Here is a 72089-nt window from a genome sequence, read left to right as displayed (position 1 = left end):
TATTTACTTCACAAGGACAAAATGGGTGAGGTGTGATCTGGGAGTTTCTGTGGGCTGTAAGCTCAAGGAGTCATCTGAGTGATATATGACCAAAAAAACCCTACTTCAAACCTAAGCCACATTAATATTAATTATGTTGTAAAGCACCTGATCAGATCTCATCTAGCATGTTGGGCTTAGGTCTGGGTGTAACATTTGAATAGTTTTGTAAGATTAAAGTTAAAATCCAATAACTCCAAGTATTATATTTTATAAGATTTGTTAATAATAACTTCAAGTAAAAGTAAGAAAAGGACAAAAGTAAGAGCCTGAGTAAAGAAAGCTTTTCCAGCTGTGTTCTCAGGAAAAGTAAGACAGGGGTGGGATCACACACAAACTTTATCTCCAAAATGTAAGGAAATAATATGAGAGGGAACATGGGAAACTAGGATTTAGAGTCCTGGGAAGCAAATATTAAATATACAATCCCCCCTGTGATTTCATTGGAAAATAAACAGGTAGAAATCTCCCATATTTACACGGCTAGTTTCCCCAATGGAACAGTACATATAACCAGCCTCTAAAGATCTTTAACTAGAGGTACATACAATATTGCAATTTCTAAGGGAAAATTACAAAAATCTGAGGATGAAAGAGAAATAAAAGAGAAAGAACAAACCCAATGTTAGGAGAGTGCATTGACAAGAAGCCAATTAGGGGGCAATCCCCTTTGGCATAAGAGTTTACATTCAAAATAAATGCTTCAACCCCCCCCCCCCCCCCACTACATCCCAAAGTTCATTTTTAAACTTTTGGTGCAGTGTGTGTTTTCTGCAGGCTTCTTCATGGTGCCTTCTCCAAATAGTTCTTTCTTGATTCGGTAAGGTAGTGGGTTTCTTATCCTAAAATCACTCTCAAACAAGAAAAATGTTTATAAATCTAGAATTCTATGACAATAATACAATCCTCCTCCCCCCAGAGGAGGATGGTAACCAATACATGGATCACCCCAGAATATATGCTGAGTTATGAGGTATATGAATCAATTATCAAAAGAAAAATAAAAAACATCAAAAATTCCAAATAAAGGAAAAAATAACTTCTGGATGAAACATAAAACATCAAAGTCTCATGTATAAAAATTCTACCGTAAGGAAAAAATAAGCCCATAACAGATCCTGGAACCAGGGCCTGAATAAAGTGATTCATGTCCCACAAGCCTGTAGCAATAATTATGCACTTACCCAATCAGCAGCCAGGATTACAGAAAATTGCTAGGAAATGTAAACTAGGAAAGTGAGAGAAAAGGGACAAGATTTTTGAAGCAGAAAGTAAATAACATTTTCTGGTCTGATTTTACCTTTGCTCTTAGGGATAGAGAAGCCAAAATGGCAGCCAAACTGAGGTACTTGGTAGAAGTCTGTATCTGGCATTAGGGAATCCTATGTCTGACTTTGCAAACAACCTCTTCCTTGAACCCCCAAATAAGTTCAAGTCCCCTGTCTTGGCACAGAATCTCATCAATTGCATTGGGATTGGTTGATCTCCTTGACCTTGTGCTCATAGGCACTGTGCAGTTTAACTTTGTGCTCCTTGGCACTGTGCAGTGGCTCTTTTGTGATCCCTTCTCCTGGAATCAGACACAAGCATTAATCAAAGTCCCATAATATTTAACAATCGATGGTAGATTTCCATAGTCTAAAGCTTTGGGGTATACATTGATATTAGGGCTGATGGACATTTTCAACTTATCCTAGTACAAAATAAAAAAAAAAACCCATTAATACTGATAACATGTGCTTCAAATACAAAAAATGAGAGAAAAAAGAAAATAGTCTCTTGAGCATACAAGAAAAAAAATAATAAAATTATAAAAAATAAAAAATATATATATTTCACAATCCATGAAATACTGTGTTAGCTAAGGAGAGGCACACAAAAGTTTTTCACTGAAAAATGAGATCCATTTCCTTTTTAACTTGGTCATGATCCACAGTGTGAGTGCACATGATTTTCACCAAGTAACTGCTTTTTAAAACAGTAGTACAGCAGCTAATGCACATTCAAAGTACCAAAATTCCCAAAATCATATGAGCACATCAACTTCTTCAGAGGTTACTAATACAGTGTAATAATTAAAATAAATAATATTTCTCTACCCAGATATATTTATATTTTATAAAGTTTATTAGGAAGGGTAGACAATCATTCCTAAGTAACCTGACCACATGGAGCCTAGTGTGAGATTTAAAATGGTTGAGGTCTTAAACTGTAGTGAGTTAAAATGGTGGAAGATAGAAATTGTGATAGATATAAGAGAGGGTGAGTAAATTTGACCGCAGAAAATATGTTTCACTACAGGGTCTTGGTTTTTAAATCAAATATAAGGTGGTTGCCAGGGAAATATTCCCAATTATTCAAATACCCAAGTCAATTGGGTTTTATAGAGATTTTAATTAACAATACAATGAGTAATCAAAGAAAGAGAGAGAGAGTAAGAAAGGAATAAGTATGAAGGGCCTCAAGCCAATATGGCCTAGACCTGAGTCTTAAGTGAGAGAATCAGTCAGTCAGTTTTTTAACACTCACCACAAGGTCTGACTAAACAAGGATTCTAGTGACACCATGCCAGCTCCATCTCAACTGACTTCACCAGAGAGAGCTCCATCGAGACCTCCTTAGAGATTGTCCTCCAAGAGCTTCCCTTCTCCAGAGCCTCTCTCAAGAGATTCTTCCCAAGGAATCCTCATCAGAGATCCTCCAAAAGGATTTCTCCAAAAGGATATATATCCTCAAGAGATTCTGCTTTCTCTTATATAGGGGTTTTTCTCCCATGTCACCTCCCCTAAGTCCCTACATCTACCAATCACTGTAGATGCTTTCCAAAGGACTGCCCATCTAAATTCCTGCTAAGTCGACCAATCTCCTCAGTAAGTCTGAATCAGAAAAAATGCTGCTGTGTCGACCAAATTTCCTCAGTAAGTTTGAACAAGAGAAAACACAGCTGAGTCAACTAATCTCATCAAGAGAAAACTTGCCCGACCCTTTTAGGTACCTAGCATCCCATTGTATCAATTCTAAAAACAGGCCTGGCTCAAAGAACTCCTTGCCCCACCATAAGCATGGATCCAAGTACTTTTTTTGTTTAGCAAGGAGTTTTTTTTTCCCCTAAAGCAGTCTTAAGTACGGTTGGAGTAGAGGTCCTCCCATTTCTGATCCTGGCGAGTTCTCACATCAAAATGGGGAATGTTTCTCAGTAGGGAATTTGTTCCAATTAAGAATTCCCTGATGGGGAAATTTTTAACATTCACAAGTCTGAGAGATTTCAAGATTTACTCTAGCCTGCCAGTTTCTTCCTCATTCCCCCTCACCTGCTTGCCTGTACTTCTCCTCATGGTTCTCTTATGGTCCTCTCATAGGTCTCTCCCATCCTGCTGACCAATACCAGAACCATACTGGGATACATGACTGAGTTATGAGGTATATGAAACAATTGTCAAAAGAAAAAAACAAAAACAAAAACAAACCACCAAAAAAATCCCAAAGTAAAATAATAAAAATTAAATTCTGTATAAAAATAATAAGAGGTATATAATAAAATAAAAAATCTTAAATGTATAACATTCTGAGTAAAAAATAAAAATAACCTGTGACAGGTTCTTGAATAACAGCAAGGCTCAATTAAAGTGACTTATGTCTCACAAGCCTGTAGGACAATAGCAGCAATGTAGCACTTTACCCATTCGTAGCTAGGACTACAGAAAATTGCCAAACTATAAGAGAGAAAGGACTAAATTTCATCAGCAAATGGGAAAATTCATTCCCTGGTCTGATTGTACCGTCACTGTCAGAGATAGGGGAAGCCAGGATGATAGCCAAACTAAGGTACTTGACTCAAAGAATGGTTCAAGGATGTCCTGCATCTTAATATATGTCAAGCACCACAATCTCGATTTGCACACTAGGTTCAAGTCCTTTTGTATTGGCATAGAAGTTCAATAATCCTCCCTGGATTGAATTTTTGGTCCTTTTTGTGCTATGTGACACTGTATATTGGCTCTTTTGTTCCCTTCTCCTAGAATCATATATAACCATTAAACAAAGTCCCATAACATTTATCAATAAATGGCAGGTTTCCATAGTTGAAAGCTTTTTGGGTATGCATATTACTAGGGCTAATAGATACTGTAAACTTTATCCTTAAAAAAAAAAACCCATTAATACTGATTTCATGTACTTCAAGTATCACCAAGGTTAGGAAAAAAGAAAGAAAAAAATCAAATATCCTATTACAAACATAAAGGGAAAAAAATAATGAAAAAAATCATAATTTCACAGTTCACATTCTATGTGACAATGTGTTAGCTGAGCAGAGGCACAACACAAAAGGTGCTCACTCAAAAATGAAATGTATATCACTCTTAACTTGGCCAGGATCCACAGTGTGAGTGTACATAATTTTTTCACTAGGTAAAAACCTTTTAAAAGCAATAGTACAACAACTAATACATATTCTAAAAAATGCCAAAATCCCCCAAATTATAAGAGCCCATTTAAGGATAACTGTAAATAAGCCCGTTCCTTACAGCCATGAGAGGTTCCACCAGCTATCATTAGGATTCACATGAGTCTCTATAGCTACTTGCTGTGTGTCATTAAAAAGTTTCTGAAGTTCATGGATATTTGTGACAAGGTCTCCAGACCTATTTACATAAGAACAACAAGACTGATTAGTAAATGCACAAGCACCTCCCAATGAGGCAGTGAACATATTGAGGGCTAGTCGATTTTGTAAGACTGTTTTTGCTAAGGAGTCAAACTCCTCCTGCAGATAAGAAGTGGCTTTAGTGGTCTGAGAGATGGCTTGAGCTGTGTCTTGAGCCAATCTTTCAAACTGAGCTGAGATATTCCTAACTGAGTCTATTACTGACATCATTCCAAAATTTGGCAAGAGAGCCCAGAAAAATCTTTGTCCTGCTGATGAAGAGGCTACCGAATTTGGTCTTGACCTCTTGGGTCTAGAATGCCACCCTGAGCTCAGGGCAGTTGATTTGTCTATCCAGCCAGTATTGTGATCATGCACAGATATAGGTGGAATAACATAGGCCAAATCACAAGTACCATACCATCCTGGTGACAGGGTAGAGTAAGCTGAGGAGTTACAAATATAGAACTGTCCAGGGGTGACCAAACCCAATGGGAAATCCTCCCTCCTCCTGGATGAGATTGTTATAGCCATAAAAGGCATTTACTTAAATGTCCCATCAATTTCATTTTTAAGTTCCATTCTAGCACGGATAAAAGTGGAGGTGGGGAATGCAATAGTGTGCTTGCACAGCGCCTTGTCTCCCATGTACTTACTACTACTCAATGGACCTTTACCTCTTCTTACACACAAGTCAAAAGTGGGCGTATGAGCAGTCATAGGCAGTGGTGTGCCTAGATATCTGAAAATTACTTCTGAAGACCCACTAAAATCAACTGAGATTTTCAGCTCATCAAATTTTTCAAAAGTCACTGACACAGGCTATAATGACCCGACCTGCCATTGTTATATAGATTTACCTGTGGGTAATAACTTGAGAAGGAGAAGGGAGACTGAAGGAAATAGGTGAATAATAAAGACTCAGAAACAAGAAGTAAAAAGATATGGGGAGAGGCACTATCTCCTTAATGCTCCCCTTGGATAATTAATTAAAAGGAAACATGAGGAATAAGAAAACACGTGGGGAGTAAGATCTCCCTAATGCCTCCTATGGACGAGAGTGTCCAAGGATTAATAGGAAGCATGTGGGTGACAGCGTCGTGAGGAAAGATAAAGATCAGCAGGAAAAGTTAGGAAGATTGCTCCGAAGATCCAGGGAAGAGAGAGATTAGAGCTTGTTCCCCAGTATTTATTGGAGGTTATAGGAATGTGGATTGGGAGGTGATCAATGAATACATAACATGGCATAGGTCTTAACATTGTTTGAATTGACAATGACAAGATCAAAGAGGTGGAGATTAACCTGACATGCACCTTTCAAAGGATGTGGTTTGATAAGGTGAAAGCTAGGCCTTTGTGGTGGCTCAGGAATTCTCTTGCCCTTTGGACTGTAACTTCTGACCATGTATCTGGCAAATGAATATATATGATATAATATCAACACATTAATAATACTTCCCAGATGCTAATATGCCTAGTATGCTACACAGGCCGTAACCATTCAATGGGGTCCACTCAGCATTATTAATGTGACAATTAACAAAAGCAAAAGGAGCAAAAGGCTGTTTAGACAACATATTATCTCCTTGTGTTGCAAACTGTGGTAATGTCTCATTACTGTGAACTGGAATTGTTGCCCATGACAAAACAGAGCTCTGATGGATCTGGTGACACACCCAGCACCCATGAGGACCAATGGCATTTCCCAGAAAAGAGTTTTTCCAACTTGTCTATGGACTTTTATAATGGTATTATCACCAGTCCAGTCATAGGGGGAGGGTACAAATAAAAACAGTGTAACAGGACATATAGCTAATAGCCAAAATGCAGTAATTGAGGGTGTATAGTAACATGGAATATGATAGATTAGGTTGATATGTGAATACAAAACCAAAATCAAATCTTTCTTTTTTTTTAAACCCTTACCTTCCATCTTGGAGTCAATACTGAGTATTGGTTCCAAGGCAGAAGTGTGGTAAGGGCTAGGCAATGAGGGTCAATTGACTTGCCCAGGATCACACAGCTGGGAAGTGTGTGAGGTCAGATTTGAACCTAGGACCTTCCATCTCTAGGCCTGGTTCTCAATTCACTGAGCTACCCAGCTTCCCCCTCCCCCCAATCAAATCTTTAAAAAAATTAGGAAATACAACAAATGTGATGAGATACAATCAGTCAACATCAACAGAAGGTACCAGTTTTACATGGGAGCAATGTATCCAGGAGTCCTTTTCTCCAATTTTAATTGCTGTAGGAGTGGATGAAAGTACTTGGAATGGACCTTCCCAGGCAGGCTGGGTTGCTCCAGCACGCTGGAAGTTCTTTATGTACACTTTGTCTCCTGGGTGTAGGTCATGGAGCAAAAAGTCTAGAGGTCCTGCTTGTACCGCAGCTCCAGATTCGTGGAGTTCTCACAATCAGACCTGCAAATCCTGTATATAAGAAGCAATAGAAGTTTCCCCACCTAGTAATGATGTGTATGCAGGAGAAAAAGGCTTAGCCTGCATTGGGGGGTGTCCAAAAAGCATCTCAAATGGTGAGATATGTAAATCTGCTATGAAGATAAAACAAAGCTAAGAGGAGGACTTCAGGCCACTTTAAATGAGTCTCAGTGCACAATTTTCCAATCATGGTCTTAAGTTTTCTACTCATTCTCTTAACTTGGCCTGAGCTCTGGGGGTGATATGGCACATGGAATTGGGGAGTGATCCCCAGACAAGAATAAATCTGGTATAAAAAGAATCAGTAAAATGGGTTCCCCTGTCTGAATCAATTCGTGATGGCAGGCCAAAGTGAGGGATAATTCCTCTTAAAATCACTTTAACAACAAAAGCTGCTGTGGCTTGGGCACTAGGAAAAGTCTCTGGTCAGCTGGTCCACTATGACCAGGCAAACTTTTTAATGTCCAGCTTTAGGCATGGTGATAAAGTCAATTTGTAGATGCTCAAAAGGTTGTGTAAACCAAAGGACGCCCATCAAAAGTCTTGCCTCGAAAGCATGTTGGTTATATGCCTGGCAAGTGGAACAGGCTGCACATACTTTGGAGGCTACAGTAGTTATACCAGGGGCTATCCATACCTTCTTAACAGAGTTCACAATACCCTGAGGGCCAAAGTGACCATTTTTATGCACTGATTGGCATATTTGGTGATAAAAGCTTCTAGGGAGCAGGGGTTTTCCTTCAGAGGACACCCATATTCCATTTATCTGTTTTGCCTTAAATTGCTGCTTCCATTTTTCCACTTCCTTTTCCATGTAAGAAAGTGATAAAATCTGCTTCATTTATTGTTGTTAATGTCAAAATTAATTCAGGTCCTTCTACAGCTGCTAACTTTGCAGCAGGATCTGCCTGGTCATTTCCCTTAGAGACAGGATCAATTCCACCTGTATGGGCAGAGCAATGAACTACAGCTAGGGCTTCAGGTAACTGGAGAGCAGAAAGAAGTTCAGTAATTATTTCTGCATTTGCTATGGTTTTTCCAGCTGAGGTTAAAAATCTTCTCTGAAGCCATAACATACCAAATGCATGATAAATTGCAAAGGCATATCTTGAATCAGTATAAATTGTTGCCTTCTTACCCATAGCAATCATATAGGCCTGTTTCAGGGCTATCAGTTCTGTACCTTGAGCACTTAAATTTGAGGGCAGCAAAGCTGACCACACAGTGGTCAAATTCTGTGACTATAGCAGCTCCAGTGTAACGTATACAATCCTTCATAAAAGAGGAACCATCGGTAAATAAGATTATATCTGGATTGTCTAAAGGAGTGTCCAGGAGATCTTTCTGAGGCTTTTTAGCCACGGACACTAGAGTTTCACAGCTATGTAAAGGTTCTCCTGAGACTAGCAAATCAGGAATCAAGGTGGCAGGGTTAAGAATTGTACAACATTTCAAAATTATATTTTCATGTTTTAATAAGGTTATTCAATATCTCGTGAGTCTCTGATCAGAAAATGCCTGTGTCCAATGTCTGAGCAATAATGCCTCTACTTCATGTGGGCATATAATTGTTAATGGACATCCCAATACCAAGTCAGCCACCTTAGTTGCTAATAAAGCTGTGGAAGCAATGACTCTAAGGCATGGTGGTGCTCCAGAAGCTACTGGGTCCAGCTGGGCAGAATACTAAGCAATCAGACATTGAACCAGTCCTAGACTTTGGGTTAAAACACCCAAAGGTACCCCTTTTTGTTCATGCACATATAAAGGGAATGGTTTATCATAATGTGGGATACCTAGAGCAGAGGCAGTTAAGATAGCTTGTTTTAAATCCGACAGAGCTGACAAAAATCCAGTTCCAATCTAAGCGGTTTAGTGGCTGAGTCTTTTGTTAGCACTATAAGTGGTTTTATGATTTCCCCATAACAAGGGATCCATTGTCTACAAAACCCTGTTGCCCCTAAGATTGCCCTCAACTGTTTCTTAGTAGTGGGAGTGCTTAATTTCTGAATATCTTCAATGTGCGTAGGAGAAATAGAATGGGAACCAGCAGTTAAAACAAACCCTAAATATTCCACTTTGGGGAGACACAATTGAACCTTAGCCTTTGAGACTTTGTGGCCTCTCTTGTATAGTTCTAACAGATGTTTGCTATCCTCTTGGCATGCTACCAAGAGGCTTGGTGAAGCCAAGAGGAAATCATCTACAAGTTTAATCAAGTGACTATGTTTAAATTGAATATTATCTGTATCCTGTGCCAAAATTTGGGCAAAGAGGGTTGGACTTTCCACATACCCTTGGGGCAGATAACACCATGTCCACTAGGAGCCTTTCCAGGTAAAAGCAAAGATATGCCTGGAGTCCTCATGGATTAGTATCAAGAAAAACTCTGAGCACAAATCCACTGCAGTAAAGTAGGTGGCTGTTCCAGGAATAGAAGAAATTATTGTGTTTGGGTTTGCAACCACAGGATGTCGTTTTATGACATGATTATTCCCAGTCCCCAAATCTTGTACAAATCTATATACACAGGGGCATCTGGTTAGCTCAGTGGATTGAGAGCCAGGCCTAGAGATGGGAGGTCCTAGGTTCAAATCTAACCTCAGACACTTCCCAGCTGTGTGATCCCAGGCAAGTCACTTGACCCTCATTGCCTAGCCCTTACCACTCTTCTGCCTTGGAACCAATACACAGTATTGACTCCAAGACAGAAGGTAAGGGTTTAAAAAAATCTATATACACATTTCCCATCAGGGCCTAGTTTTGGCTTTTTGACAGGGAACATAAGTGTATTATATTCGGATTTGCATGGGATTATTATTCCTTGTTTTATCAGTGATTCTAACACTGGGGAGATACCTTCAATTGCCTCTTTTGAGAGGGGATACTGAGGAATGGAAGGAGGTGGGGAATTTTTCATCTTAATCTGAACAGGATCAGCTGATTTCAGTAGACCAACATCGGAAGAAGATGTAGCCCATAGAGACTCAGGTATATCAGCTGGGATTCCAAAGGTGGGGGTTTATCCCACATCCTGACTGTCGGAAAGAAGTACAGGAAACAATTTTAAACATTCCTCAGGAAATTCTAGTTTCATAGAGCCATCCAGAGAGCATATTATTGTGGCTCTAAGTTTGCATAAAAGATCTCTCCCTAGCAAATTTGTAGGGGAATTTGGCATTAAAAGGAAAGAGTGTTCCACTGAGAGGGGTCCTCCAGACACCATATGAGAGGAAAGCTTTTCAACCTTTACAGGTGCTCCCAACACACCTAGTATATGCAAAGAGCCAATAGGATCACATGCAGCATCCGATTTACTAATTAAAACTGACCTAGAAGCTCCAGTGTCTAACAGGCAATCATAATATGTGTTCCCAACTTTTAGGGTTACATGAAGTTCTTTACTTTGGGGATGGGAATGGACTGGGATAACAGGCATTAACACATCAGGGTCTGGGAAGTCAAAGGTTTCAACCTCTACCTCTAGAGCATTCCTCCTCCCTTCATACCATCATAAAGATTCCTGACTATTTCTCTGGGTTCCCCTACACTGAGTACAGGAGTTATGAGTGGCTTCATTCAAATTGCTATTTCTCCTATTATTGACCTTATTCTTGAAGCTTCTATTTCTATTTCTATTCATCTGATTTCTTTTCCTACAGTCCATAAATACATGATCCACCTTTTCACAAAAATAACATGTTAGTGGTTGTTTTGTGGATTCTTGTAAGGGAGCTATGACCTCTCCTTGCTTTGTCTTTACAACTGTTTCAGTTAATTCCTTCATTTCCTTTCTTAATATCTCTACTAAAGTCAAATTCTCCTTATCCTTCTCACCCTTCTTTGCAGTCAATTCCTTTATTACCTTCCTTAATGCTTCCACTAAATCAGTGTTCTCCTTTTCCTTTTCCTTATGTCCCTCAAAAGCATAAAATGCCACTCTCTTCAATTCTTCAAGGTCCATAGTAGGCCAATTTGGACATCTAGTCATAAAATAATTCCCAACTACCTTACAACTGTTTTTTTTTTTTGACAAATTGCATTCTGATTTGTCTAAGGTCCCATTTCCTACCCAGATCAAGCTTACTATCTCTTCCTCCCAGCTCAATAAGTCTATCCATAAATTGGGTGGGATTTTCACTATCTTTTTGTTGAAGGTTTTCAAATTTAGTCCATGTACCAGGCCTATCAGAACAGGCTCTCATAGCTTTTATCAATGCATTTCTAGCCTTGTAAAAAGGGAGATTTGGATCCTGGACTTCAATCCCCAGAAGTCCTTGGCCACTTCCCAGAATGCTTTGCAACCTCCCCTGAATTCCCACCTGGGCCAAGAACAAATTATTATTTAAAGGGTTTCCACCTACGGCTCTCTTACTACTTCTGCTTCCAAGCAGACGCATCTCTCATGATGTAAGTGAAATTGAATAAGCCTTTTGGCCCTCCTAGGCATGTGCTTTCTTACTTGTATTTTCTTAAATTCTTAATCTTTAATAAACCTCTAAAAATATAATACTTTTAGTAGAGAAACTAAATTTTAAATGCTACAGTCTGGCACAGTTGTAAGTAATCTTGCTCTGAATTTGGGTCCCATTTTGGATCTTCAGTTGTCCAATGAGTTGTTCCCTCTCCTTGGGCCTGATTAACAAGAGAAAGAATCTTATTCCTTTCCCTTTCTGTTAGCAAGGCCTGGAGCAAATCTTCTACATCAAGCCATGTGGGATTATATGTGTTAAAAATGCTTTCAAACTTATTTATCACCACCACAGGCTCAGCTTCATATGAAGGTGTTTTTTTCTTTGAATCTCTCAATGTCCTACGGAGAAAAAAGTGTCTCATGTCTAATGTTTACCAAAACCCCATGTCTGTTATATGTAGGGACAACTCTTAGAGGCAAAAGACCTTTATTTGAATCATCTGTGGCAACTTCTGCTTGGCCTGTATTCTGGAGTTCAATGAAGTGGGTTGTAGTGAGGCTGGTAGGGGAAGGAGGTGGGGTGGTGGAATGGAGCTGGTCAGCAGATGGGGAGGTAGAGTGAAAGGATCTGGGATGGGGCTGTGGGAAGGGTGGAGAAAGGGGTGGGACCAGGTACAGGGTTGAGAGGAGTAGGATGGGTGAGGTTTGGATCGGCCACAGTAAGGTGGGTAGGAAGGAGGATACAGAAAAGGATGGAAGTAGGGATGGTATAGGTGGGGATAGGAGAGATGGGTGGGCAAAGGAAGGTAGAGAGGTAGATTGGGAGGAAAGGGGATGGGAGGAGTGGGAGATGAGTGAGATCTGACAGGGAGATTAGCTGAGGATTCAAGTCCTGGTTTGGGTCAGTATGAGGAGAAACCTCCTCACAGGCCAGGTAGGATGACAGAGCATGTTTCTTGCTAGATTTCACTGAAGGAGTTAAGCTAGAATTGTTTAGTTACAAAGAAAGAAGTTTCCTCACTGGAGGGAATAGTTGATTCACCTACATGATATGCCCATAAGTACCAGTATTTATAATCTTTGGACTCTTTGTTTTTAATGACTATCTTCAAATCTTTTAAGATCTTGAAGTCAAAAGAGCCATATTTTGGCCAGGTAAAAGATATGCCCATCCATGCCTTACAAAGCTTTCTAGCTTCTTTCTTTGTCATCCAATTCTTCTTAGGCAAATTTGGATCATTTCAGCAATTTAGAAGTTTATACAGGACTGAATCAGGAGGAATGTTTCCTGATTTCTTTTGATGTGTTGTAGTATTTCCCATATTGTCTAGTCTGTATGTCCTATTTAAGCTAGTTTGAGCATTGCTAAACATCAGCTAAAACAATGAAAGTTTCCTAAAACATAAAAAAAAAATGGAGACACAAAGTTCTTCAATGTTATTGTGGAAGATAATAAGAGAAGGTTTAAAACAAAAGGCTAATGTAAGGAAATAGTCATTGTTGCACAACAATAGAATTAATAATGAATGTGTATTTAGTTAAATAATTGTTACTATTAATAATTAATAACAATATGCATTCATTATAATAATTAATGATGTTATTAGTAATAATATGCACTTATAATTATCAATGGTATCAATAATTACTAATATGCATTTACTATAATTATTGTTATTAATAATTAAAATAATAAACTATACAGAGTAAGTATAAATAATCCATAAGAACCATTAGTTAATTAATAATAATGACTAATACTAGTTATTGAAAATTAATTATTGTTATTGAAAGTATTAATACTATTGTGTTCTAAAATTATTCCTTAATATTTCATGTAACTAATTTGATTCAATGTTGACTTTGTTCACATTTAAAATCCAGTTTTAATTTAAATTCAATATTATTAATAATTACTATTAATAATCCTTTTATTTAAATGTATTCAATTTAATAGCATTATTTTAGATCACTAGTAGCAGTAGCAAAGGAAATTTTTTTATCCTGTAGTTTTAATTCTTGACAGTGGGTGGTGCTATAAATGCATGTAGAGTGGGAGGCACCTGTGGGTAGACCTATCTAGACAAGCAGTCAGATAGAGAGAAGGCAAAAAAAAAAATTATCTTTTTAATATGCTAAAGAAAGACTGGCAGTCTTCCAGGAAAGCTTGGAGTGGCTTTTAAAATGCTAATGAAGACTGGGACTCCCAAGTAAAATGTGGCTTAGATATGCAAAAGAAGCTAGGCAGTCTATAAGCAAAGTTTGACTATGGGGGAGGAGAGAGAAAAGAACACTTCCTCTTAGTCCAGGTTTAAGGACTGTTGGGGGGGAAGGGAGAAGGGAAAGAAAAATGGAGTTAAATCCCTTACCCTGGAACAGCCACGTGTTTTCAAAGTTGGGGGGCAGGGAGCCCCTCACAGCCTGGAAGGACCCTCAGAATTAATTTAAAGAGTGACTCTGAGCAGGTCCCTGCAGCAGTGGCCCAGCAGGGAAAGTCAGGCAGACACTGGGCTAGTAAATATCCATTGGGTCCTAGTGCCCCTTGATTTAAAACAGGTAGAGTCTGGTGGGGGGGATGGCCAGGTGGGGGAGAGTGCAGATGCAGGGAAGAAACGGGATCCTGCCCTTTAATATAAAGCAACTGCTCCCCTGCTTGGGTCCTTGGTTCCATGTTGGGACTGCCCCAGGGAGCCCCTAACTCTACTCCACAGCCTGGAAGCACCCCTAAGATCCATTCAAGGGGTCCTCCCCATTCTGTACTGCACTAGGCTGAAAGGAGGAATTCTAGGACCTTTCCTGCTGTGGAAAATAAAAGAGCAGGAGTTCCTGTTGGTCCCTAAAACTCATCCAATTCCCTATGGGCAAAAAGGCTCCCTTCACCCCTAGTCAAGCTGAAAGAAAAAATGGGGTGTGGTGGGGAGTCAGGGGGATGCCACCAGGGAAGGAGTTTTTCTCACCAATCCAGTGTAATCTGATCCAGGAAAAACAGCAGCCTATTCCCTCTCTCCACCAAGGTCCTTTCTCATATGAAGGCATGCTAGCTAACTGAAGCAGCTTCTATCTTACTAAGACTCAAAACTTCTCTAAGAAGAAAATTAAAGGTTATTCTTAGACCCATGTGGTTGCCATCTGTAATAATTAAAATAAATTATATTTCTCTACCCAGATATACACATATATGTATATATGCATGTATTTTATAAAGTAGTTTATTAGGAAGGGTAGACAATCATTCCTAAGTAACCTGACTGAATGGGCCTAGCCTGTCAGTTTCTTCCTCATTCCCCCTCACCTGCCTGCCTGCTCTTCTCTTCATGGTTCTCTCATGGTCCTCTCATAGGTCTCTCCCATCCTGCCCCAAACCTTAACTTTTATCGATGTACAGAACTTACACCAACACAACCCTGGTGTAACTGTGGTATGTCAGGAATGTTTGATAGACAGGTAAAGTTACTGAGGAGGGGGAGGAGATGAGCTTCCTTGACACAACAGGTTTTGTCCACCTAGTTTATGGACTTTTATAATGATATTTTCTACATTCTAGTCATAGGATATTACAAATAAGGCTAATAGCCCAAACACAGTAAGAGAAAGTGATATAGTGTAACAGAATATTATAGACTAAATTAATATGTAAATTTAAAAATAAAATAAAATAAAAAACAATCAGAAAATATAATAAGCAAGATAGGATATAGTCACCCATTATCTATAGAAGGTACTCTATATGTGAGTGATGGATCCAAGAGTCCTTTTCTCCAATTTTGATAACTGTTGGAGTGGTTAACAGAACTTGGAATGGACCTTCCCAGGCAGGCTGAGTTGCTCCAGTGCACTGGAAGCTCTTTATGTACACTTTGTCCCCTGGGTGCATGTCATGGAGCAAGAAGTCTATAGGTCCTGCTTGTACAGCAGTTCAAGATTCATGGAGTTCTTGCAATTTGATCTGTAAGTCCTATATATATGAGGCAATAGAAGTATATGTCCCTACTAGTGATGTATACAGGAGAGAAAATCTTAGCCTGCACAGGGGGATGTCCAAAAAGCACCTCAAATTGTGAGATGTGTAGATTACCCCTGGGCCTGCTTCAAAGATTAAAAAAAAAAACCTAGGGGGAGAATTTCAAGCCATAAATGAGTCTCTGTACACAATTTGCCAATCCTAGTTTTAAGATCTCTATTCATTATCTCAACTTGGCCTGAGTTCTGGGGATGGTACAGTATATGGAATTTGGGAGTTATCTCCAAACAAGAATAAATTTGAGACAAAACCAAATCAGTAAAATGAGTTCCCGTCTGAATCAATTCATGCTGGCAGGCCAAAGCGAGGAATAATCTCTTTTAAATGCACTTTGGCAACAAAAGCCACTGTAGCTTTAGTGTTAGGAAACTCTTCAGGCCATTTGGTCAGCTTATCCACTATGACCAGACAAAAACTTATACTATCCTACTTTTGGCATAATGATAAAATCAATTTTCAGCTGTTCAAAAGGTATATAAGCCAGAGGACACCCACCAAAAGCTTTTCCGCGAAAGGAGTACTCATTGAATGCTTGCCAGGTAGGGCAGGCTGTACACACTTTAGAGACTATGGTAGTTATGCCAGAGGCTATCCATATTCTTTTAACAGAGTCCACAATGACCTGGGTACCAAAGTGACCATTTTTGTGAATGGCTTGGCATATTTGGTGATAAAAACTTCTAGGGAATAGGGGTTTTCCTTCAGCTGATACCCATATTCTATTCATCAATTTGGCTTTAAATTTATGCTTCCATTTTCCACTTCCTTTTAATTATAAGAAAGGGACAAATTTAAGTCATCACTAGTTGCCAATGTTAATAGTAACTCAGGCCCTTCTAAGGCCTATAGCTTTGTAGTGGTATCTGCCCAGTCATTCCCCCTAGAGACAGAGTCAATGCCACCTGTAAGGTAAGGGCAATGAACTACATCTAGGACTTCAAGGAACTGAAGGACAAAAAGAACTTCATTAATAATTTCTGCATTTGTTATTGTAAAGATTAAAATTAGGGAATATATGGGGAGACTGAGGCAGGTAGAAATTAGTTTCTCTCTGCAAGGAGTATTACATTTGTTAGAGGTTTATTGAAGATTAAGGATTAAAGAAAATACAGGATAAGAAAAACGTGTCCAGGCCATAGAGTGGCCTAGACACAACCTCACCTACATTATGAAAAAAAATCCACGTCTGCCCCAAAACGGAAGTCCAAGAGTCAAGAGAGACCCTCAAAAGCCTTTGAATCAGCTTAAATACCTTCTCAATCTCGGCCCAGGTGAGATTACAAGGCATTCTGGGGAAGTGGAGCAAAGGCTTGTGGGGATTGTAGTCCTGTATTCGAGTCTATTTTTTACATTATACATTTTCCTGCTGAGGTTAAAAATTCCCTTTGAAGCCATACCATACTCACTGTATGACATATTCCAAATGCATATCTAGAGTCTGTATAAATTGTTGCCTTTTTATCTTTGACAATTATACAGGCATACTCAGAGCTATCAGTTCTGCACTTTGAGCATTTATATGTGATGGCAGTGAAGCTGACTACAGAGTGGCAAATTCTGTGACTATAGAAGCTCCAGTGTAGCATATGCCATTCACCATGAAAGAAGAACCATAATAGGACTAAATCTGGATTGTCTAAAGGAGTGTCCAGTATATTATCTTGAAGTTTTTCTGCCATGGACACTAAAGATTCAGAATGGTAAAGGTTCTCCTGAAACTGGTAAATCAGGAAGGAAGATTACAGGATTTAGAACTGTACAGCATTTCAAAGTAATATTTTCATTACCTAAAAAGCTTACCTCAGACCTTGCAAGTCTCTGATCAGAAAATGCCCATGTTCTATGTCTTAGCAACAATGCTTTGACTTCATATGGGCACATTATGGTTAAAGGGCATCTCAAGACTAAATCATCAGAGTTAGTTACTAGCAAGCCTGTGGCAGCTATGGCTTTAAGACATGGTGGTGCTCCTGAAGCTACTGGGTCCAGCTGGGCCAAATAATAAGCAACTGGGCACTAATCAGGTCCCAAAGTTTGAATTAGAACACCTGATGTTATCCCTCTCTGTTCATGTACATACAAAGTAAATGACTTGTTGTAATCTGGGATGCCTAGAGCAGGGGCAGACAGGATAGCCTGTTTTAATTTAGAAAGAGCTGACAGGTGTTCTGTCTCTAATTCAAGCAGTTCAGGTACTCAATTTTTTGTTAGTGCTATAAGGGGTTTAATGATTTCCCCATAGCCAGGGATCCACTGCATACTGTGAACCTTAAAAATATCCAGACCCTACTTCATAAGATTGGATTAAGACCATTCCCCATTTGGGCAGTGAATTCTACTTAGATCAGGAATGTGAGAACTCTACTTCACCTACTTAAGTCTGCCCTAGGGGAAGATAAAAGTTGTAAACTCTTTTCTGAACAATGAAAAATACTTAAACCCATACTTATAAGGCAAAAAGTTCTTGATAAGTACCTATAAAGGTCAAGCAACTTGTGAATTTATGAGGAACAAAGAGCTGAGAAACTTACTCAGAGCTTTCCTGGTGTGAATTACTCAAAAATTTACGCCTTCTTAGGTGTGGACTAAGAATGGTCTGTCCTTTGAAAAACGTCTACTGTGATTGGTAGATGGAAGAACTTAGGGGAGGTGACATAGGAGAAAATTCCCTATATAAGGAAATGACAGGCTCTTGAAAAAAACACAGTCTCTAAGGAGGCTGTTGGGAGAGAGTCTGTTGAAAAACAGTCTCTTGAGGACAGTCAGAAGAATCCCTCTCTGGAGAAGGATGGCTGGCTGAACTGGTGTCTATATTCTTGCTTGGACAGATCTTGTGGTGAGTAATTAAGGACTGACTGATCTCTCTCTCTTAAGACTCAGGTCTAGGCCATGTTGGCTTAAGGCCCTTCATACCTATTCCTTTCTTGCTCTTTCTTTAAATTCCTCATGGTATTTATTAATTACAATCTCTATAAAACCCAGTTGACTTGGGTATATTTCATAATTGGGAATATTTCCCTGGCGACCACCTTATATATTGATTTTAAAACAAGACACCGTAGTGAAACCATATTTTCTGTGGTCACAATTTACTCATCCACTCTTATATCTACTACAATTTAAGTCTTCCACTATTTTAACTCACTACAGTTTAAGGCCCTCAAACCATTTTAACCATTACAATACAAAACCCTATTTCTGCAAGAATTGCCCTCAACTGTTTCTTAGTGGAGGGTGTGCTCAATTTCTGAATATCTTCAATGTGCTTAGGGGAAATGGAGCAGGAACCAGCAGTTAAAATAAACCCTAAATATTTCACTTTGGGAAGACACCACTGGACCTTTGCCTTTGAGACCTTGTTGCCTCTCTTATGTAGCTCTAAAAGGAGATGTTTGCTATCTTCCTGGCATATTTTGGCATTTGGTGAGGCCAAGAGCAAATTGTCTACAAAATGTATCAAACAGCTATCCTTAAATTTAATATTTGCTAAATCCTGTGTTAAAATCTGTGAGAACAACATGGGACTGTCCATGTACCCTTGGGGCAAAAAACACCAGATCCATATGAAACCTTTCCAGGTGAAGGCAAGTATATTCCTGGAATTCTCATGAATCGGGTTGAGAAAAATTCTGAACACAAATCAACCACAGTGAAATGTGTCTGGGCTGGGAATAGAGGAGATAATTGTGACTATGTTTGGAACCACAGGATGTCTCTTTATGACATGATTATTTACAGCCCTTAAATCCTGGACAACTCTATATTTTTCCCATTGGGGCCTAATTTGTTTTTTGTTTTTTTACAGGTAGGATGGGTGTATTATATTCAGATTTGCATGGAATTATTCCTTGCTCAATTAATCTATCACTGGAGTAATTCCCTCAATTTCCTCTTTTGATAGAGCATACTGAGAACTGGAAGGAGGCAGACCACCTTTTGTTTTGAACAGGAATAGCTGATTTAAGTAGGCCAATATTGAAAGATGATGTGGCCCAGTGAGACTCAGGTATATCAGCTGGGATTTCAAAGGTGGGAGGTTCCGTTATCTCCTATCTGAAAGAAGTACAGGGAGCAAATTTAAAGATTCCTCAGGCAATTCTAGTGAAATAGAGCTGTCTGGAGAGCAAGTTATTGTGGATCCAAGCTTGCATAAAAGATCTCTCCCTAGCAAAATTGTAGGGGAGCTAGGCATTAGAAGAAAAGAATGTTCTGATAGGGGTCCCACTGATACCATTGAAGGGTAAAAACTTTGGGACCTTTCAGGGTGGCCCTGAAACCCCCACTACATTTAATGAGTCAATGGAATCACAATCAGAATCAGATTTACTCATTAATACCAATCTGGAGGCTCCAATGTCTAAGAGGCAATCATAATATGGATTTCCAACTTCCAGGGTAACATTAGGTTCATCACTATGGGGGCAAGAGGAATGGATAGGGATAACTGGCATTAAAACATCAGGGTCTGGGAAATCAAAGGTTTCACACTCTGGTTTCAGCACCCTCCCCTCCCCCTCCTACCTTTATAAAGATCCTTGGGTATTTCTCTGGAATCTCCCATGCTGAGGGGCATTTTCACCCCAATTATATAGTGTGGACAAGCCCCACTTTGGATAGATTGTTGGGTATTTTGATGGGTTATCATTTGATTCATTGGGATTATTTCTATAATTGTTTCTAATCACCTGATTTCACTTCTTACAGTTCATCATTATGTGACCCCTTCTTGTACCGAAATGACATGTAAATGATTGATTTTTGGATTCCTAAAAAGGGGAAATGGCCACTGCTTGACCTGCTTTTTATTTTTCAAATCTTTCAGTTAAAGCTTTTACTTCTTTCCTTAAAGTCTTTATTTATTCACTGGTCCCATCGTTTTTCTGTTCATGGCCTTTAGATACATAAACTGCGACTCTCAATTCCTCAAGGTCCATATTAGGCATTTGTCTCAAAATAATCTTTGACCACTTTGCAACTATTATTTGCAAATGATATATTTTGCATGACATCTCTTTTTGGAGATATTTAGATCTATGTATCTACCTCACAGCTCAATAAGTCTAGCCATAAACTGAAAGGGACTTTCCTCCTCTGATTGCTTAAGACTCTCAAACTTGGTCCATGTACCCAGCCTATCAGAACAATCTCTCATTGCCTCTCTAGCCTGGCATAGTTGTAAATAATCTCCCTTGACATGAACATCCCATCTAGGTCTTGCTCCATCCAGTGATCCACTTTCTTTCCCTGTGCCTTATTAATGAGAAATATTTTTTTCTCTCTGTCAAAAAAGCTTAGAGCAAATTTTCCACATCCTGATATGCAGGATCATACATATGAAAAATGTCAAGCTTCTTAATTACAATAGGCTCATCTTCAAAAGAAGGGATATTTTCCTTGAATCTTTTAATATCTTGGGGGCTAACCGGTGTATGATGTCTTAGGGAAACAATATCCCCAGTTTTAAGGCAAGTACTTCCCTTAAGGGGAAAAGATATTTAATTGAATTGTGTTTTTTGTCTCTTGGCTGGATGTATGTTTTGCTACAGAACAAGTAAGGGGAAGGGTAGGGATTGGTCTGGGGATGGGGAGGCAGGGCCAGAGGATTGGGAATGAGGAGAAGGTACAGGGGAGGGCGGGGTGGTCAGGAGCTGCACAAGACAAGAGAGGAGGTATTCCACCTGAGGAGTAGATGGGGAGGGATCTTCCTTTTGCATCTTGAGATCACTCAAAATTGCCCATTTGAGTCTAATTTAAGCAGGCTAGCTTTCCTGAGAAGTGTGAAATGCCCAAAAAACATGAATGCATCCAGGAACAGAATTAAACAGAACCCATCTGAATTTGTAAACTTTTCTAACTCAGTAAAATTTTCTGGTAATAAAAACTGTTCCCTTAGAGTTTGAACCATGCTTGGTAACATCATTATTCCTCAGATAATCTCTATGGCTTTTGATTACAGAGAAAATAAGACACACTTCAAGGTAAAAAAATCATCTGGAGTGAGCTAAGAGTTTTGGAAAAGTATTTGAACCGTAGTCCATTGACTCCAAATCTAGCACTCTTTCCATTCTGTTCTTTTGGTTAGTGATTTTTTGCTTTGAATTAATCCCACCTCTTAATCTTCCCTCCCCCTTCTGTCCCCTTTTCCATTTCCCTAGTGTGTGAAATGTATTTCTATGTCCAACTTTGTGTATTCTTCCCTCCTTTAGTCTGGATAAGAGGGAAGTTCATATTTCATATGCTGACCCTCTGGATAGATGCTTGATAAAATGGTCCATAGTTCTCTAGAATGGACTCTTGATAAGCTTGATATTATCAAGAGGTCTTTGAAAGGGATTGAGGTCATCTTATATGAGGATAAGTTGAAGCTGTGAATTTTAGATTTTCTGCACTTGGTGTAGGTTAGTCTAAGGGAGTCAACACTTAAGAAATATAGTCTTCTCACATTTGGATAGCTGTTTCATGATAGAATTTTTGTTTTGTGCCAGGGGACAACCTATTCTAAACAATGAATAGAAGATGAAAAATGACTTTTTTTAAATAAGTTAAAGTTTCTTTAAGAATTTAGGTTGGGGAAAACTGGATAGTTTAGTGAATTAAGAGCCAGGCCTAAAGACGGGAGATCCTAGTTTCAAATCTGGCCTCAGACACTTCCCAGCTGTGTGACCTGGGGCAAGTCACTTAACCCTCATTGCCAAGCCTTTATCACTCTTTCTGCCTTGAAACCAACACACAGTATTGATTCCAAGTTGGAAGTTAGGGTTTAAAAATTTTTTTTAAATTGAGTTGTTTAAAAAAAGGGGAAAATGGTTTCAAAGGGAAATGAGGTGCCTCTGGAAGTAATGGCAATACTATATTCATTGTGTCATTTGGCAATATTGTCAAAAAGAAAATGAGGTGTGATATGATAAGTCCTTTGTGACAGCTACTTCTTTTTCTCAATTATCTTTTGGAAAACATGTAGATTTTGCCAGACACCAAAGTCAAGCTCACTGATTGCTGATTGGAAGATCCATTCTCTTCTATTTTTGAAAATTGGGACATTTGCCCTTCTTCATTCCCACAGTACTCCCTTTTTTCCAGATTTCCACACCATGCATCAGCTACCATCTCACTCTGAAACTTCCAACAACAACTGCAATCTTCTCATCCTGGAACATCCCTCAATGTTGGCCCTCTTCTCGCACTGGTGAGTATGTCCTAGGGCCTCTATTTTGGAAAGAGGCCAGGCCAACCTTCATTTTGCTCCTGGTTTTGCTTTTGATTTTTTGTGCATCCATTTTCTTCCCTCTGTGAGTCTTAAAAATTACTCAGACTCTACTTTAGAAGATTTGATTAAGCTATTCCCCATTTTTAACAATAGAGGTACTTGATCAGGAATTTATTGAGAACTTTTAAAATTACTCCACCCTACTCAGACAGTGCCTTAGGGGAAGATAAAGTTGCAAACTCCTGATTGAACAATGAAAATCCCTAACTCATACTTATAGTAAAGCTAGAACCTTAAGCTAGTTCTATTTTTAGATCTAATACAAAAAGGTGCTAAGTACCTATAAAGGTTAAATTGGTACCTAAAAGGTCAAGCAACTTACAAAAGGCAAGCTTAACAAAAGAGGTGTTAAGTACTCAGAGGATTTAATCTAACCAGAGAAGGTGAGAACAAAAGAAGATGAGAACTAAGAATGGGCAGTACTGGGAAAAAAGCATCTACTGTGATTGGTAGATGTGAAAATTTAGGGGAGGTGACATAAAAGAAAATTTCTTTAAAACGAAGGGGTAAAAAAAGTAATTTAGTTAGTTGGAGTTCGGAGTGAAAAAACCCAGCTTGGAGATGATCTTGTGGTGAGTGATTAAGACTGACTCACTCTCCCTTAGACTCAGGCCTAGGCCCTTTTGGCCTAGGCCCTTTTCTACTGCTTGGCTATTCTCTCCTCTCTCTCTCTCTCTCTCTCTCTCTCTCTCTCTCTCTCTCTCTCTCTCTCCTTCCCTTCATTTATATTAATTAAATCTCCATAAATCCCAGCTGACTTGGGTATTTTCCTATTTGGGAATTTCCCATGGCGACCACATATTTTAGATTTTACGTCAAAACACTAAAAATTATCTTTACCAGTTTGGCTAAAACCTTTACAGTTTTTGGCATTTACAGTTTTTAACATTTACACCTCCCACCCTTTTCAGCTCTCATTTGTACATTATTCTTCAGTCAGTCAATCATTAAACATTATTCGGTGCCTACTGTGTGCCAGGCACAGTGGACTCAATTAGACCTGAGTAAAAATCTGGCCTTAAAATCTGAGCCTCAGAGTTTTATCTGTAAAATGGGGGTAATAGAACCTGACTCCCAGAGTTGTGAGAATTAGATATTTGCAAAGTGCTCTATAAATGGTATTACCAAACACTACATTATTATGTCTGTCTGCTTACATTTCCTGTGTACTCAGTCTTTTCCAATGGCCTACCTATTTCTTGCCAAGTACCAAATCATTTATTTTTACTTTTTCAAATCTTACGTTCTTTCTTCAAGTTCATCCTAAATATTGGTTCCAAGGCAGAAGAGTGGTAAGGGCTAGGCAATGGAGATTAAGTAATTTGCCCAGGGTCACCCAACTAGTTAGTTTATGACAAGATTTAAACCCAGGACCCACTCCCCTTCATCTCTAGGTCTGGTTCTCCATCTACTGAGCTGCCCTTTTATATTTTTTAGCTGCCCTTTTATATTTTTATTAAAATCTAGTACCACAGTATTTTGATAACTGCTTTGAGTTTTGAGGTCTGGTATTGCTATTGCTAAGCTTCCTATCATTCCCATTTTTTTCATTATCTCCCTTGAGATTCTAGACCTCTTCTTCATATAAATCTTCTTGTTCTATCTCCACTGAATCATCCTTTAGTAATTTGGCTGGCCTGACATTGAATGTGTAAATTTATTTAGGTAGTGTTATTTTCATGATATTGGCTCAATGTATCCACGTGCAATTGATATTTCTCCAATTTGGATCTGTAGCCACTTTTCACAGGACTATTGCACACTCTTCATCCTCTATTACCTGCCCTTGCTTCTGTTTTTCTGTACTATATATATGTGTGTATATATATATATGTGTATATATAATTTTGTAAATAATTATAATTAAAGCAGTTAAGAAGTAATTAACTACTTTTGGCAGAGAGCTCTTGATAGTTAGAGTCCTGGCTAGATTAGAGAATGAGAGAGAGAAGGAAGAAGAGAGAGAGTGGAGAGAGAGAGAGAGAGAGAGAGAGAGAGAGAGAGAGAGAGAGAGAGAGAGAGAGAGAGGAAGAGAGAGAGAGAGAGAGAGAGAGAGGACTGCAGTGAGGCCCAGGCAGTTAGGAAAGTCAAGCAGAAAAGTGCCCCAGTACCCATCACCCCACCCCTACCTCACCTCCAGGTACTCCTCCTAGGATCTTCTAGCAGATACTTCTCATATCCCAAGCTTAGGCCAGCACTGAGCCCTTCTAAGGAAGGGGGCCCTCCCTCCTTTTCTATGGTCCCTTGTCCTCTGGCCTCCCTCTCTCCCTGACAAAACATGTCCCAGGTCCTGGAAGGATATGGCTTCTTCTGACTTTTCACGGCCCAGACAGTACAGGAGTTACATCCGTTCCATAGAGGTGGCTTTTTATTTAATTAATCAGAGGATGTGGGAGACTGGAAGGGGGGATATGTCAGAAGGGATGAAAGAGGACAGCGGATCTTGGGAGACAAAAGGCGAGGATATAGAAGGACTTGGAAGAGGTTGGTAGGGTTAGAGAGGAATGGGGTATCCTGGGAGGATTGGGGAAATGCTGAAATGGAAAAAGATTGGCTATAAGGAATGGAGAGAAAGAGGGAAGGGCAGAGGCCAAGGATACGGAGAAGCTGGAAGGTATAGCCAAAAGCTATCAGAGCCTCAAGGTTTTTTCCTCTCTTTTGTCCTGTGAACAGAAGCCCTCTCTCCTTCATGGCTCTGTGTCTGACTGATCTTTGAACTCATCATGGAAGGCATAGAGGAAGATGTTGAGTATGAGTAGAAAGATTCTGTATGGAAAAGAACCAGGCCTGGTGGGTTAGCCTCCCAGTGCCCTTGTCCCTGGCTAGCCCCCAATCCCTGCCCTCATTTCTGGCTGGCTAGTCCCTGCTTCTTGCCCCTAGCTAGTCCTTGGGTCTCCCTCCATCCTCTCTCTGGCCAGCTGACCCTTGCCTTACCTGTAGTCATGATCTCAGTGAACTTAGTCTTAATTTTGGTCCAGAATCTCTTTACATGTACATAGAGGAAGCAGCATAGGATGTAGAAGAAAAGAAGGCCCAAGATCACGTACAGGGTTATCTAGTAGGGGCAAGAAGGTAGGGGCTGAACTGAGGACAATTGGGCAAAGCAGGTAATGAAGTAAAGAATCTCTGAGAACTCCAAAAGAGATGGGATGAAAGGCTGGGGATAGGGAAGGACCCCCTAAAGGCTTTAGGGAAGAGGTGATGATGATGAGGGAAAGGGAAGGGGGAGGAGCTATAGATAGCAAAAACATGAAGGCAATGAAGAAATCAGTCATTTAGGGCTTGGAGGGAGTAGGTGTGGAAAGACTTGTCCCTAGGAGCATAGGAAGAGTCTATATTGGATATCTAATCCCATTACCTCCTTTTAGAGATGAGGAAATTGAGGCCAGAAGAGGTCAAACAACTGGGCCAAGGTCACACAGGGAAATGGCAAAGCCAAGATTCTGTTTTGCAGGTTCTCTGATTCTAGGCCTAGATCTGTTCCTACCATACCAGATTGGGAAAGATTGGCAAAGGAATTGGGAGTTCTTGAGAGTGGAAAGGGCAGGGAGAAGAGAGGCTCACCCATAGATACCAGAGGGCCCTGCTGTTGCTGAGTGGGAGGCCATGGACATGGAGTAAGAAGATGAGCTGATAATCACAGTAGGTGCTCTTGTCCACATCCCTAGCCAGGATAGAGGGGCAACAAGGTTTGTTCCTGGATAAGGCTGGGCCCAAGGGGGAAGCTGATGGCTCCATTTGTTTCCACTCCATCACACCCCTCACCTTCTTGTAGGATCTTACCTGTTGCTCACCATGATTTTGAAATAGTATTCAGGGGAATATATATGATTAGGTATAATGTCATGACAGGGAGAGTTGTCCAGGCACAGCCACCTAGGGGGGATTGTGGTGTCATGGGTCTTCCCCTCCAAGGCAGCTTCCTGCTCCCACCCCATCAATTTATCCTGCAAGGCGGCCAGGATTAGGTTGCAGATAAAGGGGGACAGAGAGCTCCATCCCTGTACCCAAGGGCTGGGAATAGGCAATAGGTACTGGGTGGGCAGAAAGAAGGGTTCAGGGACCAGGTTTTACATACTGAACACCAGAGGTATTACGCTGCAGGATAAAATAGGAACCAAATTTTCTTTCATCACCTAAGATGGTCCAGATGTTACTCTCGGATCTAGGGAGAGAGGAAAGACCATGTTCCAGTTCAGGTTGGGGCCTCCTAGACCATCCAACAATCCCCCATAATATGCACATGTTTGGACATAGGCATGCCCAAGACCTGGTGCCTCAGCTCAGAGTAGGCACTCTTCACAAATACTTTTTGAGCCCAGCATAGGTGGCCAGTGACCTTTGACTCTAAATCTATGATTCTAAGAATGTTTAGTTTGGGGAAGGGAAGACCCAAAGGGGCCATGAGAGCTGTCTTCAGTGAATTGTGGGGCTGTCATGTGGACAGAAGAGATTAGAGGGATTGTTTGGCCCCACTTTGGCCAAGCATGGGGCAATGGGTGAAGGGCTAGATTTAGACAATCAGAGGCCTGGGGTCTGAATCCCAGTTCTGATACCTATTAGATAGATGAGCTTGGACAAATTACTCTTCTAGTCCTCAGAGTGCTCATCTCTAAAATGAGGGGGTTCCATTCTTTCAGCTCAAAATCTGGTTTTGTGCATGAGGAGAGGTAGATAGAAATAGCATTGGGTTTCAACCCAAAGATAGGAAAACCTCTTAACCAGAAGAGAAGCTGAAGGGTTTGGGGGGTGGTGAACACTCCTTTAATGAAAGTCTTCAGGCAAAGATTGGAAGACCATTTGTTGAGGTGGTCATAGATGGGGTTGTTGGTCAGGTCTACAGGTCAGACTAGATAGCTAATTAGGTCCCTGTCAACTCAGAGATACTATGATTAGTAGATGGAGGCACCCATGCCAGTATTTGCAGAGGCTGAAGTTTATTCTGGGACAGAGTGCTGGGTCTGGAGTCAGGAAGACCTGAGTTTAAATCTGACTTCAGACACTTACTAACTGTGTGACCCTGGTCAAGTCACTTCACCCTGTTTGCCTTGGTTTTCTCATCTGTAAAATGAGCTGGAGAAGGAAATGGCAAACCATTCCAAGTTGGACATGACTAACATAACTAAACAACAACAACAACAAAAGTTTATCTGTCTATGCCTGTATCTGCCTTTCTGGGTCCACAAATCCTATAAGTAAAAAGAGTTTGGAGGGAATAACCAAGAAAGACTGACATTATAGGGAAGGGAGTCATGGGGTTCCATGGGTTTGAAGTCAATAGTTACGTGTCCTCAGGGCTGTTGTATCGGAAGATGTCAGCCTCTGAGTAATCCGTGATGTTATCCAGGGATATTCCTCCACCAATCACCTTCAGGATGTAGCTGTACCAGAGATATAGGGGCTTGGACAATAAAGGGCCAGCCAACCAGTCTGCCAGTCACCTCCCTTCCCCCAGAAACTCTTCCCTGCTCTGGAAAAGGAAGAGAGTATTGTCCTCACCCTACTACCTCCCTCTCCCAAGCTGTACCCCCTTCTCCCTAAAATAACACACACCCAGTGTTCAGTAGGCAGAGCCCAGGAGGGGAGGTCTACAGAGAAGAAGATAGCCTTGGAATTAAGGAAAGAGCACCTCCTGGGGTGTGGGTTGTATCCCACAGTTGGCATCTATCTAATGCCTTTATATTCCCTAGGAAATATCTAGGGAAATGGGTCTTGTGTTTTTTCCCCAGGCCTCCCCAAATGGTAGCCAAGAAAGGCAAGGCAGGGGGCTCACCTGCCATTGAAGCTTCCTGACTCACCAGTCACCATGTCTTGGATCAGGAAGAAAGGAACAAAAGCTGTGGGAGGAAAAGATGAGGCTGAATTGGGGGGAAAGTTGAAGTACTGGTAAAGAGAGAGATAGTGCTGGGCTGGGGGAAGGTCATGGGCTGAGGGGGCTGGACAGGGGCCCCACTCTCACGATCATTGAATAAGAAGCAAGGCATTTCAGGGTCTGGGTGCACGCAGTCAAAGTATCTCTTATTTTCCTCCTTGTTGTATTTAAGGGTAGCAGTGATGTCAAAGGCCAAGCGCTTGCCCAAGGGGCAGCCGATTAATATAGGTATCAAGTAATTGCCCTGCCCAAGGAAGTGGAAAAAAGGGAGAAAGGAAAAGGGAAGGGTTAGGAGACTAAAGAGAAACACATCAAATCCACCCATTACTCCCACTCCCTTATTGTCCCTCTTAGACCAAGCCATGAGGAAGCAGGAACAAGATATGTCCTCTCTCTCAGGGAACCCACTGAGATCCTTCCAGGTCAGGAGCAACTCTTTCCCCAGCATGAGAAGGAATTCCTATAGCTTCAAACTGTCAACTAATATGTAGAGCTGATGGAGAAAGAGGGAAATGGGACATGTGCCTGGACCTCTAAGGTCCCTTCCCCCTCATTCTCTAGGCACGGAAGGGCAGGGAACATCTTGACTGGGGAATGATGACTTGCAACCACCCAAAGACAAAGACCATTGCATCGTTTTTTTTTGTTTTTTTGTTTTTTTGGTTTTTTTTGCCATGGGCACATGGGGGAAGGGGTAAGAATAAGTTTTGAGAGAGCAGGAGAATGAATGAACTCTTTTTCCTCCTCAACCTTGTGAAGACCAGAGCCCAGCCTGGAGTGTGTGTCTCCTGTCCCCAGGAGCTTGTCAGGCTCCAGTGATCTCTTCTCAGTTAGTTACCAGCATCTCATATCCTGATCGGGTCTTAAGAAAGCACTTCCCAGCTGAGTCAATCACCTGTAGAGAGGGCTGATCAGTGCTGGACAGCGCCCTGACCCCAACCCTGTTTCACTTACTGTCATCTACTTTCAGATGACTTCTTTTAACAAGACTGAGGGCACAGAGGTGGGAGGTAATCTGGACCCCAGCCCAGGCACGAAGGGTATTTGGCTTGTTAGTGTCAACTAGAGACTTCCCTCTGCTAATCCTGTCATTTGGGAGCCACCCTCCCACCCAGTAGACCAAGAGGTGGCCCCTTCCTGTTTCCCACCTTGATGAGTACAGATGTTTTCATCAGGTTATGTCCACTGATACCTTGATCAAAGCATGCCTTTTTGTCTTGGATAGCCACCTGGTCAAGGATTAGAGGAAGGCATTAAGGACCTGGAGTCCTGGAGCACTCCTCCCTATCCCTCTTCATCCCTAGTCCTCTTCAGGAGAGGAGAAGGAAGGAGAGATCTGACTCTGTCCAGGCCCCCCCAAAGCCCATCCCGGCTAGACTACTCAATCACAACTCTTCTGTGACGATGACTGGGTGCCTACATGTGGGTGTGTTTGTGCCCTTTTCCTTAGTGGAATGTAAACTCCATCAGAGAAGAAAAACAACTGCTTTGTTGTTTGACTTTGTATCCCAAGTCTTACATAGTGTCTGGCAAAAAAAAAAAAAAGAAGAAAAGGCACCTAACACTGACTTATGGTCCTGAATTGTTAGTTGGGGCACTCTGTTGGCCAAAAGCCTTGTTTGGGTCTTACAACTGAGACCTGCCCTGGTCTAGACCCTAGACCATTTCTTTGGTTTCTCTGAGTCAGTTTCCTCATCTGGTGCCTAAGATGTGGCCTCCATCCTTAGCCAAGCATCCAGGTTCACTGGATTGTAGCTAAAAGACACACACATGCCCAGAAGAGTACACACACCCTAACACACACACATGTATGTACACACAGCTGGCTTCTCCCACCTTGAAGAGGATGGCATTGTGGTTAATGAGATTCTGCTTCTCCACATTTGTTCCCACACACATGGGGTCAGCCACCACCACAGCCAGGCGCAAATTACTCATGCTTGATGTGCTACTGACAGCTAGAGGGAAAGTGGGAGACAAGGGTGGGCCAGTGACTCAGAGACTCTGCTCCCATCCTCTTGTCTGGCAGCTCAACCCTTGGGGACCCTACAGGCCTGCCTACCTTTCGCTGACTGAGGAGAGGTGAGGTAAAAGGTGAATCTGTAGCTGTCCCCTTTGTCTAGGTAGATATATTTGGGCAGTCTATCTGACGACTCCTGCTTGTAAATCTTGACATAACTGTCCATGTTAATATACAAGCCATATGTACTTTGAAAGTTACTGGCTAGATAGACAAAAAAATTCTGCCAAGACCAAGGAGGGATTAGTCAGGCTCTGGCCATCTCCCTAACATCCCATAAACCCTCAAAACTCAAAGGATCCCAGAATTTCAAGAGCTAGAAAGAAACTCATGAAGCCAAAGAAGAATTCTACCCCACCAGCTCCAGGGTATTCCTTCTCTCTGTACCCTTCCCTACTCCCCCCACCCACCCACCCCCACCTAGCTTAGCTGTTCTACTGGAAAGACCCAATTATTATTATTTTCCCTTCCCTATCTCTCTCCTCTTTTCCCTCTCAACTATTCCCAGTTTGGCTCTCTGGGGTAAAGCAGAATCAGTTGAATCTTTTTTTTTTTTACACAGCATCTGTTCTCTAAACATGAAATCCAGCTGTTTCTCCTCTTTCCCAGGCTAAATATGGCCAGTTCCTTCAACAGATTCTCCCATAGCATTATATAATCTCTAGTGCCTTCACCATCCTTCATGCTCTCCTCTAGACTATGGCAGTTTGTCAGTGACATTATAGAATCAAATGCAACTGTTCAGGTGGTCTGATTGGGACAGAGTACAGGTGAACTTCCTCTTACCTCCCCTGTTTTTTCCTTAATGAAACCAAAGATAGCATTGGCATTCTTGACTGTCATATCAAAAAGGGGAATTTATATTTAACTAACAAGACCCTACGATCTTTTCTTTTCCCCATGTGTAGCCACACCTTCCCTAACTTGCCCTTGAGACAGTGACTTTTTCAACCTAAGTGTTCAAAGTCTACATTTATTCTCTCCTGAATTTCTTCAATTAGATTCAGTCCAGTGCTCTAGCTGACCCAGATCTTTTTAGTACATTCAATCATCCAATTTGTAAGCTAGCTCTCCTTTCTGTCAACTTCAGGTCTCATGATGATATTATGCCTTTATCCAAGTGATTGATACAAATGCTAACTAGTCAGAGCCAAGTACAAATCTTTGCAGCATTTCCCTAAGCACTTGCTGATACCATATCAGCATCAAAGTTTTTCTAACCTGTCCCAGGTCCCAGAGTCCTAGAATCTGTGGAATGATGTGCTGGTAGCTGGTTGAATAGCTCATTTCCATGATATAAATGCTCACACCAAAAATTTAACAACCAGCTCTCCTACAGTACACTGCTGAGAACTCTTTAGCCCCCCAAGTCCTGCCTACACACTTTCCAAACTTCCCTCCCTCCATCCCATCCCTCCAAAGGAATGGATAGAATGAGCAAAATGGGGCTGAGGAGCTATGCCTTTCCATCTTTTTCACCTTATCTGTCTTCTCCTCCTTCCACCAACTCCAGGTAGGATCATGGACAGGATCAGCATAGGGCTAGAAAGGCAACAGAGGAGGTACAGGCAGGTGCTGGGGAAGGAAACTCCTTGAGTTCTCCAACTGCCTCTGCCCTGCTTTGGACTTCTACTAGATGCACCAGCACATACCTTATTATACTTGGAGTGGAGCCAAAGCAGATAGTAGATGAGACCCTGGTAGATGGCCAGGGAGAATCTATTGTGGAAGCCACTTATGGAGCTCACAAAAGGGGCATCTGCATGATATCGCTCCTGCCTTGTGAATATTTGTGGGGTTGGCAGGTCCCTCAGCTGCATCATCTGGAAAGGGCAGACTGCTCTGAAGGAAAGGATCTTGCCTTCGGACCTAGAAAGGGTAGAGGGAAGGAGAAGAGCCTTGCCCCAACCAGAGCAAATGGTCCCTCCCTCAGCTTCTTTCATCCACCTGCCATCTATCATTTATCATCCACTTGTCCATTTTTCTATCCATCCATCCATCCATCCATCCATCCATCCATCCATCCATCCATCCATTCATCCATATATCTGTCCATAGTATCTATAAATCTGTATGTCAGTATCTATCCATTGATTTGTCTATCCTTTTATCTCTGTCCTTATATATATCAACCACTCATTCATTAGTCCATTCATATATTCCCCTATGCACTCATCCATCCATCCATCTTTCTGTGTGTCTATCTCTTCATCCATCCATCTACATAGTAACCAGCCATCCCTTTGTCCACTCATATATTTAATGTATTCATCAAATACTTGATAAAATGAAAATAGTGATATGATTTAGGTGCTAGCCAGAGAACAAAGGGGAGGAAAGAAGTGAAAAACAACAACTATGACACAAGATAGTGAGGTCATTATGAGAGAAGAGCATGAGAAGAATTGGGGGTGCTTTCACCTGGTGGAGGCCCTGAAGGCTTAATGGAGAAGATGGCACCTGAGCTGGACATTCAAGGGCTCCTTCAGGTGACTTTGCATGGGAGGGACCCTCAGGAGTTCCAGACCTTGGCAACTTCTCCATTATCCACTCTTTCCCCACTGCCACCCCCCATCCTACCACTCTGTCATTCAGGATGGGTGGGTGGATTTAAGTTCCCTCACGTTTCAGTTTCTTCGTGAGTAGTCATAGAGAGCTGCTGATACACCAAGATCTGATTCACTGGCAGTAGCCTTTTTAGTAGCCTCCCTTTCCCTTTTTTATCAACCTGGTAGACTAGCTGTGGAAGAGAAAAGAAGAGGAAGGAAAGCCATTGCAGCCTTGTAGGTATGAATCCTTTCTTGGATGGCCAGGCCAGTTTGAAATGTCCACACTCTGTCCTGCTCACCTGCTGCAGACCCATAATATCATAGAAGACACTGACTGAGGTTTCATTATGTAAATACAGGGTGGAGTCCTCCAACTGGGAAAGGACAAAAATTGTGTTCCAGCCCTCTGATGGGTACAGTTTATACACCTTGATGCTGCCTTCAACAATGAACCAGATCTAGAGGCAGAGAACCCAGGAGGGACAAGAAAGTTGAGTGAGGACAGGAATTTAGGGGGCCTGGCAAGATCCCTTGGGGAATTGGGGAGGGTGGTTCCCTGGGCAAGGGGGTTAGGGGCCTTTGGGCCAGGCAAAGGGACAGGGAGCCCCCAGGGAGAGGCCTTAAGGTCAGCACAGGGAAGAGAATGGGGAGGCAGAACATCCTGTGTTTCTCACCTCCTCAGTCTCAGTGACACAAACCACTTCGCCTTGGTAGTTGCTGGCCAGGTACTTTATAATGGACTCCTTGGGGAATTCCGCCAGGTAAATGAAATTCTTATAGTCATAGCTGTCAGGGGATAAGTTTGGGAACCTGGGCTTGCTTAAGGGCATCTGAGAAGAGGAGCCCAAAGCACTTAGCCTCTCTCTGCCTGCCCCCCTGCAGCCCCTGCCCCTTTCTCCCTCATCCTTTTCACCCCAAATTCCCCAGGCTAAAAAGTCAAGAAATCACAGCCTAAAGGACAGACAGGAAAACAGAGAGCTGGAATCACCTAATGAGTCAAAGACCAGAACTTGGACTCAGAGCTCCATTTGCTTTAGCCCAGAGTCTTAGGGCCCCCAGAGCCAGAATCTAGACTTGGTAATAACTACTAGCATTTATATCAGACAAGGAAACTGAGGTTGGATTTCAACTCAGGTCTTACTCCAAGCCTAGCACTCCACCCACTTCCACCATGATAAATTCTAGTCACCTAGGTGACTTAGGACATGATGAGAAGATGGCAATAGCTAACTCCCAAAGGGAGGATGAAGTTAGAGGGAGAGGATTCTGGTCCCCTAAAAATCCTGCATTTGTACATGGTTACTGGCCTGGATATCCTCCCCCCATCCAGTTTCCCCTTTGCCCTCACCTCTGCAGAATAGCATTGCCCCAAATGAACATCATGTTGGAGAAAGGATTGATCCACAGACCCCTGATGATCAGAGGATACTGAGTGTACGTCTCCATGCCCAGCAGCATCACAAAATCCAAGCCCCCATCTGCCCAAGGATCCAGCATTGCTGCAGCAAACTTTCCAGCTCTCACCCCACTTCCCTCACCCAGCACCAAAATCCCCTCTTCTTCCCCAAGCCCCCAGCAATCCAGCCTCTTACCTTCCAGCCCAAGCCAGCCCTCTCTCCCAACCCAGATTTCCCCAGGTCTCTAGCCTTTTGATACACCCCCCTCAACCTCCCAGATGCCTTCTCCTACCATTAGGGACAAATTGAGGAATATCATAGAGCTTGATGACTGTGTCCACAGTGCTGGCGTTGAGGTATGGGATATATTGCAAGAGCCAAGTTTCTTTGACTTTGTTTTGCTTGAATTCCATGAGAAGCATAAAACAATTCTTCGCTGTGTTGTATACTACCCAGTGAAGCTTACAGCTATCAACTGCAGGGAAATGGCCAGAGCTGCTGATCTGATGCTGTTCACTGGAATCCCTTGGCCCCTCCCAAGAATCACCCAGAACCTATTTGGACACCAACAGTTCCCTTAGGGTTTCAGAGCCTCCCCTGTGGTTCCAAATAGCCTCTTCAAGACTCCCCTCCCCAGAGCTTGGGACTTCCCAGGGATGACGGCCTTCCCAGGTCCCTGGACATGGTGAGGATCAGGCCCTAAGCCAAGAAAGTAAAAAACCTTAGAGGTCACTGAGCCCAACACCCTCAGCTTATAGATGAGAGAGCTGAAGCACAAGTCAAGGTCACAAAGCTAGTCAGTGGCAGAACCAGGACCAACCAAATCCAGCCCTCTGTTTCCACCACCCCACACTGCTTCCCCAGCCCTAGGTCCCAGTCACCTCCCCTGGGGGACTTCAGCACCACCATATCTCCCCCTCCTCCCACCCAACCCATTCTGGGAGATGGGTAGGATGACTAGCTTCCCACAGGCTGTTCCAGGCAAGCACCAAACCTTTGAAGTACTGACAAAGCGATTTTTCTAAAGGAAACTTCTTAAATTCCACAGTGCCATCTGAGAAAGGAGGGAGAAATGAGACATAAGTTTAGGGGTCAGCCCTAGGACTCATCAGCTTCCCTCTCACTCCACGGATTTAAGAATGGTCCAGGAGCCGATTACTAGGTGGCTCAGTAGATTGAGAGTCAGACCTAGAGACAAGAGGTCTTGGTTTCAAATCTGCCTTCAGACACTTCCCAGCTGGGTGACCCTGGGCAAGTCACTTAATCATCATTGCCTAGCCCTTGGCCTTCTTCTCCTTTGGAACCAATACACACTATTTACTCTAAGATAGAAGGGTAAGGGAGAAGGAAGGAAGGAAGGAAGGAAGGAAGGAAGGAAGGAAGGAAGGAAGGAAGGAAGGAAGGAAGGAAGGAAGGAAGGAAGGAAGGGAAAGAAGAGAGAGAGAGAGAGAGAGAGAGAGAGAGAGAGAGAGAGAGAGAGAGAGAGAGAGAGAGAGAGAGAGAGATCTGGAATGAGCAGCCACTAATTCATAGTAGAGGAAAGCTTCGAGCACACTATATATATATACCCCAAGTGGGGTTAGGGATGGAGGACCAATGGGAATTCTCAGAAGGATGTGCCAGACCTTGTCCCCTATCTCAGATTAGTATTGGAATCACTCTCACAACCTACTTTCCATTTCTCCTTTAGATGTCACTGTTGAACCCCAAGCTCCGAGCCTTGTACTTGCCTCCTACTGGGTGCCTCCATGCAGTGGGGGTCTAACCCCAGTCTATCTCAAGAACTGGATTTAAATACCCTGTGTCACCATCATGGCACTGCCCCCAGACCTTACTGCCAAGCACCTTGAAGGTGGGATCCAGGGAGAGAGAAAAGCACATACCTCTGTGTCAGCTATCTGCACCAGAAACAAAGCCAGAATATACAATGGTCTGCCATTCTTGGGATAAGAAATAAATTGGTTTGACACTTGTTTTTTGTGCCCTGGGCATGCAGGCCACCTGCCTTATCCTTGTTAAAGGTCTGTGTGGTATTACTACTGAAGGAGGCCCAAGAAGGTAACTGCTCGGTCATGGCAGCACATAACATTGTAAAACATCTGACAGACCCCAGGCAGAGAACGTAAATGTGTTGACACCCTGGCCGTAGATTCCAGGAAGAACTTGTGGGTCATGTATGCTAGCTGGAGATATGCTGGCAGGGGATAGGTATAAAAACCTTTACACTTACAAGCTACAGGCGGAACTCTTCTGCTGAGCTCCCTCTGGTACGCACCAGATCAATAAACGACCCTTTTGCTTGATTGCATTGTCTACGGGTCTTCCTTGGTGGTGGGCGACAAACTGGACCCCAACATTTAGGGGCTTGTCCGCCTCGTCCCCACCTCGGAACCCCCTTGACAGAAGGGCCAATGGCACTGCCTTGGACTGGACCTTCAGGTGAGCTGAGTGGGGTATGTGTATGTGTGGCGACTGAAAGTGTATGGGGGAGAGAACTCTGAACATACAGCTTTGTGGATGGGAGAGTCCATGCCCTGCGGTTTGTGCAGGGACATACTACGCTAAGTTCCGAGGCCCATCCCATTCTGGGGCGAGGAGTTCTCCCCGCGTCATCTGTCCAAACCTCCTACCTGTTCCTGAGAGTGGACCCTACAGTATCTCAGTTCTTATTACCCGTTAGGGAGCCAGTTGGGAACCAGGGGAAGCGCTTGATTTTTGTCTGAGGGGTGGTGGTGAAGGATTATGGTCCAGGGCATGTACCGACCTTGGAACTTTCGGGGGTTCAAGTCCCCCAAGGCAGAGTTTGAGTCCCCTAGGTGGAGTTTGAGTCCCCGAGGCAGAGTTTGAGTGTCCATCAGGTACCCTGGAACTTTCGGAGGTTTGAGTCCTCCAAGGCAGAGTTCGAGTCTCTGTCAGGTTGGGATTTCTCTCAACTAGATTGAAGGGAAGGGGGTTTGAGTCCCCCTTGGAAGATATTGCACCCCTAAGAGAGACCGGGGGATGCCCTGTGATCTCTAGGTGACTCTTATAGCCCTAGGTGACTCTTATAGCCCATGGTGACCCTCAAACACACTGGGTCTTTTTGGCCACATGGAAGGGACTGGGTGGCCAGCCTCTGACAAGCGGTCACCGTTATTGGAATTCTTTGAACTCTCCAGTATCACCCCCCTTACTCATCTTATTCTGGTTTATCTCCTCATCCTCTCAACCTCTGGACCCAATATGGGTCAAGACTAGTCCACCCCCCTAGATCTGGTCCTCCAACATTATGCTGACTTTACGTCAAGAGTTGCAAACCTAAGCCTGACAGTTCATAAGGGAAAGTTACAGACTCTCTGCAACATGGAATGGCCCACCTTTGGGTGCGAGTGGCCCTGAGGAGGTACTTGGCAGAACAGCTTCATCTCTGCCGTCCTCCCTGGACCAGAAGGGCACCCAGACCAGGTCCCCTAAATCCTGACCTGGCAAGACTTAGCCTTAGACCCCCCACCCTGGTTGAAACCTTATATGGAGACTGTCCACGTCCTAGTGGCTTCACTGGACAATAAGACCAAGTCCAGGGGCCGGCCTGAGAAACCTAACCTTGAAAAGCCCCTTCTGACTCCGGTCCTCCCACCACCTGAGGAACCCCTACCTGACCCTCCTCTACCGCCCCCTCCCTATAACCCCCAGTTATACCCTCCCCTTCCCCTTGATGGAAATGAGGCAGCAGCAATGCAGGGAGCTAACTTACCCAGCCCCTCTTCAGCTCATCGCATCAGAGACCGAGTGCCTTCAATGCAGCTGCTACCTCCCATTCCAGTGGAAGCCCCCTCCTCTACCACCATCCTACCAGTCCACACTGTCAGACCCATGGTAGAAGGGGGTCCCCTCGTTTTCCAATACTGGCCTTTCACTTCTTCCAACTTGTATAATTGGAAACATCAAAATTCCCCTTTCTCTGAGCAGCCCCAGAAGCTAATAGACCTGGTCAAGTCTATTTTTATCACCCATAGTCCCACTTGGGATGATTGTCAGCAATTACTCCACAGGCTCTTCACCAGTGAGGAGCATGATCGGATCATCACTGAAGGTAAAAAGCTGGTTCTTGGGGATGATGGGAGACCCACCACTGACCCTGCATGCCTTGCTGTGGCATTCTCCACCGAGCGGCCTGACTGGAACTTTGCCACTGATCAAGGTAGGGAGCATCTTCAGTCCTACTGCCAGACTCTCCTTGCTGGGCTTCAGGCAGCAGCCCACAAGCCCACTAATTTGGCTAGAATTGATTCTGTTAGGCAGGGCCCCGATGAGATCCCTGCCACGTTTCTTGAGTGGCTGCAGGAAGCCTTCCGCATCTATTCCCCAGTGGACCCAACAGCGCCCAATAGCCAGACAGCCGTTCTTCTTGCTTTTGTCAGTAAGTCGATCCCTGATATTCACAGGAAGCTCCAGAGGGCTGATGCATTTATGGCCCAATCCTTAACCGAATTACTTAAGGTAGCAGAGAAAGTTTTTAACTCCCACAAAACCCCTGAGGAACGAGCTGACCGACTAAGGCAGGAGGACATTGCTAGGCAGGAACAGAGACAGAAGGAGGTGAAAGAATGAGAACTCAAGCGTTTGTAGGACCTCCAGTCTAGGGAAGAGAAGGCTAGGAAGCAATTGATGTGGACCCAACAACAGGCAACCTGGGTCCTCATGGCAGCCTTAACCCAGTCCCCTCCCTCTGGTGGGCAACCGCCTGATCAGCGCCCACAGAGTCCGTTTCCATTGTGGAAAAATTGGCCATTGGCAGCATTACTGCCCCCAGAGAATACAAGGCAGAATGAGGCAAGGCCAACAGGGCCCCTCAATGTGTTGGGATAGCCCCTCCAACACTGACTGGGACCGGCCCAACAGGAATGTTATCACCCTTGCTGAGGATGACTGAGGGGGACGGGTCTCAGGCCCCCTCCCCGAGTCCTGGGTAATGGCTTACAAACCCCTCCCCATGCTTGTGGACACTGGGGCCAAACACTCGGTCCTCTTGTCCCCCTTGGGGGAGACCAGCTCCAAAACCTCATTGGTCCAAGGGGTGACAGGGTCCAACCAATACCCCTGGATCACAGCGCGGACTGTCAACCTAGGAACCTGCCAAGTTTCCTATTCCTTCCTCATTATCCCTGAGAGCCCAACTCCCCTTATCAGTCGAGACCTCCTCCACAAGATCGAGGCCCATATTCATTTTTCCCGTGGGACCGTGTCCCTTACAGACGACTCAGGAGCCCCTCTCACAGTCCTTACCCTAGCTATCCAGGATGAACACCTTCTATATTCCAGCCCCTCTGGACATTCCCCCCCATGTGTGGCCATGGGTGGACTCTATTCCTAAGGTCTGGGCAGAACTTTCTGGGGTCAGGCTGGCCATAAACCAACCACCCATTATCATCCCCCTCAAGAGTGGGGCCACCCCTATATGGGTTAAACAATACCTGATGCGCGTTGAGGCCAGAGACGGCATTCAACCCCACATTAAGTGCCTCTGGCCTCCGGGGTCCTCACACCTTGCAAATCTCCATGGAACACCCCACTCTTCCCTGTCCGTAAACCAGGCACGGGGGATTACAGGCCCTTTTAGGACCTGTGGGAAGTCAAGTGTATTGAGGATGTCCACCCCACCGTCTCAAATCCATATACTCTCCTTAGCAATCTACACCCCTCCTTGACCTGGTATACTACTCTGGACCTAAAGGATGCCTTTTTCACCTTCCACTGGCCACTGTTAGTCAGCCTATTTTCGCTTTTGAGTAGTTTTCCCCTGAAACCCATTCAACCATCAAACTCACATGGACTAGGCTGCCCCAAGGGCTGAAACTCAGCCTGACCATCTTTAGCAACACATTGGCAGAAGATTTGAAACCTTTTCACCAGTTACACCCTACTGTGACTCTCTTGCAATATGTGGACAACTTGCTGATCACCTCCCCCACCAAGGAATCCTGCAAGGAAGCCTTGAGAGATCTCTTGCTCTGCCTCGAGGCCGCTGGCTATCGTGTCAGTGCCAAGAAAGCACACATAGCCCGCCGAGAGGTCACCTTCCTTGGCTATTGCCTGCGTGATGGTCTCCACTGGCTCACTCCGGCCATGACCCAGACAGGCCATCCTCTCTATCCCTACCCTCTCGTCGCCCCGGCAGGTACGGGAGTTCCTGGGATCTATGGGATACTGTCCTCTTTGGATACCTAACTTTGCAGAGATGGCAAAGCCCCTCTACGCTGCCGCCCAGGAAACCTCACACTTGGTCTGGACTGAGGACATGGAAATCGCCTTCCAGGACCTCCAAAAGGCTATGCTGCAGGCCCCGGCCCTAGCCCTACCTGACCCAGAGAAACCCTATCAAGTGGCGAAAGGGGTCCTCACCCAGAAACTGGGACCCTGGGACCAGCCGGTGGCCTACCTTTCCAAACAACTCAACCCTGTCTCGGCAGGATGGCCCTCCTGTCTCCGCATCATCGCAGCAGTGGCCCTCTTGGTCAAGGATGCTGACAAACTCACACATGGCCAGCCACTGCTCCTTGCCACCTCACATGCCATTGAGAGCGTCCTCCGCCAGCCTCCAGCACGCTGGCTGTCCCATGCCCGACTGATCCACTACCGATCGCTCCTCCTGAACGAGGTTCGATTGTCCTTCTGGGTGGTGTCCACCCTTATCCCCGCCACACTTCTCCCCACTGGGGATGACAACACTGAACCGCATTCCTGCCAAGAGATCCTTGTGGAATTGATATCTGCACGGTCTGACCTTAAGGACGTTCCTTTAGCCAATCTGGACCTCCTCTTCTTCACTGATGGCAGCAGCTTCGTATCCCCGCAAGGTAGGAGAGCCGGAGCCACAGTAGTAGACCACACTGGCCAGATTATCTGGGACGCCTCCCTCCCTGAGGGGACATCGGCACAGAAAGCTGAACTGATTGCTTTGGTAGCAGCCTTGCATACGGCAAAGGACAAGTGAGTCACCATATATACAGATAGTCACTACTCCCTACACGTGCATGCACCGATATACCGGGAAAGGGGGTTTGTCACTTCAGCTGGGAAGTCCGTGGCCCACCTCAAGGACATCCAAGATCTCCTCGCAGCCGTCTGGGAGCCCCGTGCGCAATGGGAAACTGCTGGGCAGACGAGGTGGCTAAGGCAGCTGCAACGTGAGACTGGGCCCATACTCTAGTGCTGCCTATCCAGGCCGACTCAGAGCCACTGAGCCCCTCATCTCTCATCCTGAACCCCCCACCGGACCCTCCACAACATTCAGACAGTGGACCGCCAATGGATAAAAGGGAAGGAAGGACGGCCTGTTGGGTCTTTCTTCTAGGATCCTGCTGGTAACTTGCTCTTACCTTGAGTTGCTGGCCAACTTTTGACCACCCACCTCCACCATCTCATGCACCTCAGTGCTAACAAACTCCATGAACTGCTCCAGAAAGGACGGATTCGCTTTCAAGGCTCTTGGTCCTTCCTGACAGAGTTGGTCGACAAATGTACTACCTGCCAGCTGATCCGGCCAGCAAACCCGAACTCACACCCCGGAACCCGCCTCCACGGCACCTGACCCTGTGAGCATTGGGAACTTGATTTCACTGAAGTACGGCCTGGCAAATTTGGATTCCCGTACCTCCTAGTTCTTGTAGACACCTTCACAGGGTGGCCCGAGGCTTTTGCAACAAAGACTGAAACTGCCCATGCAGTTGCTAAAATCTTGCTGGAAGAGATAATTCCCTGGTTCGGGGTGCCCTCCTCTCTAGGCTCAGACAATGGCCCTGCATTTGTGGCCAAAACTCTACAGGCACTGGCAGGCGGTCTTGGGGTCCAATGGAAATTACACTGTCAGTATAATCCCCAGAGTTCAGGGCAGGTAGAAAGATTGAATCGGACCCTAAAAGAGATTCTTACTAAACTCTCTTTGGAGACTGGTCGGGACTGGGTGACGCTCCTTCTCCTAGCCCTTTCTAAGGCCCACAATACCCCTGGGCCCCTCTTCCTCACCCCTTATGAAATCCTTTATGGTTCAATCCCCACCCCCCCTCCACTTTCCCAACTGCGACCCCTGGTAGCCTCTCATTGCAGGATTTTGTTCTCTCCCTCTCTCAGATCCAGTCTGACCTCTGGCCAAGGCTCCAGGCGCGATTCCAACCTCCTCCCCATAACCCTCATCCTTTTAAACTTGGGGATTGGGTTTGGGTTAAGCAACACTGCAAGGCAAACCTTCAGCCACAGTGGAAGGGACCCTGTGTGACCCTCTTTGTTACCCCTTCAGCTCTTAAGGTCCATGGAATAGGCCCTTGGATCCACCATTCCCACGTGAGAGCCACAGACCCACCAAAGGCTACTGAAGTCTGGACAGCCACTTCTCATCCTGTCACTCCTCTGAAGCTTAAACTTCACTGGACAACATGACCCTTACCCTTCTCCCCGCCCTCTCTTGCTTGCCTTCTCTATTCTACAGGCAGGCGTCTCCCACCAGCCATGGAAGTGGTCCCTCGTCAGCTAGGACACCTCAATGACTATTGCCTCCATCACGACTCCTGATTCTCCAAGCTTCCTCTTTACACCCTGCTAAGCTCTCACTGCGACAGCCCAGGCATTAAGCCTTTTGTTCTTTTTGACTATTATCTGTGCCCGGCCTTGCCCAGGGTCGATCCTATTGCAACTCTCCCAACCAATTTTATTGTACCGCAGCTCCTGCATGGCAGGCCCCAGCCCCCAATTCCTTGTTACTCCTAACCTGGTCCCCCCTGGTTTGTAGTAGTACCCAGGGTGACCTATTATACTGATCAGGACCTCCTTCAAACATGGGATTGCATGTCGTCCAGGCGATGGAAGAGAGAAACTGTTACTATTGCCGTCACCGTAGCCACCCTCTTAGCAGCAACAGGGGCAGGGATGGGTGTCGCCCTCCATGCAGACACAGGGGTACCACCACCATCCAGCCCCGGGCTGAGGGCTATGAGCTGCCCCCAAGGACAGGCCTTCCCTCTGCCCCCTAAGAGAAGAAGAAGTAGGGAATGAAGGAGGCCCAAGCAAGGAACTGCTCGGTCACGGCAGCACATATCATTGTAAAACATCTGACAAACAGACCCCCGGCAGAGAATGTAAATGTGTTGACACCCTGGCCGTAGATTCCAGGAAGAACTTGTGGGCCATGTATGCTGGCTGGAGATATGCTGGCAGAGGATAGGTATAAAAACCTTTACACTTACAAGCTACAGGTGGAACTCTTCTGCTGAGCTCCCTCTGGTGCGCACCAGATCAATAAACGACCCTTTTGCTTGATTGCATTGTCTACGGGTCTTCCTTGGTGGTGGGCAACAAACTGGACCCTAACACTACCTGAGTTAACAATAACGACGAAGGAAGAATGGATGAAGGAGTTTCCTTGTTCTAGGGCCCACTGATAGGAGTTAAGATCCTCCAAGAAAGGGGCTATTTTGCTTTATTTCTTTATATCAGTATTTGGCACAGAGCAAGGACTTAATAATAGATGTTTGCGGATTGACTGAATGACCTTGTCTTGTAGTGGGAGGAATGCACCCATCAGGTAGTCAATCTACAGAAGGAATCAGAACAGCAAGTGGTAGTAGGAATTGGGTGACTCCCACTCAACTCTGGAGCTAGCTCAGTTCCCTTTCTATTCGATTATGAATCTAGTCCAAAAAACTTTATTCCATTGTGAGCACTGCGAGAGGACTTTGTTGCATTGTTTGAAGCTTACCCAGCATGGCTGGGAAGCTGGACCACTTCTACCTGCTGCTTAAGGAGCTTTAGCCAAGGACCAGAAACCCAGGCAGATCCTAAGATTGAGGCAAGGAATTTTCTCACACTTGTACATCTCAAGGAACCCAAATGTGTCTTATCTGAAAACTGGCTCCTTGTTTTTAAAAAAATATTTTGATGATTGTTGTTCAATGAAATTGGTTTCCTTTGTCATTCTATGTCACTTACACCATTGCTTTTAAATATATGATTCTGAGAAGGGATCCGTGAGCTTTTCCAGACTACCTTTTTTTCTTCTTTTAATAAGAAAATTCAAGCTACCCCACTGTACCCCACTGAGCACCCATCCCTCCTCTTCTCTCTGCTCTTTCCCTGCCAACTTCTTTCTTTCCTTTGGAGCAAGACATCAGGAAGGGCTCAGTGGGTGCCGAGCTCCTGAAGGCTTTCTGACCTTACAAGATTGGCTTCCATTTGGGGAAAGTAATCCTCTTGTATGAAGTGGAAGTTAAAGGGGCCCTTGAAATATCAGGGTGAATCCTCTTTAACCACTATTCAAAAAAACAGAGGAAAACCATCTTCAAAATGGAATATATTTATTGAGAGAGAAATGTGGAGCAACAACCCACATCATAGAACCGAGGCAATGTTCGACAGACTGAGAGAGAGACAGAGAGACAGAAACAGAGACAGAGACAGAGAAGGAGAGATGTATGGTTATGCCTCAAGGCAACGACCAGAGACAGAATGACCCTGATTTACAGAAAAACTCTTAACTTATAGGAAAATACAATAGACTTTATTTTAAGACATTCAAGCCTTCCTTCAAATTAACATTTGAGAGAAATAGTCATGAGTTGGAGACAGAGGTTTAATCCAGAAATAAAGGACAGGAATATTATACAAAGAGAGGAGGAGTCCAGAGCTAGATTACCTGGGAGAGGCTGATATAATGGCAGAAACTTCTAAGACAAAAGGGTACCTAAGATTCCATCATTGGGTACTTCAGAGTCAGTGAGGGACACCTCCCTAAAGCAAGTTCCCAGACAAACTCCAAAGATCCAATCCAAAGGCTTGATGGACAAATCCTGGGGGATGGGGGGGGGGTGAGGAACCAGCTTTACTAACTTCTTGGAGATATTATTAATAACTTGAGAATAACACACTAAACACTAATTTCTCACTCCACACACTCTCAAGAAAAATTTTTGAGGGAAGGGCCTTTGGGGCCATCGTAGCTCTGGACCACTGTCCCCAGTCTTGAAATGCCCCCTCTTACTTATTATCAGGTTTTGAAACATCCTATTGTGCTGTCTGTGTCTGTCTTATTGGTTTGTCTTTTTTGTTTTCTTCTTTGTATAAATGTAGAAAAATTTTTGTTGTGTGTCTTGCTTAATGTCATCTTGAAAGAATTTGGAGGGATAAAGGGAGTCAGCCAAAGGAGGTGCTATCAGAACTGTGGTCAATGAATTTAGGTTTCTGCCCAGGAGATCAATGAAAAAGGTAATACTCCTACCTCCACCTTATCTAAAGCTAAACTCTGAGGATGCTGACAGAGCCTTCCAAATCTTTTGTTTTCTGCTTTTTCTTCCAGCCTGATCAACCAGAGGGAAAAACATGGAAAACTTTCAAAAAGACTGGGAAATATAAACAAAAAATTACAGATTCAATTCATTAGGGAAATTTTTTTCTTATTATTGGAAAAATTCCTAAATTATGATGATTTGGTTAAAACACAGACTTGAACAAAAACCTTCTCTTTACTAGGAAATTTATGCTGAAAAATTAGAAAATAGCCATTTTAAATTTTTTTAGATTAGCTGAAATTCATTAATTCATGGCATTGGGACGTATTATTATAGGTCAGGTTTGACTATTAAATTATATTTAGTATGATCTGTTACCAGTAAGTCATGCTGCCTGAATCTGAAGTCTACTTTGCAGCTTGAGTCAGATAAGTATCAAGGCATAATTTAACTCGTTGTGCTTTTAGACACAGACCTTCTCCTTTTTCTTTTCTTTGGTTCCAAGGTATCCAACTTAGGGGTAAGGGGGCAGGATAAAAGAGGAGGAGAATATGAATCTAAGAGCCTCTAAAGCTGGTCAAAGAGATTTTAATTGATTGGGCTTTGGGGAAACAACAAAACATGATCCAGCCCATTGAAGGGAATAAGAATGAGGTTAGAGAAAACTGGAACTTTAAAAAAAGTTATGTTTTGATATCACTGAAAAAAAAATTCCAGTTTAAGTTGAAATTTAAATGTTCTGGCAACCTAAAGAAAAAAAGAATAATCAGAACTACCAGAGTATTTCACAAACTTGGGACAAGATGCTAGAGCTCCTGCGAGCCCCTACATAGAGAGAGCAAGGAGCCTGAAAGAGTACTTAAGATTAGATAGTTTCAGCTAATCCTGCTCAAGATGATTGAGTTCTTATAAATTCAGTTTTTCAGGCCACAGGAGCAAATTCCAGGAGCTAGGTTAAACCTGGATCAAAGAGCAGGCAGTCTTTTAGTGCCCTTTGGGCATAGTTCCAAATTGCCATCCAGAATGGTTAGATCAATTCACAACTCCACCAGCAATGTATTAGTGTCCCAATTTTGCCACATTCCCTCCAACATTTATTATTTTCCTTTACTGTCATATTGGTCACTCTGTTAGGTGTAAGGTGGTACCTCAGAGTTGTTTTGATTTGCATTTCTCTGATTATAAAAGATTTAGAACACTTTTTCATGTGCTTAATAATAGTTTTGATTTCTTTATCTGAAAACTGTCTATTCATGTCCCTTGCCCATTTATCAGTTGGGGAATGGCTTGATTTTTTGTACAATTGATTTAGCTCCTTATAAATTTTGATAAATTTTTAATATTGTTTATGAGGTGAAATTTAGTTTTACATTTTTTTCTTTCCTTTAATCTGAATGTTGTTAAATTATGAATTAAACTTTTAAAGGAAGTTTTATATATATGTATATATGTACATACACATATTCATTGCAGAATTCTATGGTTATTTTGTCATCCCTGTTAATGTTTTGTTTTGTAATATTCTAATAAATGATTGTTCTGAATTTTAATTGTATTTCTGGTTTAAAATCTAATTCTGAAGCATTTTTATTTTGAAGTCATTTGGCTATTCTTTATGAAAATAGTAACATAATTTGTTAAGATTACTATGTAATATTAATAATGTTAAACTCACCAAGTATTTAACTGGTTATATTTTTATGGGAGAAATTTAAAGAGATTTAAATTTTTTTGTTTTCAAGTCATAATATCAAGCAACAATTCTTGTCTCATTCTCCAAATTCACTCCTTAATGAGGATAGTTATTAGAGGAGGGATTAATTGGTAATTTATTTATCATATAGAACTACTTAATTATGAATTAGGAATTACTTTTTACAGTGAATTTAGAATCTGGAGCTATGTGTATGTGGTACCTCAATTGACCAGTATTTTTCTAGAATTTTAAGAAAACATACATATATTACCTACCTATTTTGAATTCCAAAGTGCAATCTGTTCTTTGATTTCTAGTGACATATTTTATACCAAGATGAGTTTAGCCTCGAGGAGAAGGAAGTATGTAGGATTTATAATAGACAAACTTTATAATTGCCGACACCAAATGAGAAATAATTTAGTCCTAAACCATACTTAATAAAATTTGCTATTTAAGTCATATTGTGGGACTATAATTGATATTATTCTAAGTCTGATTCAAGGAAATGCCATTAAAGCATTGATTCTTAATTCCAGCAGCCATATGGAATGACATCTGTGACCTACAGGTAGAATTCTATCTCAAGGCAAAACCTAGAGGAGAGTAACTAATATTTTTTTCTATGGTTACGTGATTTATGTTGTCTCTTTCTGGGTCAAGGAAGGAGGTTGAACATATTTATTCTGAATGTAAACTCTTATGCCAAAGGGGACTGCCCCTAATTGGAATTTTGTTAATGTGTCTATCAATCAGTTTTTGTATTGTACTCTCATCTTTAACTATTGTAACTTCCTCTTAGAAAAATGTAATATTGTATATACTTTTAGCTATAAGGTATTTAGAGTTATAAAATAGTTATATTTAAATGATCCATTGGGGAGACAGTTCTCCCAAAGGATCACAGGGGGTTTGTGTCAAGGATGTCAAGGAAGTTCATTCCTTCCCCCCAAGTAGCTTGACATGTCCATCAAACATTCCTGACATGACACAGTTGCACCAGGTTTGCATCCTTGTATGTGCTGTACGTCAATAAAAGACAAGGTTTGGGGCTTGAGGAGAGGGAGAAGTGAGAAGATAAGGAAGAGGTCAGAAGCAGAGCAGGCGAGAGGGAAGGAGGAAGAGATTTGCAGGCTAGGGACCACGTGGTCAGGTTACTTAGAGGAATAATTGTCTACCCTTTCTAGTAAACTTTATAATATATATTTGGGTAGAAATATTATTTCAATTCTTACACTTCTCATCCTTCCCCCCTCCAAGAGATGACATGCAACTCCACTGGGTTATACATGTATTATCACTTGATACCTATTTCCTATTATTCATCTTTGTAATAGAATAATCTTTTAGAACCAAAATCCCAAATCATATATCCAAATAAACAAGTGATAAATCGTATGTTTTCTTCTTCATTTCTACACTAGCAGTTCTTTCTCTAGCTATGGATAGCATTCTTTTTCATAAATCCCTCAGAATTTTCCTGGGTCATTGCATTGCTAGTAATAGCAAAGTCTATTACAGATGATCGTCTCACAGTGTTTCAATTACTATGTATAATATTCTCCTGGTTCTGCTTCTTTCACTCCACATCAGGTCATGTAGGTCTTTCTAGTTCTTAAAGAAATCAATGGGCTCATCATTTCTTATAGCACAATAGTATTCCGTCACCATCATATACCATAATTTGTTCAGCCATTCCCTAGTTGAGGGACACCCCCTCATTTCCCACTTTTTTTTTGCCACCACAGAAAGTCCATCACCATTTTAAAAGAATCTCTTTGGGATACAAACCTAGTAGTGATATTGCTGGATCAATGGGCATGCATTCTTTTAAAAACCCTTTGGGCATAATTCCAAATTGCTTTTCAGAATGGTTGGATCAATTCACAGCTCCACCAGCAATGCATTAGTGTTTCAATTTTGCTACATCTTCTCCAACAATATTTTCCTTTACTGTCATATTGGTCAATCTGCTAGGTGTGAGGTGGTACCTCAGAGTTGTTTTGTTTTGCATTTTTTAATTCAGGAGGAATTTAGCACATTTTAAATATAATTATTGATAGTTTTAATTTCTTTATCTGAAAACTGCCTATTCATATCCCTTGACCATTTGTCAATTGGGGAATAACTTGATTTCTTATACATTTGACTTAGTTCTCTAAATATTTGAGAAATGAGACCTTTATTAGATAAATTTGTTTTTTTTTTCCAGCTTGTTGCTTCCCTTCTAATCTTGGTTGCATTGGTTTTGTTTGTACAAACCCTTTTTACTTTAATACAATCAAAATTATTTATCTTACATCTTTTAACATTCTCTATTTCTTGTTTGGTCTTAAATTCCTCCCTTCTCCATAGATCTAACAGGCATACTATTCTACATTCACCTAATTTACTTATACTATCACTATATTTGATTCACATACCCATTTTCAACTTATCTTGGTATAAGGTGTGAGATATTAATCTAAACTTAATTTTTGACATATTCTTTTCTAATTTTCCCAGCAGTTTTTGTCAAGTAGTGAGTTCTTAAAACCAAAAGTTGGGATCTTTGGGCTTATCAAATACTTGATTGCTGAGTTCATTTACCCCTAGTCCATTCCATTCTTTTATCTCTTTTATCTTATCTTTTATCTCTTAGCCAGTACCAGATTGTTTTGGTGATTACTGTTTTCTAGTACAGTTTAAGATCTGGTACTCTAGGCCATCATCCATAACATTTTTTTTTTGCATGAATTCCCTTGATATTCTTCTGAAAGAGGAAATGTTTTATGCAGAGAAAAGCAAGAAGGCAAATGCTATAGAGTACTTTAAGGGGGGGGAGAGAAGAACAAGAACAAGAACAAGAACGAGAACGAGAACGAGAACGAGAACGAGAAGGAGAAGGAGGAAGAAGAAGAAAAACAAATTTAAAAGGATTGCCATTTTTATTATATTCGTTCATCCTACCCATTAAGAATTAATGTTTTTCCAATTGTTTAGTTCTAGTTTTATTTGTGTGAAAAGTATTTTGTAATTGTGTTCATGTATAATTCCTGGGCTGGCAGATAGGTTGTCAAATGTTTTATATTGTATAGAATGATTTTAAATGGAGTTTTTCTTTCTAACTCTTGCTGATTTTTGTTGGAAATATATAGAAATGCTGATGATTTATGTAGATTTATTTTGTATTCTGCAACTTTGCTTAAGTTATTATTTTCACTAGCTTTTTTAGTTGATTTTCTAGGATTCCAAGTATACCAACATATCATTTGCAAAGAGTGATAGTTGCATTTCCTTTTACTTTAATCCTTCCAATTTATTTTTCTTCTCTAATTGCTATAACTAGACTTTGTAGTACTATATATATACTTTAAAACCCTTACCTTCTGTCTTGGAATCAATAGTATGTATTGTTACAAGGCAGAAGAGTGGTAGGGGTGAGGCAATGGGGGGTTAATTGACTTGCCCAGGGTTACACAGCTGGGAAGTATTCTAGTACAATATTAAATAATGGTGATAATGGGCATCCTTGTTTCAGCCTGATGTTATTGTGAAGGCTTCTAATTTATCATCATTGTAGATGATATTCACTGATAGTTTTAAATGAATACTTATTTTGAGGATAGGCCCTTTTTATTCCTGTGTTTTCAATAGGAATGGGTGGTGTACTTTGTCAAAGGCCTTTTCTGCATCTAATGAGATAATAATGTGATTTCTGTTAGTCTGGTTATTGATATAGTTAATTATGCATATGGTTTTCCTATATTAAACCAGCCTTGAATTCCTGGTATAAATCCCACCTGGTTATAGTGAATAATCTTTGTGATAAATTGCTGTAGTCTCTTTGCTAGTATTTAATTTAATTTATTATAATTATGTATATTTATTTAATATTTTTTCATCTATATTCATTAGAGGTTGGTCTATATTTCCTTTCTCTGTTTTTTATCTTTCTGGCTTGGGTATCAGTACTATATTTGTGTCATAAAAAGAATTTGTTAAGGCTCCTTCTTTGCTTATTTTGTTAAATAATTTATATAGTATTGGAATTAGTTGTTCTTTAAATAATTTCTAGAATTCGCTTGTGAATCCATCTGGCCCTGAGAATTTTTTTTTCCTGGGGAATTCATTGATGGCTTGTTCAAGTTCTTTTTTCTGAAATGGGATTTTATAAGTATTCTATTTTCTCTTTTGTCAATCTAGGCAATTTATATTTTTGGAAATATTCATCCATTTCATCTGGATTGCCATATTTATTGTCATGTAATTGGGTAAAAGAGCTCCTAATAATTGCCTTCATTTCCTCATTAGAGGTGAAATCCCCCTTTTTATTTTTGATACTGATAATTTGATTTTCTTTTTATTAATAAAATTAACCAATACATTATTTGTTTTATTTATAGAACCAGTGCCTAGTCTCATTTATTAGTTTAATATTTCTTTTACTTTCAATTTTATTAATTTCTTCTTTGATTTTTAGGATTTCCAATGTAGTCTTTATCTGGAGATTTTTAATATGATCTTTTTCTTGTTTTTTTTAGTTGTCTGCCCAATTTATTGATCTCCCATTTCTCTATTTTGTTTATATATGTACTCAGTCATATAAATTTTCTCCCGAGTATAGCTTTGGCTGTATCCCATAATTTTTGCTATGTTGTCTCCTCACTGTCATTTTCAATGACATCAGTAATTATTTATATGATGTCCTTTGACCCACCAGTTTCGAAAAATTGGATTATTTACTTTCCAATTAATTTTTATTTTTCTTCTTTGTGAACCATTATTAATTTTAATTTTTATCACATTATGATCTGAAAAAGGTGCATTTATTATTTCTGCTTTTCTGCATGATTTTATGCTCTAGTACACAGTCAATATTTGTGTATGTACCATGTGCTTCTTAAAAGGTATATTCCTTTGTATCCCTATTTGATTTTCTCCAGATATCTATTAACTCTAATTTTTCTAATTATTCTTAAATTTTCTCTTCTCCCCCTGTTTTCCAGATCTATCACCTTGTCGGTGAGATATTTTATGTTCTCTTCTAATTTCTTGGTGTTTTGGCTTTGCTTTATTAGTTCTTGCTTTAAAGCCTGGTTTTCTTTTACAGTTTGGTCAAACTGGTTTTGTAGATGCGTGAATTTCTTTTGCATCATTTCCCACTTTTCCTCCCAGAGGGCTTCCATCTTTTTGGTCCTTTCTGATTCAAATTCTTCATGGGTTTGTGGAGAGTTTCTATTTCCTTTGGAAGATTTTGGAGAATTTTCTTGTATATCTTCTTCTTTCTGCTCTGTATTTTGTATTTTGGCTCCATAGAATGTGTCCAGAGTCGCCCCTTTCTTCTTATTTTTCTTGGTATTTTGGGGCTTCTGTGCTTCTGTGGAGTTTGTCATCTCTGAACGTGGAGGATTGGCTTTTCTTGTCTTTGTCTGGTGATCAGAGGCTTTAGTCCTGGGCAGATGTTGGTTCTATGAGCGTTCCCTGGGTTAAACTGAATATGCCTCACTGGAACTGGAATGGAAGGGTCGGACCACGAGGCCACACTCTCCCCCTGGCTCGATTTCCGGAAGTTGCCTTCAGAATCCCTGGCCGTGAGGCTGTTTCGTCGGCCTGCGAGGGGATGGGCTGCCGCTTCCCCAAGCTCCGAGAGCACAGACTTTCACTGAGACTTGGATAGCAGGATCCAGCCCGTGAGGCTGTCTTGCCCGCCCTGAGGGTTGCTGTTGTTTTGACCAGCTCTCTGCAGCAGAGGCCCCAGGCAGTAACTTTCACCCGGACTGGGACTTGGGTAGAAGACCCTGAGGGTTGTTGTTCCTCAGACCCTGCTCTCTGAGCCCGGCGCGGCTGCCGCTTCCGGGAGCCTTGGACTCTGCGCTCCTACCCCTGAGGTCCGAGGGATCTCGGGTTCTGGCTTTTAAGGGGAGCCGTACCTTTTGAACCGGGTCCAGGTCCAGGAGGAGGGTTCCCAGGGTCTGTGCTGTTGATCGTTTTGAATTTCGGCGCCTTAGGAGCTTCTAGTTTGAGATCGGTCGGGAAGGGTTTTCCGGAGATCTGAACTTCAGCTTTCTCTAAGCCGCCATCTTAACCGGAAGTCTCTAATTTTTCTAAAATTTCATTTACTCCTTTCTTATCTTTTGGTTCAATTTATCTAGTTCTGATAGGGGAAGATTGAGGCTCCCCACTAGTATAGTTTTACAATCTATTTCCTCCTTAAGGTCCTTTAGTTTCTCCTTTAACAATCTGGATGTTATACCATTTGGTACATATATCTTCACTACTGATATTTCTTCATTATCTATACTGTCTTTTATCAAGATGTAATTTCCTTCCTTATCTCTTTTAATCAGATCTATTTTTGCTTTAGCTTTGTCTGATATCATGATTGCTACTTCTGCCTTCTTTTTCTCAGTTGAAGCCCAATAGGTTCTGCTCCAGCCTCTTAGCTTTACTCTATGCATGTCTGCCTGCCTCAGATGTGTTTCTTGTAAACAACATAGGGTAGGATTCTGGTTTTTAATACATTTTTTCTATCTGCTTCCAGTTTATGGGTAAGTTCATTTCATTTATATTCACAATTATGATTCACATCTGTGTATTCCCCTACATTTTGACTCCCTCTTTTAATATTAACCTTTCTCCTTTCACTCTTTCCCTCTGCTTTAAGTATTTTGCTTTTAATAAGGCCTCTCCCTTATATTATATCCTTCCCTTATATTGCTCCTCTTCGTTCCACCTCCCTTCTTATTCCTCTTCTACTTCTCTAGAGTAAGACAGGATTCTATACCCCAATGAATCTGGCTGTTCCTTCCTCTCTAAGCCAATTCCAATGAAAGTAAGGTTTAAGTATTACCCATAACCACCCTCTTCCTCCCTTCCATTGTATTAGTCTTCACTTCCCCATCCCCTGTGCTTTTTTATGTGATATAATTTATCCCATTTCACTTCTCTTCCCATTTCTCATAGTACTATCAACTTTTTCACTCCTAATTTCATTTTTTGACGTATCATCCTAAATAGCTTACTACCATGTCCTCTATATATACTTCTTCTAACAACTATGATAATGCTAACAATTTTTAAGACTTACAGATATCATCTTTCCATATAGGAATATAAACAATGTGTCCATGTCAAAGTCATTACATTTTTTTTTTACCTTTTTATACTTCTTTTGAATTTTGTATTTGTACATACAATTTTTCTTTTTAAGTCTAGTCTGTTCTTCAGGGATGTTTGGAAATCTATTTTATTAAATGACCATACTTTCTCTTGAAAGAATATCATCAGTTTTGATGGATAGGTGTGATTCTTGATTGTAAACCCATTTCCATTGCATTCTGGAATATCATATTCCAAGCCTTATGGTTCTTCAGTGTGGAAACTATCACATCCTATGTAATCCTGACTAGGGCTCTATATCTGAATTGTTTCTTTCTGGTCATTAGCAATATTTTCTCCTTGGCCTGGGAGCACTTGAACTTGGCTATAACATTCCAGGAGTTGTCATTTGGGGATTTATTACAGGAGGTGATCCATAGATTCTTTCACTCTCTATGTTACCCTCTTCTTCAAGAATATCAGGGCAGTTTCCTTGGATAATTTCTTGTAATATGATGTCTAGGGTTTTGTGGGGTTTTTTGGTCATGACTTTCAGTTAGTCCAATAATTCTTAAATTGTCTCTCCTGGATCTATTTTCCAGGTCCATTGTTTTTTCAATGATTTTTTCATGTTTTCTTCCATTTTTTCATTCTTTTTTTTAAATTTAATTTTATTGTTTCTTGATGTTTCATGAAGTAATTAGCTTCTATTTCTCCATTTTTAATTTTTAAAGACTGAATTTCTTTCATGTTTTTTTGATCCTCCTTTTCTATTTGGTCCATTCTTCTCATGTCACTCTTTTCTTCATTGGATTTTTTTTGCCTCTTTTTCCAGTATGTCCATTTTGGTTTTTATGAAACTGTTTTCTTCATTTGACTTTTGTGCCTCTTTTTCCAATTTTGTTTTTTAAACTGCTGTTTTCTTTTTCTCATTTTCTTCAACCTGTCTTATTTGATTTTTTAATTCCTTTTTTGAGATCTTCCAAAGTGTGACCCCAATTTCCAGTTGTTGTTTGTTGTTGAGTGTTTGCTTGTAAGTTTCTTGAATTCCATCATCCTCTGTTGGTTCTGCTCTCTGGTATTTTTTCCATAGAATCTTTTGTTAGTTACCTTCTTTTTCTGTTATTCATTTTTTTAGCCTTTTGTTTTTGTTGTGGGGTTTTGCCCAGAAACTGTAAAATTGCTGGTTTACTAAATCAGGCTGGTTGAGCTAATCTTCCCCAGGTCCAAGTCTTCAATGTAGCCAGTCACCAAGGCCCCAAAGTGCCCAGATATACAGATCCTTCATCCTTCCTGGCAGCTGTCATCAGGACAGGACCTCAAGTGGTGTAACTGAGGTGCTCATCAACTGGTACAGCCCCTGTTCTAGTATTTCAAAGTCAGCCAATACCTAATTGAAGATCTCAGGACTTCTCTGTGTGCAGTCTTGTTTCTGGTCCTTCTTTTATTCTGTGAAAATTGACTCTCTCTGCCTATCCTTCAAGTGACATTCAGCAGGAGAGGCCTGTGACTCCATCTTGTTGTTGGGTTTAGGTTCCTGTCTTTTTAAAGCCCTTTTTAAAGATTGGTATGGAAATATAGAGCAATTTTGGATTTTTCTGCTACTATACCACCATCTTGACTCTGCCTCCCTCTCAAGTAACTCTTTCTTGCCTTGATTTCCCTAGTAACACATTTCCTCTTAAATAGAAAATATTCCCAACTAGCTGATTCTGAGACTGGTTGATGGAATTTCTGTCATTGCAGCTAGTTGTATATTATGTCTTTTGCCTGGAACTCATATCAAACTAGAAACCCTTTCCATAGCCATGTCCCTTTTTTCCTTTTATAGCAACTATCTATAATCATGGCAGATAGTTGGTGAAATATGTTTAAACAATATTAAATCCTTAACCAATAGATTAAGGCTGAAAAATGTCTCAGGTACTCAAGTGCAGAGGTTCATAATTGGATATCCTTATATTAATAAAATTAGAATGCTGAAGTTTGAGTCAGCTCTCACTATATGACCTTCCTATTGGCAATGCAAAATTTTAGTGCCTGTATTAAATTTTATTAATATTTCTTTTCCAAGCAATTTTAGGGAAAAGGGCTACCAATGACCAGGAAAAAAGCAGATCTGCAAGAGAAACTGCTCTCAGAGGAAGCATGACTCCAGAAGGTCTAAGAATCTAAGAATGGGAAGATGGCAGCAACAGATGATATCCCCAGAAATCAGACAGCTATAGCATGAGACTCTGAGTCCTTGGCTATAGTAGACTGAACAATGGGGGTTGGTTCACATATCCCTTTCATGTCTTTCCCATGTGCTGTGATTTTATTTTGTAAGATCCTCATGCCAAAAAAGGGGAGTGCCTCCTAATGGCTATCTGTCAGCATGTCTATCAATCACAACTCAAGCATCACAGGCAGATCCTCCATGAAATTTCTAGTACCTTACATATTCCAGTGAGCCAATCCTAAAATGTACAGATATCATATCTGGAATGATTCACTGGGGAGACTATGTCTCTCAGCGATCAGAGGAGGGAATGTGGAAAATTAATATTGAACTGTGTGAGCAGTATGGCCACCTGGCTGGATAAAGCTTGTACTAGCTTTTCTAGAAAAATCCCAATAAGGATCCACCTCTATTGGAATCAAGTAATGCAGGGGGAATTGATGTCTTTAAGCCTACCTCCTCTTTTAAAACATGGAAACTATCAGAGGACGTTCTGAGGTCTGAGAGTCAGGCCAATCAGAAAGAAAGCATGACTCCTTTTATAAGCAAGAGGCAGGACTCACTCAATCTCTTTTTCATGGAAGGTGACTGGTAAAAAGAGTCCATTTTTTGTCAGTGGGAATTTCATGCCCCCATTAATGAACGATGCTATTCTTAGAGAAAAGTCCTCGTATTCCTTACTGGGTACAAATTTGAATGCTATAATATAAACTATCCAAAGTAACAGAAGAGAATATAGAATACTTAAATAACTCCATCTTAGAAAAAGAAATTGAATAAAATGAACACACACTCCTACCCCCACATGAAAAAATTCCCAGGGCCAAATGGATTCACAAGTGAATTCTCCAAAACATTTAAAGAACAAATCAATTCTAATAATATATGAATTATTTGGAAAAATAATCAAAGAAGGACTATTACCAAATTCCTTATATTACACAAATAAGATGCTGATACCTAAACCAGGAAAAGCAAAACAGAAGGAAAACTATAGACCAACTTTCCTAATGAATATTGATGCAAAAATTTGTAATAAAATATTAGCAAGGACATTATAGCAATATATCACAATGTATCCTGACGATTGGGTGGGTTTTATACCTGGAATGCAGGGATGGTTCAATATTAGAAAAACTATCAGCATAACTGACCATATCAATAACAACACTAACAGAAATGATATTATCTCAAGAGATGAAGAAAAATCTTTTGACAACCTAAAACACCCATTCCTATGAAAAGTACTTAGCATAGGAACAAAAGCTTTCTCTATGATGATAAGTTATATCTATCCAAAACCATCAGCAAGCAGTATCTAAAATGAGGACAAGCTAGAAACCTTAACGATAAGATTGGGGATGCCTATTATTGCCACTACTATTCAATATTGTATTAGAAATGCAAGCTATAGCAATAAGAAAAGAAAAACAAATTGAAAGAATTAGACTGGGCAATTAAGAGAAAATTAGCACTCTTTCTAGATGATATGAAGGTATACTTAGAGAATCCTAGAGAATCAACTGAAAAATTAGCTGAAATGAACAACTTTAGCAAGGCTATAGGATCAAAAATCAGTTCACATACACTATCTGCATTTATAGATATTATCAATAAATCCCAGTAGTGAGAGAAAGGAAAAGAAATTAACAGTAGACAATATAAAATACTTGGGATTCTACCTCCCAAAACAAACTGTATGCACACAATTACAAAATACATTTCACATAAAAAGGGTCCAATCTAAAAAACTGGAAAATATTCATTGCTCATGGACAGGCTGAGCACATATGATAAAAATGACAATTTTGCCTAACATAATTCACTTATTCAGTGCCATAGCAATCAAACAGTCCCAAAATTATTTTATAAAGCTAGAAAAGATAATAACAAAGTTCATCTGAAAGAGCAAAAAGTCAAGAATACCAAGAGAATAAATGAAGAAAAAAACGTGAAGGAAGATGACTTAGGAGTACCAGAACTCAAGCTGATTTACAAAGCAGTAATCCTCAAACAATCTGGTACTGGTTAATAAATAGAGTGATGGTCAGTGTAATAGATTAGGTACACAATATCAAGTAATAGATGACCCTAATAATTTAATGTTTGATAAAAGATCCAACCTTTTGGGACAAAAATTCCCTGTATAACAACTGTTGGGAAGATTGGAAAATAGTATGGCAGAGACTGGGAATAGACTAACATCTCACACTGTATAAAAAGATCAAGTCAACATGGGTAAATGATCTACATATAAAGAGTGACACTTATAAACTAGAGGAGCATAGAATAGTCTACCTATCAGATCTATGGATAAGGCTAGAATTTAGGACTAAATAAGATATAGAGAGCATTATAAAATGTAAAATGGATAATTTTGATTTTGTATTAAAGAGGTTTTGTACAAATAAAACAAATGCAACTAAGATTAGAAGAAAAGCAGGAAGCTGGGAAAATTTCTTGCAGCAAATAACTCTGATAAAGGAGTAATATCTCAAATATACCATAGTAAACTAAGTCAAATTTATAAGAAAGTCAAAGGATATGAACAGGAAGATTTCAGATGAAGAAATCATAGCTATCTATAGTCATATAAAAATGCTCTAAATCACTACTGATTAGTGAAATGCAAAATTCTGGGGTACTATCTCACACCTATCAGATTGACTAAAATGAAAGAAAAGGAAAATGATCAATGTTGGAGGGGATGTGGGAAAATTGAGACACTAATACACTGCTGGTGGAACTGAATTGATCCAACCATTCTGTAGAACAACTTGAAACTATGCATAAAGGGCTCTAAACCCATGCATACCCTTTGAGCCAGGTATACTAGTACTAGGTCAGTATCCTAAAATGATATTTTTTTAAAGGGGAAAGGACCCATTTATATGAAAATATTTATGGCAGTGCTTTTTTGTGATAGCAAAGAACAAGAAATTAAGAGATATTCACCAATTGGGGAATGGCTGAACAAGTTGTGGTATATGATTGTGAGGGTATATGGAAGATCCTAAGACAAATTAAATCCACTGAGTAAAAGCAGCCATAAAAGACATGCTTTTGCTAGGTTCAAATCTGGCCTCAGACATTTCCCAGCTGTGTGACCCTGGGCAAGTCACTTGACCCTCATTGCCTTGCCCTTACCACTCTTCTGCCTTGGAGCCAATACACAGTATTGACTCCAAGATGGAAGGTAAGGGTCAAAAAAAAAAAAAGACATACTTATGAGTTTTCTTGGAATTTCATGGCCATGGCAAGGCCAGGATCTTAAAATAGCAGTTCAAAAGTATTGTCTAGCTAAAGACATCTCCTGAAAGCTTCCTTCATAATAATCCTTGACTTGTTCATTATTTTAATGACCAAAGAAACTTTTGTAATGTCATGACCAAATACCCATACTCTCTTTCCCCCTGATTCCTGTATACCCCCTGAGTTACTTTCAATATTCCTCAATTACTTGAGTTTGTAGAAGCATCCTAGAAATGTTTTGGATAAAGTCTTTTCATAAACTATATTCTGTGAGAAAGTTATACCCCTGAGAATGATGTAATTCTTATACTCTACTTTCTATAAAAACTTTTCTCTTTGTCATAATAATGGAAGACTGAGCTATGATCTTTATGCTGTGTTTTACCTGATCAGCTTATCTCAGTCATTCAGGTGCTTGCTCTTTTTATCTTTCTACCTATATTTTTCTTTCTTTCACTTTTGCTTGCAAGGAGCTGGCCTCCCTGCTAAGCTGACTCTCTCACACACATTCTCCCCCCCCCCCTTCATTCCCTTCTTCTCTCTCTTCCCCCTACAAGTAGGTTTAACCACAGATCTTGCCTATCACCTATCATATAATTATAATGAAATACTATTGTGGCATAAGAAATGATTAACAGGAGGATTTCCGAAAATCCTGGATGGATTTACATGAATTGAAATAGAACGAAGCAAGCAGAACTAGGACAACATTATACACAATAACAGCAATATTTTTTTTGATAAACTATGAATGAACTAGCTCTTCTGAGCAATACAAGATCCAAGATAATCCCAAAGACTTATAATAAAAAATGATATCTGCCTCCAGAGAAAGAACTGACAGAGCTTGAATCCAGACCAAAAAACATGTTATCTATTTATCTTCTTTCTCTTTCTCTTTCCTTCCTTCCTTCCTTCCTTCCTTCCTTCCTTCCTTCCTTCCTTCCTTCCTTCCTTCCTTCCTTCCTTCCTTCCTTCCTTCCTTCCTTCCTTCCTTCCTTCCTTCCTTCCTTCCTTCCTTCCTTTTTGGGAGATCTCTTCCCCAATATGGTCAAATGTTTTATATAATAGCACATGTAAAATCTCTATCAAATTGCTTACCATTTCAGGGAGAGAGGGAAGGAGAGAATTTATAATTTTAAAAAAATTAATGAATATTAAAAATGGTATTTACAGTATGTACTTGAGGAAAAAAATAAAATACCCATTTTGACCTTTTCTTGGTATAGGGTGTGAAATAGTTTCTGCAATACTGTTTTTCATTTTTCCCAGCAGTTTTTGTTAAATACTGAATTCTTATTCCAAAAACTAGGATTTGGGGGTTTATTTATCAAACACCAGATTGCTATGGTCATTGCTTCTTGTTTCTAATCCATTCAGATATCCTGTTTCATTTTATGAGCAAATTCATCTCATTCATATTCACAGTTATGACTAATTATGTACATTTCTCCAACCTATTATCTTCTAGTTATACTTCTATTTTTTTAACTCTCTCCCCTTCTCAAAGGTCTGCTTTACTTCTGATTATTGCCTTCCTTATTCTACCTTCCCTCTTAGCATCACCCCCTTGTTTCTCATAGTCTCTTCCCCTCCTATAGCCTTCTTGGGTAAAATGATCCTCCATTCCCAAGTATTTGAGTATATATTCCTGCTTTGAACCAGCTCAGATGATAGTGAGGTTCAAGGATTATCTCTGTCTAGGCCCTCCCACTCACACACCTATTTTCCCTTCAATGTAAAAACTCTTTCTTGTAAATACTTGTTTAACATGCTTTTCCTTCTCCCTTCTAATAGCACATCTTTCTCACCCTTCCATTTTCTTTTGAGTTCAACCCAACAAAATAGACTCATGCCCATCCCCTCTAAGTAGAGTGCATCTAACGGCCAAAATGATTATTATTCCCATTTGGGAGTATAACAATGTTATTAAACTTATTATTTCTATGATTTCTCAGTCATGTCTACTTTGTTATGCTTCTCTTGTGTCTTGTGTTTGACTATCAAATTATCTTTTCAATGCAGGTTTTTCATCAGGAATATTTGGAAATCTTCTATTGCATTAAAATTCAATTTTTCCCTCATAGAATTATACTGTTTACTGAATAGATTATTCTTGGTTGTAATCCTAGTGGTTTTACCTTCTGGCATATTTTCTTAGCCTTTCATTTCTTTGTCATGACAGTTGCTAAATCTTGTGTGATTTTGATTGTGACTTCATGGTATTTGAATGGATTTTTTCTAGATGCTTTCGATATTTTCTCCTTGTCCTCTGAGTACTGGAATTTGGCTACAATACATCTTGAAATCTAATATCTAGGCATTTTCCTTCATTATGATTTTCAGGTAGTCTAATAATTCTTAAAAATTATTTCTCCATGATCTATTTTTTAGGACAATTGTTTTTCCTATGAGATATTTCACATTTTATTCTATTTTTTTCAATCTTTTGACTTTGGTTCTCCCCCTCCCCATATATCAGGAAGTTATTAGCTTATCAAATTCTAATTTTCAAGTTCTTTCTTTCATCGTGGTTTTGTATTTCTTTTACTATTTGACCAATTCTGAATTTTAAGGAGCTATTTTCTTTCACATTTTTTTACATATCTTTTACTAAGTTATACTCCTTTCATAATTTTCCTCCCTTCTTCTCATTTTCCCCCAATTTTCCCTCTATAGCTCATATAATTTTTAATTTTTTTAATTTTTAATTTTTAAAAGTTTTTTTTAGGAATTGCTGGGGGGAAGGGAGAGGGACATGGAGGTATTGTGTCCAATCTACATTTTTCCTTTTGAGACTTTGCTGGTTGATGTGTTAGAGTAATTGTCTTCTGGGTTTGTTTCTTGTCACCACAGAAATGTTTTGTGGTCAGGCTCTTTTTTTGTTGTAATTGTTTGCTCATTTTTAAGGCATTTCTTAACTTTAGACTTCATTTTAGAATTGGGCTCTGTTCCTCTCTGGCATCTAGGTATAGGGAGGGTGACTGGCCTGAACTTCAAAATTTTGTGTCCTGCTATTTTCATGACTAGGTCTTGGAGACCCCAGTATGTTTTAGAAGTTCCAAAGTGGTCTGGTCTATGGTGAGTTCTGGTTACTACCCTCCTGGTTTGTGCTCTGGCCCTTACTCAGGTAGGACTCCAGCTCCCTTAAGACTGCAAACCCTACTCTCTACCCTGGAACTACAACACAGAACTGAGTGATGGGCAATAGACTTGCCAAATGGCACCTGGTTCTGCACCCAGTGCTAGCATAGGAATCCCCTGCAATTATTTTCTGACCAGGCATGCAATACCCTTACAATCTTTCTGGTACTGAGTACTTTTGGTATTTCTGTTGCTGTTGCTGTTACTCCTACAGTGCCTCCAAAGTCCACAGCTAGTGTTGCTTCCACCACATTGCATTTACCCCACCCCAAACCCAGTGTCTCTAGACCTCTCTATCTTCCTGAGCTTCCTAGAGGAGGAAAACTGACTCACTCTGACTTTTCATTGGTTATCCCACTTAAAATGAGATTTGATACACTTTTTGAAGATGTTTAGAGGGGAATATTGGGAAAGCTTAGCAAAAATGCTCACTTTACTTTGCCATCATGATTCTCTGAATTGGTGAACTCATTAGTTGCCATGGGTACAAACAGCATACATATGAAGATAACGCCCAGATTTACATACTATGTCTAACCCTAGTCTCTCTCCTAAACCTCAAGGCCACATTACCCACTACTTACTAGACACCTTCATCTGGATACCCAATAGGCATCTCAAACTCAAAGTGAAACTTGTTCTCTTTCCCTGGAAACTTACCCCTCCTCTAAATTTCCTTGTTTCTGTTATGGATATTGTCATTTTCCCAGTTACCTTGGTTTATGATATAAAATTATCCTTAGTTCTTCCCACTATATTTTCTCTTATATCCAAGCAGTCACCAAGTCTTAACTCCATGTCTCTCAAATCATCCCTTTCCTTTCACTTCTTTTTTCAATATGACATTCAGGCTCTCGTACTATTGTAAAAGGCTCTTAATTGGTCTCTCTGCTTCAAAGCTCTCCATTCCAATCTATCTTCTATACAGCTATCTATTAATTTTCTTAAAGCACAGATCTCTCCTGTTCACATTCCTACTAAAAAACCATTGAATTTTCATCTCCATTGCCTCCAGAATGAAAGAAATATCCCACATCCTGGCACTTAAAGCCCTTTGCAGTTTTCTCTGAGCCATCTCTTCAGGCTTTCTAATTATTCCCCTTGAGCCAATCAACATTACTGTCAAAATTAGAATATAATATTCCCCCTCCTAATTCTCTGTCTTGCTGCAGATGTCCCCACTGAGATGCTACTTCTTGCAGGGAATCTTTCCCAATCTGTCTACCTCCTGTAACCCCTCATTAAGGCTCTCTCTCCCAATTTATCCTATATTTACTTATATATGTGTGTGATGTATTCCCCAATAGAATGAAGGAACCAATTTTCATTTTGTCATGGGCATTTCAAACTCAAAATAAAACTTGGGAAAGATCTCAACTGGAAGGGATTTCAGAGGCCATCTGGTCCAACCTTTTTATTTTATGAATGAAGAGGCTGAGGCCCAGGGAGATAAAGAGACTTGCTCAAGGTTACATGGGTAATAAATGACAAAGGGGATACCTTGAAGCATTAGAAATAGCTCAAACATAAGAAGGTCCAGGTGTATCAATTGATGTAAAAAGGATTTTTTATAATTAGCTCTAATTCCCAACCGTGCAAATGCATTTTATATGAGAATAATTATAAACAGGTAGTGTAATTTTACTTTGAAGTAAATTTTTTATCCTACTGTTATGATTATTATTATTTTTCCTTATGAATTGAAAAGAAACATGTTGCATTCAGCAAGGTAGCTTGGGCCTTGAAGGTACTCTTAAATTCCCTGTCTAGCTTTGTGACCCTGGACAAGTCACTTAGCTACTATTGCCTAGCCCTTTCTGCTCTTCTGCCTCAGAATTAATACACAGTACACTTAAAAATAAATAAAAAAATTTTAAAATAAATACTTGTTTGAATCAAGATGAAGAGAGAGATGGGGCCCAAGAAAACAAGGTCCTGACTGAACCTAGGATCACATATCACCATCCCATCATTTCAGGGGCTAGGAATCCCTTTTGAGAGAAAAGAAATTTAGAGTGGTTACCTGTGATGATACCTAAGAAGAAGAAGCCCTCTTCATTGCCCCCAGTCAAAGCCAAGACATACTCAGAGCCGTTGACGGGTGTTTCCACAGGACAGAGTCTCTTGATACACCGATTATGCAAGACTCGGACCCAATTGCCTAGAGAGGGGAGAGGGAGGACCTCTCTTATGGCTGTAAGTCTCCCCCACCTCCTCCAAGATTGGTACCAAATCATTCATTCAGAGGGGAACCAAGTCCCAGAAACCTCAGAACTATTTAAGTGTGGCTTAGTATCCTTTAGGAAACTTCCAACAGCTCCCCAAGGTTGCTATTTAAGCAACACCCCCCCCAGCCCCACCAACACACACACACACACACACACACACACACACACACACACACACACAGACACACAACTTTTGACTCCCCAATCAACACCTGATTCTTCCCTTCTCTCTTCCTGGTGGGGGGTGGGGAAGAGTTCTCTGCTCAGTTAGATGAGTTCCTCTATCAATTAGATGAGCTTACAGGTAGCCTTTGGGATTCCTCCTCTTGGAGACAATGGGCATACCCATTGGCCATCCCCTCTCTTCTCAATAAAATGACCACAGACATGCCCACTCTCTCCATGGAAGGACCCCCATCACATATCCCAAAAGTTCACTGCCCTCCCTGTAAATTGAGCCAACTGGTCCTCATTCTCCTTGGTACTCTTCCCTCAATCACCCCAGTTGGCTCTTCCTCAACATCTGGTTTAGGGTTCTGCACTTTTTGCACTCTCGGAAGATTTTTCTCTTTTGTGCTGGGGTCAAACTTCAGGCTCAGAAAAACTAAGTCTGTTACAGGGTGGGAAGAGGGAGAAGCTAGAACCAAGAGAGAGGGCCCAAATCTTATGCTCTTCCAATCCCCAGATTCTTACTGCTGCCAGGGATTTTCAAGGATACATATTTGCCAGTGAAATAGTAGATAAGCTGATTCTGTCGGATGAAGAGGGTGCTTTCGGTGGAGATGGTGTCAAATATGGAGGCTGAGGAATATTCCTGAGGGCACTGAAGTGAGCCCAGCCAGCAGCTATCAATGTTCAACTGAACCCACCAATGCAGGAATGGAGTTCCATAGGATTGAAAGCAGGAAAGAGACATAGAGGCCACCCCATCATCATCAGCCCCATTATTTATAAAGACACTGAGGTCTGAGAGAGGGGAGAATGAAGAGATTTGGATGAGGGACTTGGCAATTCAAGGGCAGCATGGAGGCTCAAATCCTTTTACCCTGACCCCCATGTACCATGATATCTCTTTAGCAGAGGGATGCCCCTTGGCTTGGTGTGGTCTTGCCATGCCCCATTCTTGAGGATCAGTGTCTCCTTCCCTCCTCTCCCTCCCTCAATTCCCAAACCTAGAGAATGTCCACTCTTACCCATCTTCCCACCCACACAGTCAGTTTCACTCAGCTTCCCTCACCTCCACGAGGGAGATTTTGTCAAAACCAGAGTCGGAGATGAGAATCATCTTCTCATCTGGAATGCCTCCAAGGATCAGCACAGGAGCCTGGCCCACAGTAGACCACACAGGCCTAGACGCAGTGTTGATAAAGTCTCTGTGGGTTATGCCCCTAGCCTAAGAGGAGAGACCCAAGGGACTCAGTGGGAGAAGAAAGAAAGACAGACTGGCTTCCCCTATCCTAGCCAGGAGGGATCATCTTCCCCACACCCCATACCCCTCAGCTTTGCTCCCACTCCCCTCCCCTAGTTTTTCTCACCTGAGTTCCCAGGGTAAAAATCAGTTTGCCCTTCTCTCTTTTCATAAACCCATTGATATTTACCAAGAACCTGCAGAGGGAGAGTGAGTAGCCTCCTAGGCTCCTGGCAACCTTGAGGGAGACTTCTCACCCCAAATCCCAACTTGATGCCCAGACACTGGCCCTCTGAAGCCTCATGTCCCCACTTCTGACAGGAGGCATTCTGGTGTAGTGATGAGACTACTGGATTTGAATATAGAAGATGTGGGTTCAAATTCCTGCCTTTTGACACTTAGAATCTCTGTGGCCTTGGATACTGCCACTTCTAAGCTATTTTACTTGCTCTTCTCTCAATAGCTGCCAAGGGGTTCAAATATCCTTTCTAGGAAAAAAATTCACAGCTCTAAGCCCCTCCCTGGGGCTCAGGTTTCTCATTGGTAAAATAAGAGGGGTTGGGGCAGACTCCATAGCCTCTGAGATCCCTTCAAAGTCTAGAATTATACAATCCTCCTCTTTTAATCCAACTCAATTGAACAAGCAGTTAATATCACCTATAATCTAATCCCTCAATGACTTTATATTCTAATTCATCCTTTACTTAGTCTCCCTGGGCCCCAGTTTCCTAATCTGTAAAATGAGGGCAGGATATAGACAGGTTGAGGTTATCTCTTGGGTCATTTCTGATTTGGAGAGTCTACTTACTTACTTAGTCTAGCCCTCTGTCAGGACTGAGAGGGAGGTCAGCTGTGTCCCTAGCATCCCCTGGTCTCTGCAGAGATCCCTGGGACCCCACCCACCTGGCATTTTCAACGAGCTCTCCCAGGTGGTTAGAGAGGATTTCTACTTCCATCACGAGACTGCCATTCTTCATGGGCATTGGGGTGAACCAATTCAAATCACATGTGTCCTGAGTCCAACACGACCCTGTCAGGTGAGAGATGGAATGAGGTGGGCACATGCCTGGGGGCCACCCTCACTGAGCCAGCACTGCCTCATCTTCCCTTCTTTTTTGTTTTTGTTTTTTTTCCTTTTAAACATTATTTTATTTAGTCATTTTCAAACATTATTCATTGGGAAAAAAAGATCATTCTCTTTTCCTCCCCCCCACAACCCCTCCCATAGCTGATGCTTGATTCCACTGGGTATCACATGTGTCCTTGATTCGAACCCATTTCCATGTTGTTGGTATTTGCATTAGGGTGTTCATTTAGAGTCTCTCCTCAAACATATCCCCTCCACCCCTGTAGTCAAGCAGTTGCTTTTCCTCGGTGTTTTTACTCCCACATTTTGTCCTCTGCTTGTGGATAGTGTTTTTTCTCCTAGATCCCTGCAGATTGTTCAGGGATATTACACCACCACTAATGGAGAAGTCCATTACATTCGATTGTACCACAATGTATCAGTCTCTGTGTACAATGTTCTCCTGGTTCTGCTCCTCTCGCTCTGCATCACTTCCTAAAGATAGAGCTATCCTCATCTAGTCCTACTTCTTGGCAAGAGCCCTCTGGCAGTCTCCTTCTCCAAGATGATGTCCTTCCTATCCCCTACCTGACTCGCCCATCCCATCCCTATGCCCAGGCCATTCCTGGGGGAGGCCTCTTACTTTTGAGTGGTGCTCCTTCCATGTCGAGTTGCAATCTTTCAGACTTCCAGCTCCGGAAGTTCACAGGGGTGTAGAAGGAGATCCGAATTTTGGGGTTCATTCCAGTAAGGTGGCTCCCACGAATTATGGGCTCTGCCTTCTGTAAGCATGCCAGGGTGAGAGTGACATTGATTTAGGGTCTAGGGCCATGGGCAGACCCTCCCGGTTTCACCCACCATGTGGCTAGGTCTGAGCCCTGGCCTTAGAGAAAGGCCTCTGACCCCTTCCCCTTTGGCTGAAGCAGGTAGACTTGGACAGAGAAAAGAATACTACCAGGCAAGAACCCAGGGTGAATATCCTGGCTTCATTCCTGGAAAATGGAGAGAGGAGAGTACCCTGTACTCAAGAGAGCACCACTTTTGAAGGTTAGGTGAGCCTTCCAGAATCAGTTTCCTTCTGGGATTTCTCACCTTTCCCCTCCTCAGTCTATTCCTAGCTAAAGTTATCTACTTTAACAACCAGTCTCCTGGAAGAGGAGAAATGGCCAGAAAATGGCCCCCAGTGATGGAATTACCCATCTGCATTAGGAAATGAGGCTACCCACAACCTCCAGGTAATCATCCAAGAACTCTCCATTCCAGGAGAGCTCTAAGGGTTAGAAGATTAAAGCTGGTTGGGTCTGGGAAGCAGAACCAATAGTATCCAGAAGTTCCTTTGGTAGGCTGGGAGAATTGGGTAGGAAGTGGGAAGATGCTAGGAACTGGAAGCCATGCTCTACTGGGTGGGTCCCCCAAAGATGGTTTGGGTGAGGTAGAGGCCAACCAGCCTCCTAGGGCTCACCTTAAGATGATTTCCCCACCCATCAGTAACAGTCATTGCTCCATCCCTAAATTAGACAGATAATTTCCCTCCACCCATCTTCTGTCTGCCCACCTACCTTGTTCCATTCTTCCCTCCTCATTCGTGAATCCTCACCTTTAAATCACACTTAAAATTAATTCTCAGGTAGTAAGGGAAGCCCAGGTACATCTGGAGAAAAGAGATACATCCAGCTCAGTAAGATCACTCTAACACCTCCCCCCCGACCCCCCACCCTATTCTCCTGCTGAAACGCCCATCTTCCCCTCCCATCCCCTTCTCCAAACCCCAGAGCAAGAGATAGTCAGGGCTCTGGCAGGGTGGGAGCTCTCTCCAGGGTCCTGAAGGTATTTAAGGGAGGGGACCAATGAGAGGACTGACAGATGGGAAGATGGCAGGGCAGCGGGATGAAAGGAGCCTGAGGGAAGGAGAGAAGGAAGCCTGGAGACGAGGTGCAGAGTTGGAAGGGAACTCAGAGACCATCTTGTCCAACTTCCTCATTTCCCGAGAGAGGCCAGGGTTGACGAACGGGAGCCACGTGGGCTAAGAGGAAGGTTAGAGCGTCCGAGGCCAGTGGGAAAAATGGAAAGGCGGAGAGGGAGGGAGGGCTGGGCGGCTAGGAGGATAGCGGGGCAGAAGGAGCAAAGTAGAGAGGACAGAAGTGAGGGGTGAGAGAGAAGACTGGAGGGGCAGCCTGGCCAGGCATCTACCTCACCAGCGTCGGTGGGAGAATTGGTCAGTTTTTTGAAGTATTGGTCTACAGTGGCAATCGGGAGCTGTTCAGAAAAGTGTTCGGTTTCGTATCCTAATCTTTCATAGGAGTTGAGTGCCACATTCCATCTGCATTTGTCCATCATCTGTGTCCACAGCAGGACTGGAGGCGGCGGCGGCAGCAGCAGCAGCAGCAGCAGCAGCCCGAATAGGCGCGCCATCAGAGCGGGAGAGCAGAGCTAGGGAGCACAGGCAGGCAGGGAAGGAGTCAGGGGTGGAAACCAGGGAGGGGAGGCGCACCCTGTCCTTCCCCTAGTCCTCTCCCTCCCCCGCACCCAGAACGAGGCAGTCTCAAAAAGAAAGAGATCTTAACCCCCAGGAGGGCAGTAATTGCCCCTTTTCACCCACTGGGGAAACTGAACCAGGCACAAGCACTTATTCGCTCCAGGCCATTCGTGGAGGGGCCCGGAGACCAGACCCAAGAATCACCGCGCCTTACTCTCCCTAAACCCCGCCCCTCTCTCCAGGCCGATTCTCTCCTCTTCCCCCTCTCCCGCCCACTCTCCCCACACTGCGGGCTATTGCTTTCTTCTCCTCCCTTCCTCCAGTCTTCCTCCTCGCCCTCCACCTCCAGGCCTGGGCTGGAGGGCCAGACACACCCGGAAGATCCAGATCCTTCCCCTCCCCTACAACCCTTCTGGTGACCAGTTTCCGGCAGCCAAAGGGTTAAGCGGCTAACGGTTCGCCACTGACACCCTCCAGCACGTGCCCCTGGAGCCCCGTGGGAACGTCCTCGCTGCATCTCTAAGAGACCCTAACTGAGAAAAGAGCTTTCAGGTGAAGGTGGTCCCTCAAGCCTCTCTGTGCCAACCAGTTAACATTTTTGGAGGGCGCAGGGGCACATTCAAGTTCTTCAAAACTCATACGTGCTTCTAAATGGATTGCATTTTGCTTCACCAGGATTTATTTGTATTTGCATTTCGGTTTTTCCACTTATCAAGCTGAGCTTGCAAGTCAGAAAGACCTGGGTTCAAATCCCACTTCAGACACTAGTTGTGAGTTCTGTAACTGCTGTATGCCTCAGTTTCCTTAACTGCAAAAGGGGGGTTAATAATAGCCTCTATCAAGGTGGTGTTGAGTTCCCAGGATTGTAACTTTTCCTCTGTCCTCATTCTCCTTCCACCTTTCTGTAGCATTTGACATCATTGGTCACCATCTCCTCCTTAAAACTATCTCCTCTCTAGGTTTCAGAGATACCACTGACTCCTTGTTTTCTTCCTTCTTAATCTTTGCTGAGTGAGCCCTCAAAGGGGTCCTGTACCTCTACCTGTAGGTGTCCCTCAGAGGGCCAGGCTGGACCCTCTTCTCTTCCTCCCTGCTACTTCACTTGGTGACCTCATCAGCTCCCTTGCACTTACTGACTACCTCCATGCTGATGATTCTCATATCTCTCTTTTGTGATATCAAAACTTATGAGGCTGATAGTGGCTTCATAACTTTATTAAATCAAAGTAGTAGTAGTAGTAGTAGTAGTAGTAGTAGTAGTAGATAGGGAAAGGTAAGGAAGAGGTAGAAGGATACTTAACTTTCTAATCTAAAGTCACCATTTATGAGCCTCTAGCTGAACTCACACAAGTGTCACCTCAGCTTCTCCCTGAGCCATCCCCAAAGACCTCCTGGTCTCCACTTATAAACTCTTTTCTTCACCCACTAACTCTCATGCATGACATCTACAAAACCAATTTGCCTGGGCCACCCAAGGGGCAGTGCCTGTGGAATCGGTTTCCTGTCTCATTGGTTCGTTGGTTCTTTAACTTCCTTTCTCTGAGGGCTTATCTATACTTGAATTTACTCAGTGGTATTTGACCTCCAGGTCACTGAGAGAT

The 72089-nt window shown here is 41.9% G+C and overlaps 1 protein-coding gene across 3 annotated transcripts; it reads right to left on the bottom strand.

The window, feature by feature from the left end:
* Window positions 1–25174: 25174 nt before the first annotated feature.
* Window positions 25175–71008, bottom strand: LOC103099763 (cation channel sperm-associated auxiliary subunit gamma-like). Of its 3 annotated transcripts, none has more exons than XM_007491770.3 (29): window positions 70863–71008; window positions 70203–70442; window positions 69610–69663; window positions 68656–68794; window positions 67850–67976; window positions 67074–67143; window positions 66776–66931; window positions 66232–66397; window positions 65334–65471; window positions 35657–35716; window positions 34955–35137; window positions 34614–34743; window positions 33940–34051; window positions 33565–33723; window positions 33341–33456; window positions 32369–32585; window positions 32196–32258; window positions 30759–30939; window positions 30533–30654; window positions 29845–29925; window positions 29535–29591; window positions 28784–28940; window positions 28598–28661; window positions 28110–28205; window positions 26903–26989; window positions 26608–26700; window positions 26389–26488; window positions 25759–25879; window positions 25175–25590 (listed from the first exon to the last, which is right to left on the bottom strand). In XM_007491770.3, exons 2-29 carry the CDS (start codon window positions 70422–70424, stop codon window positions 25463–25465), a joined length of 3399 nt encoding a protein of 1132 aa, XP_007491832.1. In that variant the 5' UTR covers window positions 70425–70442; window positions 70863–71008; the 3' UTR covers window positions 25175–25462. The 3 variants fall into 3 exon arrangements, with proteins under 3 accessions (XP_007491832.1, XP_007491831.1, XP_056652137.1); XM_007491769.3 differs by having other exon boundaries at window positions 70789–70962; XM_056796159.1 differs by lacking the exon at window positions 26608–26700 and having other exon boundaries at window positions 70789–70963.
* Between the last annotated feature and the right edge of the window lie 1081 nt (window positions 71009–72089).

The sequence above is a fragment of the Monodelphis domestica genome, chromosome 4 (genome assembly GCF_027887165.1).
Source record: "Monodelphis domestica isolate mMonDom1 chromosome 4, mMonDom1.pri, whole genome shotgun sequence".
Classification (NCBI taxonomy): Eukaryota; Metazoa; Chordata; class Mammalia; order Didelphimorphia; family Didelphidae; genus Monodelphis; species Monodelphis domestica.
The sequence above is the reverse complement of the archived record's forward strand: the minus strand, read 5'-3'. Positions and strand labels throughout refer to the sequence as shown.

Bases quoted from the DNA above. Each gene is read 5' to 3' on its own strand.
- LOC103099763 (XM_007491770.3), bottom strand. From the start codon at position 70,424: ATGGCGCGCCTATTCGGGCTGCTGCTGCTGCTGCTGCTGCTGCCGCCG. The intron at 35,138-35,656 runs GTTTGGTGCTTG...ATTTCCCTGCAG, and splicing joins GCTTTGTCAGTACTTCAAAG to TTGATAGCTGTAAGCTTCAC. The intron at 30,655-30,758 runs GTAGGCAGGCCT...CTTTCCCTCTAG, and splicing joins CTCTCCTCAGTCAGCGAAAG to CTGTCAGTAGCACATCAAGC.